Source organism: Papaver somniferum, chromosome 8 (assembly GCF_003573695.1).
Source record: "Papaver somniferum cultivar HN1 chromosome 8, ASM357369v1, whole genome shotgun sequence".
In the NCBI taxonomy this organism is placed as follows: Eukaryota; Viridiplantae; Streptophyta; class Magnoliopsida; order Ranunculales; family Papaveraceae; genus Papaver; species Papaver somniferum.
The window spans coordinates 112,782,350-112,854,438 of NC_039365.1; the positions used below are offsets into that span (position 1 = coordinate 112,782,350).

The following is a 72,089-nucleotide window of genomic DNA, read 5'->3' on the forward strand; positions in this document are numbered from 1 at the left end:
ACACCCTCTCAGCTTACATGGCCTTGGTCCAAACATTGGCATCACAAATTCCGAACATCAAGTTCCGGCACTTATGCAGAAGGGATCTCAGGCACGCGGATGCCCTAGCATATATATCATCCATGCTGAAGGACAAGAGTATCGAAGCTATCAAAATAACAAGGGTATACGAGCCTTCGATTGCATCACAATTTTCCTTTGCTACAAATCAAGATACAGTGGAAGAAAATATCGAAGATCAGGTGGGAGAAGACATCCGTGACGATTTTGACGAAGAAGATATCCTGTCAAGAGCAAATCAAGACGAAGATTTCAACAACGAAGATGATTGGAGAATGATGATCCATGCGTTTCTCAAGGATGGAACCTTACCCGCGGATCACAAACAAACCAGGAAAATACTCTCCAAAGTAGGAAGATATGATCTTCGGGATGGGATCCTGTACAAGAAATCTTTCCTCGGACCGTTACTACGTTGCTTATCCAGGAAAGAGGGGCATCGAATTCTAAACGACATCCATTATGGTGACGCAGGAATCATAGCGGCATGAGATCACTAGCCGACAAAGCAAAAATGCAAGGATATTACTGGCCCACAATGATACAAGATGCTGCAAGAATGTCCCGACGATGTGAAGAATGTCAGCGTTTCGCCAAAAGATACATCGCACACAGCAAAACAGCAACAAACAACGTTGAATTCTGTGGATAGTCCGTGGCCATTTGCAAAATGGGGCATAGATATCGTTGGGCCTTTCATCGAAGGATCAGGGAAAAACGATTTTTGTAGCCACGGACTACTTCAGTAAATGGGTGGAAGCCAAAGCCTTAGCCAGGATCAGAGACGTGGACGTGTTTACTTTCATATTCCAAAACATTATTTGCAGGTTCGGCATACCAGCGGAAATCGTGTCCGATAATGGTAAACAATTACAGGGGAAAAACATAGACATGCTCTTCGACACTTTCAAAATAAGGAAAAACAAGTCCACCCCCATATACCCTCAAAGCAACGGACAAGCGGAAGCTACTAACAAGACCCTCGCCCTTATCCTCAAAAAGCAATTAGACGAACACAAGGGGGATGGTGTGAACAGCTACACAATGTATTATGGGCATACAGGACAACACGAAGATCTGCCACTGGGGAGTCCCCATTTCTCCTCACTTATGGAGCTGAAGCAGTCATCCCAACGAGATCCTCATGCCAACCACAAAGACCGAAGCATGGGAGAAAAATCTCACAACAGACATGATGTTAGAGAGACTGGACGACCTGGAAGGAAGGAGGGAAGCAACATTGCAAAGATGGAAAATTATCAACGGAGACTAGCGAGAGAGTACAAAAAAAGGTTAAGCTTCGAAATTTTGTAGAAGGGCAGTATGTGCTAAGAACAATCCCGCAGTATCAACGAGAGAAGAAATGGGGAAAGTTAGCACCTACATGGGGAGGACCTTTTATAATACACGACATTGCGGGAAACGGTTCCTACTATCTTCGCAATCTGAAAGGCGAGGTCCTCCGGCACCCTTGGAATGCTAAATGGCTCAAACCGTACTACCCATAGGAGCAGCGCAGCTTTGCATCTGCGTGAAGAATACCAGAAGAAGAAGGCAGCGTAACCGCTTTACATGTTTCTATCTCTGGACGAGGAGTAGCAGGCCTCAACCTATCAATCAAACAAACTTTTTGGGAAATCTTCAAGCAAACGAAATGGTCAAAAGGCCCGCTGGATGAACGCATGTACATTACATAATAAATTAACAATATTGGGGAAAGTAGTTAATCTACAATCTCTCAGGGCTCCCCTATCAGTGTCTATGAGTGTAAGACCAGGGGAAGGCACCCAGCAGAAAGAGATACCCAACCAATTTTAAGGCAGCGGGTCGACGGAATGGGTGCATGTAAATATTTTCAAATAAGCATTCCATATCCTAGAACGCTGCCTCGGCCCCCACCGTTTGGGAATCCTCTGGCCCAGGATTCGCCAGCGGGGTGACAGGTCTCAAGACGATCACGAAGGTATTTACCTTCGGTGTCGCACAAACACTCTCAACTTTTTACAAAACAAGTTATTTCTAGTTTAACACTTCACAATACTTAAAATAAAGATGAATTGATAACGCAGGTATGCCAAAAGGATGATCCATTTCATAAAGAGTTGATTACAAGATTCAGCAAATAAGATAAAGCAGGAAACACATCAAAAAATGATCCGAAATTATATAATCAACAAGGATCAACTTTCTATGACTAATAAAAGAAATCTACTTGGACGATACAGCTCCATCAACAGGGTTGTCTCTGCGAGATGAAGGTACGCTACCACCTGAAGAAGGCCCAGAAGAACCAGGCAAGGGCGCGGGAAGGGGACGACGCGGATAATTCTTGACAAGACCATGTTCGAATCGTTCAATCTTATCTAGGACTTTGTTGGTCTCTTCAGCCAACTGACATCGAGCTTATAAGTGATAACAGCGGTCCGCTGGTTGGCCTGAGACAGCAATGCAGATAGGCGTTCCGCCTCTTTGGAGGCAATCTCCGCTGCTTCCTCACGAGACGCGGCCAACCCTTTGAAATAGTTGGCTTGTCCTTCCTGCTACTAAGGCAGATTGAGTTTTTTTAAGCTCATCATTTGCTGCGTGAAGCTGTCCCTCGAGTGCTGAAAACAAGAAATACCAAGGGGTTAAAACGAAGAAATAACAGAATCACACTCGATAAAACGAGGTTATACCTTCGACATTAGCCGAAGCCTCTTCATACTCATTGACAACTGCGTCCCGAGCCTCATCAAGAAAGTCATATTCGTGGATAGTTTCTTATAATCCGTTTGAAGGTTCGTAAGAGCAAATTGACTCGCGTCTAAATCTACCTGCTTCATTGAATCCAAGTGACGAAGATGGTTGACTTCGTCATTCACCCCCCCCATCCTTTTATGGAGTCGATACACATTCACTTCAAGATCTCTTTCAGACTCCACTTGGCGAGCAACATCAGCTCGAGACGCTGCTAGGGCTTTACTAAGAGCACCAACCTCGGCCCTAGCATTATCTCTTTCCTCGGAAAGACGCAGCATACTATCCCTAACCCCGGGGCCTAAGAAAGAACGAGCCTGTTGTAACTCTCCTTCCAAAAAGCGCACTCTAGCCTCTAAGTCCGAAGCATGTCTCGAGCATCACGCAGGTTGTCACGCGTCCATAGCAGCGTACCATTAAACAAACAACGGTCATGATTGTACTTATTTTGCATATCAACCATCAGTGTTCGCTTTTCACGCCACTCAGCTGTTAAGGCGTTGTGCTCATCAGCACGAGCATTCCACTTTACGGCTTCGCTTTCAACTTACCCACCAACTCTGCAATACGGGATTTCTGTCGTTCCCTTTCTTTCCGAAGCCATATGCAACGGGGACTCCACCCACTGAAGATAGGGTGGGGAGACTCAGACAGAACACCAAAATACAGATAGGGAATCACAGGAGTGAAAAATCCGTAAAAAAAATACGAACCTGTGAAGGACGAGACATTTACGAGTTGCTCCAATTCGTTGCGGACTATAGCAAGTTCTGAACGAACTCTCCTCAGCATTACCCAGCTGTTCTTTTCCTTCAGACGACCCCTCAGTTCATTTATTTCCACTTCAGCCGCAGACAGTTCCTCTTCTCTATGACGAAGCTTGGCCTCCAACTTTAAAGACTTTGCTTTAAGAATTGGTATAGAACATGGTTACAATGTTCGCTCCTCATCATCTACGTCACAAACAACAAACATTATTATACCAAAGGGATCAGATATCACGAAGAACACAATGTTCGATATCATAAAAGAGTACAAGGATTTACCTCTAAACACGCTGCTGGGGAAAACCGTATTGGTACCCATCATATGGCCATCATATCAGCAACAGAGGAGGGAGGGTCAACCACTAGGTTAGCTTCCGAAGCTCTAAGATTCTTCTCCCACATCTCAGCAACGCGGGCTTCAGAAGACAATTGCATCATCGACGAGTATAAGCGTCGAATTCTTCTCACCAGTGACCACTGGGGCAGGGTTAGGGACGAACATCAGGTTCTTCTTCTTAGCCAAGCCAAAATGGCATCTTCACCTTCAGGCATTAGCGAGTAAGGGAAATCCTCTGAAGGAGACTCAACCGCAGACTTCCCCTTGGCGGTTATCTCCTCACCGCGCAAGTCTCGACATTACCACCCTCAGCATGACCACCTGCGTTCTCAGCTGCTGATCAGTGGTACCTTCTTTGCCAAGATCCCCAAGCACATCCCAATCATCATTTGGGGAAAGCAATGAGAAGTCTTCGGCAAGACCCATGGCAGCATTCACATCAAAGGATTCCCCCGCGGAATATATCCTACCAAAGAAAATTCTGGGGAAATAACGGGCAGAGTACCCACACCAACAATTCATCGCCAACAGGGGAGATCCACCCCGCCAGTACCACCAACGGTAATATTACCCTCAGCCCCATCACCACCCCGGCAACTTCTTCTTCACCATCACCACCCGCGGCAACTTCTTCTTCACCATCACCACCCGCAGCAACTTCTTCTTCACCATTACCACCTTCGTCATCAGGGTGAGAAGTGTCGGTACGCTCTTCTCCATTGGACATTTCTTCATCCTCACCATACCCTTGGTTTACGGGACTCGTAACCTCCTCATAACCCTCAGCCTCACCGATAACCGCAGTAGAAGATTGTTTGGGTCCAAGTTTCTTCTTCTTCGACACCTACAAACCAGTATACATCCCACAAAGGCTCATTTTTTCCCTCACTTCAAAAATGAAAATTATTTCAAGCAAGGAAAAATGGGCAAAAAGATAGAGAATATAAGAAGAAACTATACCTTGGCAGCAGCAGCACTCTTTGATGGATGTGCAGCACCAGAACCCTCCTCCTCATCTCCATCAACGACATCAAGAGCATAAGGAAAATTCATGCCCGCGAAATTCGGACGCCAAGGACAGAAATCTCCATAACGAGCAGGAGGAGTTTCACGAGGCTTGCTATTTTCAGAAGGACGCCAACCGCGTGGACCCGGAATCCATCCATAAGCCCAAGGACCAACTACCTCAATAACAGTAGCATCCCATTCATAATCATGGTCACGCTTAATCCTTTCACGAGCAGGAAAGAGTTTCCGTTTAGCAGATCCCTCAGTACCAGGAACATACTTCAGCTTGGCATCACTCATCTCACTCAAAAGACGAATTTCACCACGGGGAGCAGCAATATTACGAAGACTAACACTCGACGGCTTACGGTTTCTGCTGTTGACATAATCCCCAAAAGAACTGTTAAAATTCTGAGGAGTGTACCACTCTCTCTCAGCAGGATTTGGAACATAGCAGGTCATCATAGTCTCTCCCTTGCTTCGCAGGTAACATTCCTTCAGTGAACGAAGATAATTCCCAGATAGTTGTGACACAGAACGATTGTGAGTGTTCGTGGAAGAGCCTTTGCGACTAGCCAACACGTCATAATAAAAGGAGTCACCCGACTTATATAGGGGCAACATAAGACCCGCCTCGAAGGCTCCAACCGTAGTCAACAGATGAAACTCGTCAAACTGATAATTAGCAAGGAGCTCATAGGTGATATCATCGTCAGGGGCATAGAAGCGAACCTCAAAAGCTTGAAGTTCATGTTTTTCCTTGAACATCTCAAGATCAATATGCTTCAAAGTGACCTTCTTCTTACCAACTGAAATGTTGCGTATAACGGGGACAGTTTCTTCTTCGTCTGCGGAATCAGAAGTAAGACCCAATTCTGAAGCTTTCCTTTTAGAAGGAAGATTTGTAGACGGATCAGCTCTTGACATAGTACCCTTGGAGTACTTCCCTTTGAAAGAAGCCGCGGGAGGAGGCGGCAAAGATTTCTGCGGAGGCACTGAAGGAGGAGCTATTGAACGAAGGGGCGGAACATCCACTATTTCAGTACGAGGAGGAGGAGCATGCGTACTCCTAGAATCTTCATGAGGACGAGAAGGGGCGCGGTTAACAGCATACCTAGATCCAGAAGGACCCTTCGGCATATCCCCTTTCTTAGTAGGCACAACCTTCGCACCGGAGGAAGATGAAACCCTATGACCCCGAGGATCCGATTGCGAAGACTTGTAAGGACCTTCCCCAAGTGGAGATCTGTCAGAATCTCTACGCGGAGGGGATCTTGGCGTACTAGACGGCGAGGTTTGGTAAGGAGCCCGCGGACGATCAGACATATCTACAAGGAAACACAAAAACAGTTTAGAGAAGAATACGAGGAGATCACTAAAGATAAAAAAACCCATAATTGATGGTTCATCCGGATAAAACATGAAAAACCCTAAGAACTAAAACATACTTCATCTGACTCCAGGGATAATACTCATATACAGACTCACAGACACTGTAACAAAGAACATGGGCAAGCATACATGCTTCGACATGTATGATCTTCATCGCAAAACCAAGAATACAGCAGCAGGAGACAAACGGGTAGATACATAGATAAATCAATGATGGACAACTAATGAAGAACCCCATACCTGTATAGAAGAGGACGACAAGCACCAACCACAATCGAAGAAAGGAGGATTGGAGATATCAAAAGATACAGGGGCAGCAACAATCAAGAGCGAAAGAAACAGAAGAAAGAAACATAAAATTGAATGTTGTTATCTTCCTCACAAGAACGGTGATAATAAATGACTAAAGAACAAGAATAGAAAACAAGAAGAGAATGAACACTGACAAGAAGAGGATAAAAGTTTTTTTTCACATTCTCTTTCCTATTTATGAAGCTAGAGAAGACAATAACTGCTCCTCGTACCAAGGAGCAGTTACGGGGAAAGTTAATGCAAAGTGGGAAACGTGTAGGACTACCTTTCTTCTTCAAAATTGCAAAATACGCCCAAGTTAGAAGAAGAGGGGAAAATTGTATGTACACCTTTCATCATCCACCACGTGTACAGAAAGAGACACGTGGAAGGCATGCAAAGCAAGACATCAAAACATGATAGCAAGCATCTCATCAGAAGACGCCATCGGTCAGCAGATCTGACGGTCAGGGACAGAGGATCACAGAGGTATGATGGCTCAGAGGAGCACCAGATAATACCCCTTGGGTGTTAACACACCCAATCCCGAGGAAGATCCCAGATCAACGGCCGAGAGAAAGTTTGGCTGACACAGATGTGACCAGACAAAGAGACACTTGTCTGACACGAGCAGACATCCATCTACCTGCATTAAATACCAAAGAGACATACACGTGTCAATCAACTCGTGGAAGAGGCGAGGATAACCCTTCGTATTCAAGCTCAGGCTTCGACATATGCCGAAGACCTCTGCGTAGTAGGCACAAAGCACAAGAAGATAAGATTACAACGGCACCTCAGAAATGGGACCCACGTTCCAACCCTATAAATACCCTTCTCCACTAAGAGAGAAGGGGTCGACCATTTTGGAGAACAATTATAGGAGAATATAGGAGAGAGAAATAGGAAGAGTAAGTAATCCCCCTACTTCCGCAGACCTATGTATATTCTAAAGTCATTCGACTATCTTTGTAACCATTCAGTACATAGTGAAACACCACTCCCGTGGATGTAGGCCTTAGTGCCGAACCACGTAAATCTGTCTCATTTACATTTCAGCACCTTACATTCAGCGTTAAACTTCATATGTTTTACATTTATACTTGATTCTTGGTTTATTCCTTTATACGAATATTATTTATGATAATATTCGACTAGACAATGACAAGCCCGAAGGCTTCGAGTCGATGAATCGATATAATCATCCTCGTTACGCATACGACGTACAATTCTAGAATTAGGATGTATGCGAATATTGTTTGTGAACACGTGGATGGCTTCGTGATTTATGTGTTCACATTAATATAGTTAACCTCGTCTCTCAGTCTCTAATGCGGTTTGTTCCCGCTTACAACAATGCTCTTCAGAAGGGCAAAGAAACCTATGTGCTAAAGTATAAAAGGAGAACAGTGGCGATATAGGGAGAAGGACGGAATAGCTTACCACAAAGTTCAACGTCACGATGTCTTAGTGAGTTATTTGCTTCCTTCTATGAATCCAACTCTTTATTCAAGAAAGCAACTTCTTCCCTGGCTCGTTGGCGATCTCTTTCTACAATGCAAGATTCTTCCAGGTAAGCCAACAATCGTGCATAGCCACAGACAGACTCAGACGATAGTATACAGTGAAGTACACGACAAAGAGGACTATCACATACCAAAGTCATTAGGCCCCTATGTTGTTCAAGAGTCAGCAAAGTAGAGACATCCCTTTTCACTACAACATCCTATTGGGCGAAGGAATCTGAAGAAAGCTTAACCATTGCAGAGCATAAATTTGAAGATACAGGAAATGGATTGCCAGCTTCAAGGTATTCAAACAACTGAGACCATAAAAGAACTCTTCCCATTGGTCTTTGACTCACCTTGCACCTCCATATGTTTCTCCACAACGGTGACAGGCTTCTTGGCACCATCAACAATAGACTTCTCAGGAATAATGTTTTGAAGTGGAGGCATGATGTCCTCCTTTATTACAGCCGAGGCAGTAACAATGGTTATCTTCGTGGCTTCTTTATCGGAGACATCTCCTTCATCGTCCGCAATATCGATAATTATCTTGGTTTGTGACTTCTTCATAAGTTGCTTCACCAGACCTGGACCAGTATTCGCCTAAGGTATCGGACGACTCTTCTTCGCAGAAGGAGAAACAACAGCTGACCCGCTCGTACCATCCTTCGTTAACAAATTTGTCCAATTCAGCTAAAGAACAAAGGCGTGTATGGGAATACAAAAGGCAAATTAGGGTTCATTACCTTCTTGGGAAAACTCGTCTCCAGGGAAGGTGCTTGCTTGCGAGAAGCAGTAACTCGCCTTTTAACAATATCATGAATGATATCCTACAGCGGCGTTAATGAGTCAGAAAATGACGAGATTATAAAATAACTAGATGAGAAGCAAAGCGAGAAAGAAAAAAAGTTACCTTAGCTGGTTTTTCGGGCCAATGAAAAACCCAAAGGCATATTGGGGCAAGTGAGCATCTGTTTCAAGGGGATCGGTACGAGGATTGCCGTCAGAATTTCTTCCCCAAACCCAAGGACGGTTAAGAATTAAAGGAAATATTATCCAGGCCTCAGCGCTCGAGTTGCGAAGAAATTGGTTGGTATTATTTCCCTTAGGGTCGAGGTTGGGAAGCAAAAGTTTTTTACTCTCAGGAGAGTTCGTCCAGTTGAAGCAAACAACCCATCCTTGGCCCTCTCACCCGATAAGATTTGCATAATAATCAGTTAAGAAGCTAGCAGCAGTATAGTCAGAAGGTTCATACTCGTGTGACTTTTCAATCATGGTGGAAAAACCTCGCGACCGACCAACGAACTTGTTAAATCACCGAATAACATTACCACTCATCTAAAACGTACCTCTCTGGGGCTTCAAGTTAGTAAGCACCTCATAAAACAAAGGATTCTCAGGGCTATACAGAGGAATAAGAAATCTGGCTCTGAACTTCCCTGAAGAAATGATAACCATGTAAACATTCCATTCATCCCTCTCCACCCAATGTGTGCCCATAACAACGGCCCAATAATAACCTTTAGAAATGGTGAGTTTGAAACCTTGCTGCTCTAACTCTTGTGCAAAGGAATCAACATATTTCTAACCTTTTGAAGATTTTTTGAGAGCCATGGAAATGAGATCAAAAACCAAAAGTTATTAGGTAAAAAGCCGAGGCAAATCAGAAGAAGAAAAAGGGGAAATATCTAAACAGAAGAGGAGTTTTCACCAACTTTACCTTGAAATTAGAGCTTTATGAAGAGAAATGTCTTGATTAGGTAATGTAGAAGAACATAGGAGTAAAGAAAGTTGCAGAGTAACCCGCGGACGTAGGAAAAAAGAGAATGAAATTTCTTAGGGCAAAAACATTCTCTGTTAAGGGTATTTAAATCGTTGGAGACCGGAAGAGCCGATATAAGTTCATAAAGGTAATGGATTATGGGATCTGTCGGTTACTCACTAGAATTCCGGAGACATGGCGACGGTTACAATGACATACCAGCAGTTACGAAACTAAATAGTTCTTTTCCCATCCTACCCTCGTTTGGATGACAAGAGAAGAGTAAAAATGTATGGACAAAAAATCATACTGCCACATGAAAGCATCCTAGAACACAAATACATGAGACCTAAACTCTCGACATACACTAGAGGCAACACATTTCCCCCTTTCGAGATATCTACCCATTTCATAGGATCATAGCACGTGCTAAGCATTAGCAGAAGATCAACGATCAAATTTAAATTGGGTAGTTGGACACTAGATGAGCGAGCAGATAAGTCGAACGGTCAGTTGGACAGCCTGTAAATCTGACGGGACAGGTAGCTAGTTGTTATTAGATGAAGAGTGAGAGCGGCAACTCTAACTAAAACCAATCCAGCGAGATTGACCAGCAAATTCAGAAAAGACGAAGATAAACCCTTCATCAAGTAAGCTACAATTAAGGCTCTCGATGAGCAAAGTGAGTAAAATATTATGAGCTGTCGTATATTGTTGTATTTTGCCTACAAAAGGAACTGAGAACAGTGTGAGAGGGAAGGTTTTTTTAGAGAGTTCGTACTAGGCATATAGGGAGAGAGTTCTTCAATGTAAGTTAGCTTGTATTATACTGAGAACTTATGTTCGTCATCCATCATAGTGAAATCACCCCGGTGGACATATGTTTGAGCGCCGACCCACGTAAATTTCTTGAGTCTTACAACTATCTTACATACACTTTGACCTCTGAACTTAAACCCAGATATTTACTTGATATTCTTGATTCAGGTTGAGGTTAGATCTTTAGGCGTATTGTGGGTTTTCCAACGGTCACAAATATAAATCGTCGCCAAGATATGTAGTGCATATTATTTTTTTGTTATTATTTCAGAAAAAAATTGAATTCGAATACCATAACATTGTGGTTTTGATCATTGACGTGATGGTTGAGACAATAATAATACTACGTTGACCGTGAGAATCTCCCGGGAAAATATCCTCGAAAATACAACCTTAGGCCTAGCAAGAAAAAGCACGCGTCTCTTAAGGTTGTGTCCCCCGGATTGTCACTGGAAGATTCTCACCGTAAACTTAGACTTATTGTTGACACAATATGAATTGTGGGCGTTCTAACTGAGAAAATGTCATAGAAAATTCAGCCTAAGATCGGTTTGGGTCCTGATACTAATGCACTAAAGACACCAATTACTTTGTGGTTGGCACTTGGCATTTGTGGCAACACCATCATTTTACGGAACTGGAGCACTAAAAGAAAATCTACTCCAAAAAATGAAAAGAAAAATCTAGTGTTGTTTGAGGTGTCACTTGGTTGTCTCTCAGCTTATCTAGTTTCTGATAGAGCTATCATCATCTATCTGTACAGACAGTCTAGGTGTCATCTGATGCAAACCCCTGTCAACTATTGCAGACTTTATGAGGTGAATATAGCTTCAGGTATGTTTTGGCCATCTTCTGCCCAAAGCGTTCTTGTTCCATACCTTCCCAATGATCCAACAAGTAATCAAATTAGAAGCCTAGAATAAATTATATAATGGGCCTGTAAAATGAACGCTTATGATTAAAAGTGAAGTAGCGCCTTGTATTTGATCAAGAAAACGTGAAAATGATGAACAAGTAAAAACATGGAAAGGGTGAGAGGAAATTAGGGCAAATACTTCGCACCCAAAACCCCGCGTAGTAATGCTTCGCGCCACACCTTTTAACCATCGCAAATAACGTCCATAGAGTAATTCTCTCAAACAATCAAATTCTACACGTGTCGGTTCCTAATCTCCCCATCTATTTTTAGTATTTTACCTTTTTTTTTTACCCTCCAATTTCTTTTCTCATATACCCCTTTCTTCTCCATATCCCAAGATTTTGTCCATTTTCTTCTTTTCTCTCTCTACTTCCCATCTCTCTCTAGTTCTTGAATCTCCTCCTTTGGGTTTTCGATCGGGTTTTCACGGTCGAAGAGTGTTTTTAATGAGTAAATTGTTAATGAATTAGGTCGAATTCTCCTTTACAGGGTTTCGAATTCTAATCCAACAAGAAAAAACAATTCGATCGCTGTTTTCTTCTTCTTTTTCTTTCTCGATTAGGGTTTCGTCGATTCGTGATAATATTTCGAGGGTTTGATTTGATTCGTATAAAGGTTCGCTCTTGATTCTTTCTTCTTGAATTTGATTGTTTTTTTAGGTTATTAATGGAAATTGGTTAGGTTTTTGTTGATATTGGTATCGATTTGATTGATTTTTTGGCTTCTGGTGGTGGTGGGAGTTAAGGGGGATTGTTAAGTTTTCAAAAACAAGAAACTCAGTGAAAATTTTGGTGCTTTGTTTTTAATATGCTAACCGAAATCGAGGGTTATTCTTGTGATGTTTAAAATCTAGGGTTTTGATTTATTATTATATAGTGTGAGAAATATTCTATAATCTATATAGGATGACCTTGAATTTTTCAAGGCGGGTCTTTCCCAGTAAGCCATTGGAAGAGAATTCGGGGATTAAAATCGGTAATGGTTACGCTATGGATGGAGGATTTTCAGAGAAGAATGTGGGAGTAGATGGGTATGTACGAGCTCACCACTGTCATCATTATGCTTGGGATTTTCTTGGGAATTCTTTTGATTCTGGAAAAGATATAAGGGGTGGTGGGGACAGGGTGAATTCGCTTGATCGTGCTGACATTCTTGATATCTTACCTGCAGATCCTTTTGGCATGAGTGCAACTTTTACAGCAGCAATTACCGGATGGATCGAAGATTTTGAAACTTTCGAAACTGATAGTTTGAGTTTTATCTGGAATAGTGCTATGAAGATTCATTCGGATAATGAGGGGGGGATGATGAATGAGAGATTAAACAATTCATCTTGTAGATTTGGGGAGAGAACTGGGGAGGAGTTTTTGAGTTTGGACAATGGTGATACTCGGTTTGATAGCAATCATAGAGAAGCTGCTGGGGAGATTGCTAGTGCTATGGATATAGATGGAGGATGTCCTGAGGGTTTACTGTTTGCCCTTAGCTATCTGAATTCACAGGATCTTCTGTCTGTTGAAAGGGTCTGCAAATTATTGCGCTCAACTATTCAGGGTGATGCTCTTTTGTGGAGGGATATTCATATTGATCAGCCATTGAGTGAGCGGATTACAGACGATGGTCTTCTTCAACTAGCTAGCAGGGCTCAAGGAAGCTTGAGAACTCTGAGTCTGGTGAAATGTTCTAGGATAACAGATGATGGTCTGAAACGTGTGCTTGAAAGCAATCCAACATTAATCAAGGTTAGCATTTAAAACCTCTTTAGTCTGATATTGAAAATAGTTTGTGGCATTGGATCCTGTGTTAATGTTTCTGCATGCTCACTGTAGATTCTTAACTGTTAATGAAATTAGTTTTTGTGTTGCTTTACCTGGGCATCTGCTTCGGTTATTAATTGATGTATATGTACAAACTAGTCATTGTTGCTTGTTTATGTTGGCCATTTTGTTCCTTCAACTACGAGGTTGGTTTATTGGTGAGTTTGCAGAAGCTGACTTAGTCTTTTTGTCTCTGTAGCTGAATGTCCCAGGATGTACAAAACTAACCGTTGAGGGGATCGTGAAAAGCTTGAAGACTTTCAAGTCTACTAGTACACCAGGGATTAAACAGCTAAGAGTTGGTGGACGTTATGACGTGACACAGATACACTTCGAAGAGTTGATGTCCTTGATAGGTGCGGACGGTTGCAAAGAGAAGTCCAATGTTCTCAAGCCAAGGTTCTATGGTCAGTATTCCCTACCTTGTGATGATGATTGTGCCATGGATATTGAGGCTTGCCCGAAATGTCAGATGTTCCGGATGGTTTACGATTGTCCAGCAGAGAGCTGCCAAGGTAAAAAGATGGAATCTCAGTTATGCAGGGCATGTAAGTTTTGCATTTCACGGTGTTATCAATGTGGTCGGTGCATCAATGGCATCGAATATGAGGAAACATTTTGTTTAGAGCCGCTTTGCTCAGGTTGCTGGAAGCAGGTCATGAACTGCCAAGAGACCAGATACTGTCTTCGTCTTTTTGGCTAGGGGCATATATCAACAGCTTTAGTTTGGATAACAAAGCTCAAATGCAGTCATGTTTTTTTTTCTGTGCTTCCTAGTCAGCAGGTTATCGCTTCACGTTTTTGATAGATTTCAGCTGTAGAGTGTAGAAGATTAGTCTTACCTTGGGTAACCACTGGTTACTAATGGTTTGCTCGGAAGGCAATTGACTCAACAAAAATTATACAAAAAGTAAAAAGAAGAAAACAAAAATAAAAAATTGTACATACAGAAGTAAGCAAAACTTAGGGTGGTGTTGGGGGGAGAGGCATCACAATCTGGATCTCACAAGGAACTGACTTTTTAATCGTATTTCATTTGTTACGACACAAGAATTCTACTGGATCAGATGTTTTGGCAGTGGAGTTTGCAGATTTTTAACATCTAGTGAAATGGAAAAAAAAAAAGGAAAAAGAAGAAAGTTCTTTATAATTGAGATTGAATTTTGAATGTTGCTGGTCTGGAGGGGGCACATTTGTTCAGTAGCATGAAGTTACAAGGTTATATTAATTGAAAACAGAGAGGAGCAAAAATTCTGGGTGGCAATGGAAGATAGAAAAGGATTTGTATAGAGTACAACAAGTTACTCGCTAATAATGATACATCAAAATTGGCGAAAGATTACAAGTTGTTCGTTAAAAAAAATAAAAGAGCAAAACATGCCCTACTTTTTTGTGGCTATAGCTTGGCACTTATTCCAACATCTCACTTGAATCCACACTCTAGTTTTCTGTGCTTCGTTTCTGGTTTAGGCTCTTCAGGTTGGAGCTAATGCCTTTTTATGGCCACTGTTACTGTTGGAGTAGTTAATGTTGCTGCGATTGCGATGGTGCATGGTCAATGATGGCAACTCTGTTGTGGTGCAGATTAGAAGAGTGATTGGCATGAAGAATCCTTTTTGGCTAGTCAATAGCAGGTTTTCTCTGTACCTGTGCTCCAGGATTCACTAGGCCAGGGGTTTTATTAGATGGTCCATGCAATCTTGTATGCTCACACATATTTCACGTATCCAAGTTTGGAGTCATCGATTTCTGTGTCTTCTGTTTGCTGATTTTCTATCCTCGTACACGTTTCTGAAGTACTGAAGCAACATTAACTTTGGGAAAAGTGTCTTCTGGTTGTTCCCCTATACAGTGTTCTGATTGTTTTAGAATCCGCTTAGTAGATATTAACTAGGAGAGACTGAGTACCAGAGGGAGATAAGAGTACCAAAAAGACTGATCATGAAGTTAAGACAGATTTAGAAACAAGAAGACGTGTTCTTTCGATGATCAAGAACCGGGTAAGCTCAAATCAACAGTCTGATGTTTTATAATTTGTGCTTGCTATGCTATCTATTTTTTGATATTTTATGAACTATGAATTATAATGAGATATTTTAGTTTATCAATGCTACTGTGATTGTGATTCTAACTTTGCAATTGTATGTTTCTAATTGGGTGTTAGCCTAAACCACAGACGAAAAAATAAGTTAGTTGGGTTTTCTTTTAATGAAAGGATTCCTATTGCGTTAGTTGGTATAAGTTTGTTCGGTGCAAATCTTGGATTATTTTTCGGAATATAAACATGGACTGAGTTTTCTGTTTAGCTGTGGTCATGGCAAGTTTACTCTGTTTTATGTAGTTCAACTAGTCACATATTTGAGCAAAGGGGTTCAAGTCTATTTAAGGGCCAGCGAATCTAAGATACCGAGATGCAAGCACAAATATGATTCTTACTTCATACGAATGTATATGGTTTTGATGTCTAAGTTCAGGGCTTTATAGATCAATAGGGATTAGATGATGTGATTGGAAGTAGCCAGAAATGTGTAGAATATCCACTCTTCATTTAGCTTTTAGCCCATTAATTTTACTGATCAACAAATTTAGCTTTTAGTCCATTAATTTTACTGCTCAACAAATTGATAATGCATAATGTAATGATATAATATTGAGAAAAAGAACAGTTAGTGACAGTATAAAATCATGGTGCCAACTGTTCTTGCTTGAAATCCATATCGGAAAGCGGCACTTGACACATGAAAGACTAGAGTAACAGCTAACTACCTCGGGGAGCTAGGTTTCCTCCTTTCTGTCAAGTCTTGTATCAAATAATTGGATAACTGTGGATTTGAACTAGGAAACAATGTTGTGTGATTAAGTAATCTTAAATGGCCATGACTGAATCCCACGTTGTACGATGAGTCTGATTTGAATAAATGTAGGTAGATAAAGCGGATGTGTTGTTTGTCAATAGCTTTCGATAGAAATTTATAAAGGATCAAAATTCTTTAGCCTTTGTTGAAAGGAGTGTATTCACATCGTAAAGGTGTGATGCTTATTCTGCTTTTGGCTTTTAAATTTTAGATGTCCTTAGTTATGCTTCCCGGTGGTGAAGCATCTCTTTTGGTATGCAATAAATGACCAGAACTTATCTTCTAGAATTCCAAAAAAATGAACTAGGGTGTAGAAGAGGCTAGGAAACTTTAAGCTGAAACATATCTTGACCTGGACTAATTAGCATGGCTGGGAAAATTTTCAGAAAAGAGACAACCTTGTTATTGGTTATGCAAAGGGAGGATGTTTCAATTACTGGGGTATGCCTCGGAGGAGGTAGAAAGCAAAAGCAGCCGCAGCTGGTGTATACCTCGGAGGAAGTAGAAGCCAAAAGGCAGCAAAGCAGCTATAGCTGTTAAATCTGCAATGCATATGGCTCGGAGGAGGTAGAAAGCAAAAGCAACAGAGCAGCTACAGCTGATCTATACCTTGGAGGAGGTAGAAGGCAAAAGGCAGCAAAGCAGCTACAGCTGTTAATTGTGCAATGTGGATTCTGCATCCAGGTGAAACATAGAAGGGGACTGCCCGAAAGTGCTAAATTTTTTGTATGGTGATGAAGAGTAGCAGTATTTGATGATAGGGTAAATTAGTGCTTGATGAAATGGAAGACATAGTTATAAACAGCTCTGCACAAAAAGTGTTTATGTTTCGGTCCTGTTTACCTAAACAGGGGCACCTTGTTCTTGTCAGGGGTTTAGGTGTTTTGACAACCCCTAGGTTATGGAAATGCAGTTTCCTCAACATAATAAACACACTTTCATTTTTCTTAAGATTACTATTTGGATGAGTACTTCAACCTTGGTTTTTATTTGGTAGGGGGTTTATGGAGGGACAAAATCCAACGAAAAATATTTTTTAGGGTAGTTGTTTTAGATTCCCCGTGGGTTATATCCCATTGGGTCTAACCTACGGGATAGACCATGGTATAACCCACGGCCAACGTAGAGTTACTCATATGTAGACCGATGAACCATAGAAGAAAAAAGAGCAAGACCCTCTTTTCTCCTACTGCAAAAGAGGCAGTTGAGTATTTACAGTTGAATACTTGTGAACTACAACACCAAAGTTGAATTCGTTGGGGGAACCTTGTACAGTAAATTCTTGTTTCGCCCTTGCATTATTTGAAAAAACATAATTTACAGTTGCATCTTTTTCTACCGACTTCAATTTTGAACAATAAGGATCATTGCTGCACCTTTCCTGCCAATTATATGAGTCAGGGAGTCCAACGGAGACTTGCGAATCAACACATTTGATAAGCCACTGGAACACTCAATAATAATGCCTATTTTCCAATGGCTAGTTTTCCATCCTATAAATAACATATTCCTTCAAACGCTTAATTCACGTCAAAATTCAATTTTCTCTTAAATTTTCTCCACTAGTTTTTAGGCTAATTCAATTGAAATGTTTGAAACTGCGTCTCAGGTTTCTTCTGAAGCCGAGGAAAGACTATTCAATAACGCATTGAATGGAAATTAGTCTACTGAAGATAATTAACCAGAAAATAACCGAAAATATTCTCAAAATATGCATTAAAGTACCTAGATTCGGTTTTACTATTTCCAATTAATGTTAACCAACATTTCCGAAAACTCTCATAGAAAAACTTCTATTATTAGTCTGACACATTAACTAAGAATATTTTCCAGAGTGACTGACACATATGCTTTTAGACCCCCATTTGGCATAAATCTATCTCCAACAGTAGGATCCTACAAACTAGGAGGGACCAATTACTAAATATGAAGGTGTTCAAGAAAGTGCTATCTACACCTCCGGTTCCACCTCCGGTTCCACCTCCACGTCCTTTTTTCTCCATTTTTTTTTATTTTAAAAATTAATTTAAATTAGAGAAAAAAAATCAATAAAAAGAAGAAAACATAAATTTGTTATCTCCTATGTTTCTTTTTGTTCTTCTTTTCTTCTCCGTTCCCGTACAGTAATTCCTCTGCAAAGCTGGGGTTTTGCACACATTTTTTTTTGCAAAGCTACGGATTTGCGCACGATATCGGTACGTTTTTTGATTGATAATTTCTACTTCAATCATGGAGATTGGAGATTAAATGTGAAATTTTAATTCACTCACATGAAATAGACTTTTTAGGCTTCTCAATTATTTCAATTGAGGATTAGTGATTGTCTTAGACACACCCATCTGCTTACAATTAAGATTCACAGTAATCAGAAAGCAAGGTTGGAATTTGTATTAGAAAGCTATACCTTCTTCCCATCCAACTTGGATGTTTTGGTTTTATGTTGAGTTATAGTCTATGTCTAATCTAAACGGAAGCTTTACCGATTCCCAATTGCTTAGATTTAATGCAGAACTAAAAAGAACTGAATAAGACAACTACAATTGCAGTATTAAAGATTTTTATTTTCTAGTGTTTGGGACCTTTGGGTTCTTATTTGATTCTTTGGGAGGATTTTTATTTGTTTTTTTTTTGATTGAGAGCTTTTGCTTTTGTTAGATTTTGATATTAAAATTGCTACTGCCCACTTTCAATTGAACTATTTCTAGGCTTCGGGCTCTGTAAATTTGTTAGTATAGCTACAGGTCATTTCTTTTCTCAAGTAGAGACTCCAAATTGAAACCCAATTCTTAGACAACAAATTCAAAATACCTTCATAATCTGGGAATTCATTTGTTGTAAATCTTTGCTTTATCATCATATGCTTGATTGTTGTCTTAAATTCTCTGTCTAGTCCAAATGTAAATTGTGTTGGGTGCAATAATCAAAAACAAGGAAAAATCAAATAAGCAAAAGTTATTGATACTTGGCTCCTTTATAATGGAAGTGATCGATTTGATGAAACGAATGAGCTCCCTATATCTCCGCAACAGCAAGAAGGCAAAACTTTGGAAAAACAGAGTGAGTCACGTGTTCAACACGTTGCCCTTAAGACATTAGCGCCCGGCCACACTCAAGAGTGATGCTATAGCCCTCACAGGACGGATATCTCCAGGATAAAACATCCTAATACACCTACTACTAGCATATGTAGTAGATGCTCAACTTGAGCTTGGCAACTCCGAAAAAACCATAAAGGAAAATCTCGAACGCTTGAGACAACAATATAAAATATTTTTTTCCCTTGGGGGTCCCTCTAAATATAGAGCAACCCCTTTCTCATAGATTTTACAAAAATAGTGAATTTGTTTATGTAATTGACAAATACAACTTAAAAAGAAAAACTCCCCGATGTGGGACTAAAAGGTTTATATAGTTTCTTAAAACTACTAAAAATTGGAAACTCCACGATGTGGGACTAAAAAGTTTCATTCACAAAATAAAACAATAAATTATAATTTTTTATTAAAACTTTAAAAAATTATTTTTTTATTAATCGTTTTCCAACAATCCACCACATGAATGAAAACTCAATAAAACATGAAAACACAGATAGATCTTGGTAAATCAACATCCCAACCTCACGATCCAAACAGACTGATCGTGCAAGTGTTGAAATCATACTAGTCATTTCTACGTCCTCTCCCTCACAAAAAAGTGTATTGACCCCAGGGTCATACTATGGATTGCATAAATCATAATAGTATTGAGAGCTTTCATCTTTAGTTCTCACATGGTGAGACTATAGGTATCTTTCACCAAAGTGAAAAAGCATGAACTAGTGAACCCTTAGTGACCTTTAGGTCCTAAGTTCCAGTAATACCAAAACCATCAAAACGAAAATCACATAAAAAGCGCAGGAAATACCATTTTAGGCAGAGGTGTCCATGAGGTCTTGAACCTTTGCTTAGTGAGATATTACCGGAATTACTTGCTAGAGACATTGAACTATGTCTTGAACTGCTAGCATTTGATGTAACTCGTGATAACAACCACGGGTGATATCTCCAAGATTGCTGCCAAGCTCGTGCCGTTTTGTCCAATTTGGCTCTGGACATATCATGTTTCTCAGAATGCTCTAGAGAATCAAAGCTCATATTCTCATAGGACGCGGCCCACTTCCTCATTCAGATAGGTGAGTTTCCATAAAGAGTGTTACTTCCACACCCCACTTCAATCTTAAATTGAAACTATAGAACTCATTAAGACTTCTTAAAAGTCATCCTTCACATGCAGTCACACTATCACGTCTAGACCATAGGGAAGGGACAGAGAATAAAATTCTCTGATAGTGTTTACCTTTACCCACCACAAATTAGTTGTCTCATTCGAAACCTTGATCTTGGGATCTCCAGTCAGCAAGGTTGAAATCCTTCATGGAAAGTTTAATTTATGAGCTTAAGCCCCTTCCCCCTCGATGCATTTCTAACTATCTCTTGGGATAAACCTTTCGTTAAAGATTGCGCGATATTCTCCTTGGACTTTATCCAATCAATGGAAATAACGCCGATTGAGATTAGTTATTTTCAGCTTTAGCTATTATATCTTGGCTAACACAATGTATAAATATAGCTGGCACAGGCTTATGCCAGAGAGGAATGTCTTCTAAAAACATCTTAGGCACTCAGCCCCATCTCGTGCTTTATCTAACTCAATACTCTCAGATTCCATAATGAATTGAGCAATATATGTTTGTTTGTAAATCTTCCAAAAACAAACCCTGTTGCTAGAGTGAAACATATCCACTCGTAGACTTAGACTCCTCTGAGTCAACTATCCAGTATACATCACAAAGTCCCTCAAGGACAACAAGATACCTTTGATAAATCAAATAAAAGTTAATAGAGTATTTTAGGTACCATAATACTCTACTCAGTGCATCTGAATGCTATTGCTCTGGACTATAATTATATCTACTTAACTTACTCACAATATAGGCAATGTCTGGACTCTTACAGTTCATTAAATTCATCAGACATCCTATAACTCTTGAGTATTCAAGTTAAGATACTCCATTACCCTTTTTTCTTGAGTCTACAAGAATAATCGTACGGAGTACAAGAAGGCTTACAATCACACTGATTGTATATCTTAAGCACAAATTCAAAATAATGAGAATGACTAAGACTACATATGTTATATTATTTTCTAATCCTCATCCCTAAGATTACATCAACAGGGCCTAAGTCTTTCAAGTCAATGTTCTCATTCAGCGCATGTTTTTAGTGGAATTAATCACATTTATGTTTGTATCAAGTATAAGCATATCATCAACATACAAGCATACAATCACACATGCATCCTTAACAAGTTACTTGTAAATATACTTGTCAGATTCATTAACTTAAATCCACTATACATTATCACATGATCAAATTTTCCATGTCACTATTTACGTGCTTATTTTATAAACCATACAAAATTTTGTTCAACTTACAAACTTTGTCATCATAACCTTTCACTACAAAGTCCTCAGGTTGGTCTATGTAAATTTCTTTATCTAATTCACGATTTTAGAAAAGGTGTCTTAACATCCATCTGATGTATCTCTAATTTGTTTATGACAGCAATAATAATTAGCATCTCAACGTAAGTAAATCTCGTCACATGTGAATAAGAATCAAGGAAATATACACCTTCTTTTAGTTTATAGCCTTTAGATACCAACTTAGCCTAATATTTTTCTACAGTTCCATATACCAAATGTTTCCTCTTAAAGACTCATTTACATCTCATGGTCTTACTCTCTGGAGGTAAACTATAAACCTCCCAAGTTAGGTTCCGACGGACTGAGTCCATTTCACTAAATGAAGCTTCTTACCAGAATGGGGTTTCAGTAGATATCAAGGCTTCTTTACAAGTCCAGGGCTTAGACTACGCTAGGCATGTTATGAAGTCGGCTTCATAAGAAGTCTCAATTCTAATTTTTTCACTTCTCTTAGGCTCAACCTTAACTTCATCTTCATTTAAGATAAGTTCTGACTATTTGAAAATAAATCTAGGGGATCAACAACACATCTCTAATGAGGTACAGGTTTAAGAATAAACACAAAGAACTAAGCATCCCTAGATTATGTAATAGTATTCACAACAAAGTCAGAAAAATCACACCAAAAGTATGAAAAATCAGAACACACAACCAAAAATCTATATGTAGAAGTATACTCAGCATACCTTATATGAAGACACAATCACCATTTTTGGTTTCTATCTAGTTCTTCTAGGAAGAGGAATGACAATTTTAGTCAAACACCCCCACACTTTGACATATTCATAAGAAGGTCATCTACCTTTCCATAAATCATATGGAGTTTTATCTGATCCTTAAGGGTACTATATTCAGGATATACTAGTTAAGAGGACTTCCTCCTCCCACAAGACCGCAGGTAATCCTGAACTAATCAACATGGTAATTATGATCTCCTTAAGGATACAATTAATATGTTCAAGGCTTCTAATTGGTTATCAACTTCAAGTTTATACATCTTAAGGCTTCTAAGGCATCATCCTTATCCCTAAGCAATTATACAAGATAGTACCTCGTACAATCATCTACGGAAGTTATAAACCATCTTTTACCATAGTGGTTTTGGGTTGAACTCATGTCAACTAGGTCTAACTTAATTAATTCTAAGGGATTAGAATTACTATGAACATTTGTGCTAAAAGATTTTATAGCATGTTCATTTCACTTTTGTGTTCAAGATACAAACTAAATTTGGGTACGAAGCCTATGCTAGGCAGTTTATACATTAACTTATAATTTTACGGTTCCAAGTCTACCATGCAAAACATTAAAAGACACACAAAAGAAAGCACAAGAATCAACTATGTTCACTTCATAAGATTTTCCTTCAAACTTATATAGACCCTAAGTCCTATAACTGTTGCCTAAAAAATCAATACCCTTAGTTATAACAAGTTTTCCACATTTAAATAAGATCTTCAATCTTTTACCATCTTCAAGAGAACAAGATACAATATTATTTCATATGCTCGGAACATGAAAACTTCATTCAGTGTGAGAATATTACAGATATGAGCTTATGCTCGACCTTTCCCTTTTATGCAACCTCTGCCGCAGATGAGTTACTCATATAGAGTTTCTTGACATCCCTTATCCTCTGATAAGAGGTGAACATGTCTCTGTTTCAACAAACATACTTAGTGGCTCCAGAGTCCACCCACTAGTCTCTCACATTGGTTATTAAAATAACTTCCGACATCATGATTCATTTTGTTTCAACTAAATTAGCATTAACTTTCTACTTATTAAGGTTTTATGTTGTCTACACTTTACTGCCGTATGGCCAGGAATTTTACAAACATAACAATCACCCTTAATTAAATTAATGCCGGATTCATTTTTACGAAACATACCTTTATTATGAAGACTATGCTTAGAGTTTTGTTTGATGTTCTCGCCTTTGTCAGCTTTGGAAGACTTGTGTTCATCCACATGCGCCTGGTAGCCATGTTTCTTTTCAATTTCATGTCACAAACTTCGTTTATACTCTGACCACGGACACGGTAATTTCCCAATCACCTAATACACCATATCTCACAAACCTTAGTTCAGATAAAATATGAGTTTTGAAGATAATATCTAGATTTATAAACTTCGTTTAAACCACCATATCAAAAAACTCATGATTACCCCATAAAAACTACTTTAGTTAACAACAAAATTCTGCCCGTCAGAATTTTTCAGGAACGTTTCTCAGTTTTGTAAAATATCAAAAAAATACTTTTACAACTCCAAAATTTCTGAAATTTTACGTGGGTAACTATCAAGATGTCTACTACTTTGTTTCAAAAGGGTTCATCTAAATTCCTTCTAGGTTAAGAGATAAGCTCGAAACTCTACAGCTGACCAAAAATTCGTTTTTGTTTTTCACTCCACAATTAACATCCATGATTCACAAACCAACCAACCATTTTTTTATTATTAAAAATATTAATGTCTTAAGATTGTTGGGTGAAATAATCAAAAACAAGGAAAAATCAAATAAGCAAAATTTATTGATATTTAGCTCCTTTATAATGGAAGTGATCGATTTGATGAAACGAATGAGCTCCCTATATCTCCGCAACAGCAACAAGGCAAAACTTTGGAAAAACAGAGTGAGTCACGTGTTCAACACGTTGCCCTTAAGACATTAGCGCCCGGCCACACTCAAGAGTGATGCTATAGCCCTCACAGGACGGATATCTGCAGGATAAAACACCCTAATACACCTACTACTAGCATATGTAGTAGATGCTCAACTTGAGCTTGGCAACTCCAAAAAAACCATAAAGGAAAATCTCGAACGCTTGAGACAACAATATAAAATATTTTTTTCCCTTGGGGGTCCCTCTAAATATAGAGCAACCCCTTTGCCATAGATTTTACAAAAATAGTGAATTTGTTTATATAATTGACAAATACAACTTAAGAAGAAAAACTCCCCGATATGGGACTAAAAGGTTTATATAGTTTCTTAAAACTACTAAAAATTGGAAACTCCACGACGTGGGACTAAAAAGTTTCATTCACAAAATAAAACAATAAATTATAATTTTTTATTAAAACTTTAAAAAATTATTATTTTATTAATCGTTTTCCAACAAATTCTTGTGGATTCTCTCTATATTTAAGTAATGTTATTTAATATGAATGAACCAAGTATGATGGATTATAATTTTCTGTACTATGCATATATGTTCTCACAATTGAATTTTGTTGTGCTCTTTAGGTGATCTCAATGTCTGACACTTCATCAACTAGTGGTGAGGAATATTCCTGCCTAACAGAACGGTTGTTAGATTTTGATGATACGAGCGAGGATGATATGTTGAACCCATGTGGAATGACTAGAAAACTTGTAACACTTGTCCCTGTCATATGCGCAGCAACAATGATAGACATTAAAGGACCTCATGGTGGCTCTGTTCCTGGAAGGCATTTCATTCACCGTGATAGAATTCCTCGCCATAGGATTATTATTCATGACTACTTTAAAGGGGAAAAATCAAGGTACACAACTGATCATTTTCGGCGTCGTTTTAGGATGGACATCAATCTTTTTCTTCGTATCTTATATGATATTAGTCAGTATGATGATTACTTCACTCGTAAGGTTAATGCTGTTAAAATGGAAGGAGTAAGCCCTTTGCAAAAGATGGTTGCAGTTGTTAAAATGCTTGCATATGGTTGCGCCGCTGATAACCTTGATGAATATGTTCAAATTGGCGAGAACACTGCAATTGAATGTCTCAAGCGTTTTTGCGATGCAATAATTGGTATCTATGAAGAAAAATATCTAAGGAAACCAACTGAAACTGATATTGCAATGTTGTTGAAGGAAGGTGAAGACCGTGGCTTTCCCGAATATTAATGTTCTCAATAGGTCTCCTCTGTTCGATGACATCATTAACGGAGTTGCCCCTACGTGTCAATTCACGGTTCGAGGCAATCAGTACAATATGGGATACTATCTCTTCGATGGTATTTAACCAAATTATGCTACTTTGGTCCAGAAAATTTCTAATCCTAATGCTGAAAAAGAACACTTCTTTGCAAAAAGACAGGAAGCTGTTAGAAAGGATGTGGAACGTGCTTTTGGAGTCCTGCAAAGCAGATGACATATTGTTAATGGACCGGCACGTATGTGGAAAGCAAAAGATCTTGGAAAGACAATGAAGACGTGCACTATCTTGCACAATATGATAATCGAGGATGAGCAGCTTCGAGGAGAATATCCAGAACTTTGGGATCCTCTTCCAGATGACAGAGTACCTGCTGTTAATTTGGAGCATAACAATACTTTTCTTATTTCGAGGATGTTGTACAGAATGAAACGAGTAAGAAGCACCGCGGCACATAATATGTTAAAAAAAATGATCTCATTAATCACTTGTGGGATAAGTATGGTGATGAGAGTGGCGCCTCGCGTCATTAGTGGACAAAGAGAACTATATGATCTCTTTTAATGCACTGGTTAGATCTATTAATGAAAGAACTTGTTGGGTTCTTTTGGAATAAATTTTGTTAGATTTATTTTCTGGAAACGGTGTATCCAAATCGTATTCGGATCTTGATTCATCTTATGATTTTTTAAAACTTTGCTAGATTTACTTTTGTTTTACATTGCAGTATTGTTTATGGTTTGTTACCAGACATATTAAATGCATATCAGGTGATAATTGAAAGCAGTTAAAAGTCTGTCATTGTGCACTGACAGATTATGCACAGATTTTTTAGAGAACTGGAATGTGCATCAACAGATTATGCACTTTTTAGTTAAAAGTCTGTCATTGTGACTTTTCTGAACTGCACTATTGTTTATGGCTGGTCACCAATATTAGAAATACATTGCAGATGTATTATAACAGATGCTTAATTTGTATTCGAGTAAGTAGCAGTACAATGCTTAATTTGTCTGATTCTACATCAAGACAAACAAATATGCATCAAAACCAAAACAAAATACTGCCCTGAATGAAAAAACAACATTGACAGAGCAAGCGAGTTATTAACACAGTGGCATATGAGTTTCCTGAAATTTCAATATCTAAAACGGTAAAGGAATCAACCAATTTTTGTAAGGATTTACAACAGAGGACTGCCAAACTTGCAATACTTGCTTGACTTACGACATAGCAAATCAAACATAAGCTTTTAAAGACAAAGGAATTTAATTCATTCTACTGCTCAAGCAAATACACAATAAAACTCTAGTTTTCCTACAAAGAAAACGCTCCTACCAAGAAAAAACAGATAAAATACTTATCGAATTCATCGATGATTATTCAAAACTAGCTTCCCAGGAACAACGTACACCATATCAGTTCTCCATACTATCCCCAAATAAGCCTTCTTTTTCCCACTCCTTCATAATCTGAACTTGCATCTTTTCATAGGCAGCTCGCAAGATTGGTTGAAGGCTATCCATATCTGTGTTCATAGTACGTTCTTGTTCTCTCCTCTTTTCGGCCTTTGCTTTTCTTTTATCAGCTTATTCTTTCAACTTACAAGATCTTTCCTTCAACTCCAAATCCCTGCTTAGCATTCTTTCTCTCATCTCCAAACTTTGACGACTTTCGGAGTGTTGTTTTTCAGGAGTACTTTGAAAGATACATAACATATCTACCACAGCCTTTTGATCATGCATTCTCTTCTTATTTTCTTTGCTGGATTTTCTTCCCAGTGGACGGTCATTATCGTTGTCGTATTCAGTTCCATGACCACCAACATGACTTTTTTCTTCATCATTAGCTCCAGCATCAGTCGAGCTCTTATCATTTATCTTTGCTTTCTTTGATGAGGGTTTACTTAGTTGTAGGGAACACCATTTTGGACTCGCTTTCATTATTTCCCAACAGTGCTCGAACTTGAAAGACGATCCTTCTATTCCCTCGTACAAAAGCTTTGCTTCTAGTCTTCTAGTCTCTGCACACATATATACTAAGATTAGTAATAGAAAAATATTCATGTATACACATTTGTATACAAAGAAATGTACTTAAATAAACATACCACATCAGAAGTTTGGTTTCCACTTGGGGGAGCTCTCTCTATACCTTCCTAAAATCCATGAAATTTTGAAACAGCCTGTTGTATGGTTTTCCAATGACACTTTAAGCTATTCCATCCCCGGTTATCATAATTCGTAACATTGTTTTTGTATGCGTCAAGTATGCGTTGCCGCATTGTTCCACTCGACTGTTCATTTCCTACTATGGAGTCAATGGTTACATACAAAAATGCCTTAGTTAGAGCAATGTCTTCTTCGGTGGACCAACTACAACGGTTAGATTATGGGCTTGTAGGATTTTTCTGGGTTGATGGATGATTTTTCTTCTTTGTTTTACTACCAGGTTGGTTGGAAGTACTGGGTTCAGTTGTGAAACGTTGAGAGTTCATGCCAAATACATTGGGCACATCTTGGTTGTATAAACCATACAATGGCTGTGGAGCATTCACGCGGTGTAAACCAAAATGTGGCAAGAGTTGTGAGGAATTCATATGACTGGAGTTCATGAATCCAAAAGGAACTTGGCTTTCTAGGTTTGGAGATGTGACACGGTTTTCGAGATTGTTGGACTGATGTTCCTGAGTCATGTTCTGGCTACCATACTCCATTGAAATACTAGTGAATCGACCTACAAAGAAAAGAATAACCACAGGTTAAACCACAACGGATTTTGTTCCATAAAGAAAAAAAAAGTAAGAAGAAGAGGATAAAAAACAAAAAGAAAGGAAACAAAGAGAGGATGGGTTTCAATTGTGATGGTGAACAGAACAGAGGCTGACATGGTTTTGGTCAGCTCCATCAACGATTAACACCACCATACAAATAACATACAGAAATTCTAACCCGAGTACAAAATAAGATTACGCTTTTGCGACGGGTTAAACATAAACTTAAAAATATGTTTTATTGGTTAGGCATTAAACTAATAGATGTGGTGTAGTCCATCACCATACATAGTTCTATTATGCTTTTGTAATCAACGTATACTCTCTAGCAGTAAAGTTCTATGAGAATAGAATAAAAGAAGAAAAAAACAAAAGAAATCAAAACGTAGACATCCAGATGTTTTAGTGGTTAGATATTACACCAATTGATGTGGTGCAGTACCTAGACCATACACAGTTCTATTGTAAATCAACATGTATTCTCTTGCAGTAAACGTACATCGTTCTGTGAGAATAGACTAAAAGAACAAAAACATCGAAATCAGAATGTAGACATTAAAAAGAAAAGCAACGCAAACTTACTGTTCAATGTTTTTGCCAAAAATAAATAAACTTGACTACTTGTGCTTTTTCCCTGTGAAACCTAGGGTTTATGTAGGAGAAAACCCTAGAATCTGAGCGGGTAAAAATAATTTTGGCGGGCGTTTTGGCTCCATAGTGTCAATTTTTAGTTTTTGATTTTTCAATTCTAATTTTTCGTTTATAATTTTTTTATGTTTTTAAATATTATCCACCTAGATATTTAAAGGATTAAGATCCTATATTGTTGGAGATTGTTATCTGGGAATAAGCTCTTATGTCTATCATATGGTTAAAACCAAGGTTCGAAAAACGGGTCACGGCCCAGGTCACAGGTATTAGGCGTGACCGTTATAACGTGTTTTGACGGATGTGAGCACGTTTTGGGTCAAAAACGCGTTATATAGGAATAAAACGCGTTTTTTTGACGTTTTTTTAAATAACGGGTGTGATAACGGTTAAATAAGAAAAATAAATAATTTGTGACCTGAATTTCCTATGTAACGGTAATTACAGCTGTGAAAACGGTTACAACGGGTCTAAATAACGTTGTTACTACGTTTTTTCATTTTTTTTGGTTTAATTTATTTATTTGATTTTTTATTTATTTGTTTATGGGTTTTTAACATACAAATTTATGGATATCTAGTAAAATTCACAACCCTAAGTCTATGACTTATAACAATGCATTGTAGTTATCGTCTACCAACAATATTTATACACGCATACTATCACTATCCACTTGATATGTTCAAGTTGTCACTCGAATAGTTCAATGCATTCCCCAATATTTCAATAATGCATATTCGGATTCAAAAGCAGTTAAAACTTTGTTGTCAAATAATACTTCTAGGCTCTTAGCTACTTGCTACAAGACTAACCAACAAGGAATGCAACAGGAAGAGAGTCAGAGACTAGCTAGAGAAAAAGAGAGTGAGAGAGGGAAGTCAGGGAGTCGATTTATCTTTTTCTTTTGCATTTGGAGGTGTGTACAGTATATGCTACATGTGGTCTGTACTTTAGAGTTCAGACTCAAAAGTTAAAGAAATAAAACAAAAAACAAAAAAGTAAAAAGAGTAGTTGGTTTCATGATCAAAGACATAGCTAGCCTGTGCTTATATACGCATGCAACGAGATTCCAAATGTTTCAAGAATATTTCGATTTGCTAGCTATTATGTCTTCTTGCCCAAAGGAATGCTTTAAAAGGACAAGAAGAGAATTGAAATGAAATCAATACCTCTGGTTCTCTGGTTCTCTGCTTCTTGCTCAAAGGAATGCTTTACATTTTGAATTTCTCAAATACAAGTTTAAGAGGTGATATTAATTATTTTTTGTAGATTTTTCATTCAATTAGAGATATAATTTATTAATACGTTATTAATTTATTTATTATCGTTTTTTTCTTTCATGATGTTAGAGTAGTGAATATAGATGTTTGAGAAATATCGATGTTTTTTTCTTTCATGATGTTTGAGAAATATTTAAGAAATGTTAAGTGAAGAAATGTTTCATTCTATTAACGTATATTTACTTAATAAATGTTTCATTTTTATCTAAGAAATGTTTAAGAAATATAGATTTTTTGTTCATTTTATTATCATTTATTTAAGAAATGTTTAATAAATGTTAATATTCATAATTAAATATTCCATCAACTTGAATCAGTTGGCACGTAAAAAATCATTGTTTACAGTGGCCATACGATTGTAGAAGATATTGGTCCGACAGATGGTTGGAAAAACAAAAATAACCATACGATTGTAAACTTCTTAGTTTACAGTGGCCATGGGACAGCATTTTTGAAAAGCGTTGACATCGAGCATAATCGGTTGACAGCAGAGTATTTGATGAGTTTATCAGACCGGTTATAGAAGATATTGGTCCGACAAATATTGTTCAAATAGTAACTGATCAAGGATCCCAATTCAAAGCCGCAGGTAACTATTACAACTTAATTTAATTACAGTTGTTTATTTTTATATATTATTAATTCATTTCTCATTTTGTTTTAATAGGTATGAGATTGGCCATAGAGTATGGTACATTTTTTTGGGTACCTTGTGCAGCTCATGTGTTGGATTTAATGTTGGAAGATACTGAAAAGTTCCCATTTGTTAAAGGTGTGATTTCAGAAGCTATAAAAATCAGTAAATTTATTTATAATCATGGTTGGGTTCTTGCTAGATTCAGACAACATTCTGGGGGACGCAATCTATTGCGCCCTGGCTTAACAAGGTTTGCGACAAATTTTATCGCAATCAAAAGTATCATTGATCAACGTAATGCAATCGAGAGTCTTTTTGTAGACCAAGAATTTGTGGACTCGCCAGAAGGAAAAACTCGTACGGCTAAAGATGTGAAAAACATTATTTTGAATGAGATGTTTTGGCACACATGCCAAAATGCATGCATGATGGTTGGTCCTTTATTGAAAATGATCCGTTTCTTGGATTCAGATAAACCTACCATGGGTTATTTGTTTCATGCACTTGCTACATGTGTGGAAACTATAGAAAGGGGTTTGGGTAAAACTCGAAATAATTCTATTGTAGGTGTGATTAACCGACGATGGAAAGATCAGTTGAGTTCTCCTCTTCATGCTGCAGCGCATTTTCTGAATCCATATTATATCTACAACCCAGCAGCCAATCTCATCAACAATGAAATTTCTCAGCCCCAAATTTGTCCCAGTGAAGTAATATCAAAAATGATTAGTAGCCCTCAAGAACAAGCGACATGCATGCTAGAGGTGTGAATTTTTATTAACAATTAATTTCGTAATTATATGAATTTCTATTCACAGTTTTTGATATTTTTAGGCGGGAAGAATGCAAATGATGCAAGGCCAATTTGCATCACCATCAGCAAGATTGGATGCTCTGCAAGGTGATCCTGTAAGCTGGTGGTTGTCATATGGTGCTCAGTTTCCATCACTCCAAAGGATCGCGGTAAAGATACTAAGCCAGACAAACACATCGTATGGATCCGAGAGGAATTGGAGTGTGTTTGAAAGAATTCACACCAAACTACGCAACCGTTTAGTTTCGTCAAGAATAAACGATTTGGTATATGTTCAGTACAATTTAAGATTGGAGCAGCAAAGAGTTCAAGGTAAAGCAAAGCGACATAACATCGATGTCCACGATGTTCATAGCCTGCTGACAGATGAAAATATGCTTGATTGGATAGCAGGGGATGATGAAACACCAGTTTTACCTCAGGAAGAACATTGGTTAAATGAATTGGAAGAGGAAGCAGCTAATAATCCAGAGCCTCTCCCTCCACCATACGAATGGCATGATCCAGAAGTTGAAATCTCATATCAAAGGTTGCCAGTGAGTAACTTTGTTTATGACTTTGGTAACCTAACATTTGGAGACAATACACAAGGTCATGAAAATGAAAATCCCATATACAATTCTCATTACACTGAAGATCGTCCAGAAGAAGATACCCGAGGAATTAATGAAGAGTATAATTTCAATATTAATATCAATAATGAAGTAGATAATCGTAATGATAATGAGGAAGAAGACTATGGTTATGAAGATGACGATACTGTTAACTACGACAGCCAAATGCATTACGCGAACCAATATGAGGCGGAGGAAGAGGAGGAGGAATCAACTGAGAATCGTCGAGAAAACAGAAAATACTTGAATAAGTCGGAAAAAAATGCCGGTACAAGTTGGTTTGTCTAAGTTTAAAATTTCAAGCACTACTGTCACTAGGTTACTTATTGTAAGTTTATAAAATTTGAAGTGTTTAATGATTATTTATGAAATTTTAGTTGTAAGTTTGAAATTAAAAATTGTATAAGAATTTCTCCAACTCAAATCTTTTTTCCTTAAAAACGGATTTAACCGGTATGAAAACGGAAAATACGGTGTAAAAAACGTGTGTTAAAATGTTATTTAGAAGAAAAAAACTGAAATATTAATTTTAGAAAAACGGTAATCACAGGTGTGAAAACGGTTATAACGGGTCTAAATAACGTCATTTTTTCCTATTTATCGGTGTTATTTAGGTAAGCGTGTTGGTGAGCCTCACGGGCACGGTATTTGGGCGTGAGCGTTATAACGGACGTTTTTTCGGAAAAAACGGCCGTTTTTCAAACCTTGGTTAAAACCTCTAAAATAAAGGTCTAAACAACACCTCCACGTAGGATTTTTTCACCCTCTGTTGGAGATGCTCTAAGAGCATCTCCAATAGAGGGTGAGAGTTTTATTTTCTTATGACACGTAGGATTTTATACCCTCATTTATATTAAATTCATCTCCAACAGTGGTTCCTATTAAGTAGGAAGGGTGTCAGAATAAATACGAAGGTCTTGAAGAAAGTCTTATTAAGACTTTGGAAATGACCTCAATGTCATCCTTTTAAATATATTTAAATAAATTTATTTTTAAATAAATTTTTCTTACCAATAGAAAAAAGGTAATCAATATAACCCCATAAATAAGGATCTAAATAAAAATTCCACATAGGATTTTTAGCATCCACTGTTGGAGATGCTCTAAATGGAGTAAGAGAAACTATGCACAATGATTAAAGAGTGTAGGGGGTTAAGGCATCATACTAGGCAACATACAAGGGTGTTAATCTTTTATGAATAATAAAAGAATAATAGATAGAATTAGAGAAAAATATAGAAGACATCTGGACTAGGGATGCATACGGTTACAATATGAATTCGGGTATCGAGTGATATCGAGTATCCAGAAGTAAGAATATTAAGTGTTATCGAATAAAACCGAATTGCAAGGGCCTCGAGTGATATTGCATAACCTAAACGAGCGGCATAAAAAGTAGCCTGGGATAATGCCTTACAATTAGGTATGCCCAGTAAAATTGGGGAAACATGTAAGTGACAATTGGGTACGTCCCTAAAACTATTAGAGCATAGATCGGTTAAACCCGCCAAGCATTGATATGTCAAGTTTGGTTGTCAGATTTTAGTATCAAAACTCATCTAGAGTCGCTTGATTAAATACTAGAGTCAACTTCGTTTAGGTTAGATTAGAAAGTCTAGGAATGTTGAGACATACAAGTATTACTCTGAAGACCTGAAGAATGAGAAGAAGTAACGACTACAACGACGACATCATCCTTCCACTTGAGGTTAGTAATATTGACTTGATCTTGTTTCCATTCATAACATATCTTTCAAGTCGAGCTATATTGAAAACTTTTTTAAATGAAAGAACTTTGAGCAAAACTTTTTCAAAAGAGGAGGAAAGTAATCTTTCGCAACTAAAGAAGTATCAGAACTGGTTATAAGAAAAGACCAGAACCAGGAACTGGTTCGAACTCCGTAGCTCTTGTCGTCTCATAAACACGGTCTCGTAAACACGGTCTCGTAAACACGGCTTGGCTCTAGAACCAACCCAGATGGAACGGGTTAAAAAAGAACAAAAGAAAAATTTGAGGCACATAGATCAATACAAGGATTCAAATTTTAAAAAAAAAAAAAACAACTGAAACTCTAGAGGTAATTATCTGTAAGAACGCGTGACTAAAAATCCCCATGAGAACCAATGAGAAGCTAACAGAGAGAGCCAGTGGTATAAGATTATTCGGGGCCGACCAAGATTGTGACAATACCGGGTATTTCGGGATAAGGACGTAAAACTTTTTAAAAAATAAAAAGATATCTATTAGAAAGGCTACATGGGATGTGGTCAAACTAAACGCAATTTTTATCCTAGGGTTAGAGGTGAAACCCAACAAATGAAAAGACTTGAAAATTAAAAGAAATCAACAGATGTAACAACCGGGAGAAGCAATCAAAAAGTAGAAAAAGTCTATCAATTTCATCAAAAGCATAAATTAGAAAAGAAAATTGAGAAGTCTAAAAACGAACTTGAAAATTAGTTCAAATTAAGAGTTTATAGAGAATGTAGAAACCTAATTTCAATCAAATGAAAAGGAAGAATATAAATATCACAAATTTAGGGAGAGAGATAGAGACAGAAACAAAAGAAGTAGCCAAGGTTTGCATTAATTCCAAATCTCCTAAGATTGCCAAGGTATCTTGTCCTAAAGATATGAGATAACCAGAGCATCAACCACATCGAAATTCATTAATTTGAGACCACTTTATACCGACGGGAGGTATTTCTACATCCTAAAAACAGAGATAGATATTATCCCGTTGCCAACTTGAGCCCTTTCAGAGACCCAACTCGGGAAGAATACTATTGGGAAGTATCACAAGAAGTTGGAATCTAATAATCCTACTACTATGGCTAAACAAAATAAAGAGAAGACCCCAAGCATGGAAATATTTTATGCTCAAGTAAAGAGAAGCAGAATGCCTAGAGGAAAACATGTCCAGAGCTGAGAATGGGATAGACCGGAAAAGAGGAAGGAATTGTTCAGAAGCAAAGGGCAAACTCTTTTTTTTTCTTCCAAACAGACGGATTTCAATGTTCTCGTTTAATGAATGCGAAGGTTATCTTCATACGAGCTCTTTTTAAGAAAGGTAAGAGCTAACATATCCAACAATTCTCCGAAAAAATTCAACTCCTAAAGAACATGGAACAGATTCATTACGGCCATAAGAAGGAAATGGAAAGACATTCTCTTTTAGAACTTTTAACAAACACCTTGGATGCAATTTCTAGAGACAATTTCATTTGAGAATCATATTACAGAAGGAACACAACATCGAAATCAAATAGAAACAGGGGCAGGAAGGATTTAAAAACCCCTAAATAAGACACAATGAAGGAAACTTCTAAATAGGGAGAAAAAAGATAGATCACCAAATAGAGAACCAACGAAATTTCCTAATAAAGCAAACAAAGGAGGAATTTAATTTTTCAAAGAAGAACTTAGAGAGGAATAAACATCTAACGTAGATAAGAATACCAATAGTTAGAAGCCTTGGTAAGAATCTAGAAAAGCCAAGCAAAGAAGATTAGGACTCCAAAATAGCATTCACAGAACAAAAAAGTAAAAAGGGATTAAAGTTTATATTACTTCCTAGCTACTAGAAATCAAACGAGCTAATAATCAGGCCTGTTTGACTCTACTCGAATGACCAAACTAAAAGGAATTCCTAAGACAGAGGATTCATTCAAAAAGAAAGAAAAAAAAAGAAAAACAAAAAGAAACTGGCAAGATACACTATTATGAAAACAATTGATATGGCTCTAAACATCAAACTAATACTGAATCCATCTCCCCTACCCCTCCATCATTTCATCAGACTAAGGAGATCCCACAGATTGGATTACTCAGAAGCCATGAAAATCGCCAGAGAGGAGAGAAAGAAAATAGCCGTTGAGTGCTACTTTTGTGACGGACATGGTTTGAAAAACGGCCGTTATTTCCGAGAAAATGGACGTCAAAACCGTCACTCTTATATAGCGTGTCCGTGAGGGTTACCGATGCCCGTGTCTATATATCACCTATAAATAGGGAATAACGGAGTTATTTAGACCTGTTATAGCCGTTTTGGAAATAACGACGTTATTTAAATCCGTTATAGTTGTTTTTAAGCATGAAATGAATGTTTTTCTGAAATTGAAATTTACATTTTTTTCCTTCTAAACATCTTAACACGAATTTTCAGATCATCTTTCCCGTTTTTACGCTGTTACAACCATTTTTTTAGAAAAAATAAATATAAATACAATTTGTTATTTTAAAAATTAAAGATTAAAAAATTATAAGATTTTATTATTATATAGAGACTATTACAAGAAACTATTTGGAAGCTCAACAAGTTGAGCTCCAACAACGTACTACTACTTAAATTGAACAGGTTATCGTGCTAGCCTACCAGCGAGCCTCATGAGGAACCAGCCAAGAGAACCGAAGCGGATAAGGGGGCTGATTATGTCACAAGGGGTCACGCTAAATCTTCCTTCCAAGTCAAATTCCGTAAAATTAAAATTAAAATCTTAAAAATTAAAAGAATAAAAATAATTTATTAAAGACGATTTAACAACGTTATTAGATCTATTATAATTGTTTTCACGCATGTTATAACCGTTAGATAGGAATTTCAGATCATAATTCTTTTTATTTTCTATTTAACTGTTATAACACCTGTTATTTTAAAATAACTTATCAAAATCGCGTAACAAGGTTGATACTCATTCGTTGGATCTCTCGGAATCCTGTGAAAAAATTGGGGTCTCCCCTTCGAAACCCTATGGAAAAGCCTGATGACGAAACCAAGGGAAATTTTCTCAGGGGCATCCCTACCCGAGGCTAAAATTGACCCCATGTGAAGGTTACATTTTCGCAGCATTGGCTTGGGATCGGATAGAGATAAAATAGTGACCCGCAATGTTGTGTTCTAATGCGCTGAATTCTATATGCAAGAGAAAAAAAAGGACAAATGCTTACAAAAATAAATGAATTGCATCAATTACCTTCAAGACCGAAGAACTGGAGATTCGAAGACGAAGAGATGAAGAAGAATCCATTCACTACATTTATCCTAATAGGTATTCAGATTGTACCACACCTTTTCAAGTGAATTGATTAAGACTAACTCTGATAAATCCTTATTGACTTGATCTTGTTTCCATTCCTAACATGTCTTTCAAGTCGAGCTATATTGAAAACATAACATGTAAGAATTTGGCTTGTTAAGTAAGTTATTTATAGATCTATATTTACTATGCAAAAAGTAGAGTTGTGAGAGTGGAGCATAAGTTTTACACGCCCTAATAACTAGGATGTGTAAAACTAACCCTAGGTTCCGAGATCAGGGTCAATTCGCAACACATTTCAAAATTGTGGCATCCAGAAGAAATATGGCGTATACGGTTCTGGAACGCCTCTTATGTGATTTCGCAATAAAACCAGATTTTCGCATATCTTCGAGAATCTTTCTCTCATATGTTTCCAGTTATTCTTCTACATTTCCTAACATGTTTTTAGCTTTGTCTTATTCGTATATATTAGGCATGTTTAGTACTAAGTGTAGTAAGTGAAATAATCGTTGAATATTCTAAAAATTACCTAAGGTAGTAAATCTTAATAGTCGATACAAATATTTCGATCAAATATGATATTTTAAGAAATATGCTAGGGAGCTTTCAATAAGGTAATTCTGACATGTATATTACTTGGAGAATAAGTTAAAGGTTTACCAATGGTGGTCCACCGGAATAAAATATTTCATATACTTTCGGCAATAACGAGTAGAGTAACAGGATTCCTTCTCACCAAGAACACGATTTGTTGTTTATTGTTAACTTATTTCGTAAACAAAGGGGACTATGGGCTTTAACCAAGTTACACTACTGAGAAAAGTAAATTGAAATTTTAATCACTAACAAAAGATACCAGTTAGAAGTTTCATCCTCCTCACAAAACATGTTCACTAGTCGACTAGAGTTAACATTCAATCATTTTCGTATTAATAGCCCTAAAGTGCTTCATCAAAAAAATATTTTGGTACTTTCCTTATGCCATTAACTAACATGACAATGGACATGGAAGTACTACCCAGAAAACAACCTAATGCAACGTGCTATTGAATTTAATCCTCTAAAAGTATTATGTTGAATTAGGATAACTAATCAATGCAATGGATGTATCACGAGCACTCTATTTAACACAAGTAAATATTTTACATGCAATTACGCGAAGGATTTGGATACAATCACTAATCACGTTATGCTACTCGTAGCAAGGTCTGTCGACTATTTCGTATCTTCAAACCCAAGTTTAACTTTAGATATGAATATGTATTCACTTTGTATGTATCCTAAACAAACAAATATTCAATCATACATGACGAGGAGAATTCGATCATGACACCGAATATAAGCGCGAAATTTAGAATTTTCCGGGGTATTACCAGGACTACCCGAGGTATACTAAGAGCATCTCCAACAGAGGGTGAAATATATTTTTTTAAGTCCTTGGACAGACAGACTCTTTCTGGAAGAGTTTATGGAGCTTAAATGCATCTCAAAGAATCAAGATATTTATTTGGAAGTGTCTGCAAAATGCGATTTCAACTAACCTAAAGTTATCTAGGTTTATGAAAGATATATCACCTAATTGTACTTTTGGTTGTCAGGAACATGAGTCCATTGAGCATCTTTTACTTCATTGTCCTTATGCTAAGTCTGTGTGGGCAACTGAACCATCCCCTATAGACTTAAACTTTGACAGATCCATCTCTTTTCTAGATGTATGTAAAGAGTGGATAGGTAAGGAAAATCCAATCATTCAAATAAAAATTATTTTAACAAAAGCTTGGTTTATATGGAAGGAAAGATGTAATAAAGCCTTTGAAAAAAAACAGCAATCGCACACTCAATTAGCTTCAGAAATACAAAGACACTTGAACCTCTGGTACAAAGATGAATATCTGACTAAACAAGCCTCAACTAGTATAAATGAAACACTTAGATGGATAGCACCTAGATCTTCACAAAAGAAACTTAATGTGGACGCATCTTGGGTTTCTATAAATGCACCAACAGGTTTCTCTTTAATCTTCAGAAATGATACATGTATCTTTGAACAGGGCAGAGCAGGACCCATCTCAGCAACATCTCCAGAAGAAGCAGAAGCTCTAGGACCATTGCAAGCAGCAGCCTGGGCAGTTGAAGAGGGACTGTCGAATTTCAGCGTGGAAGGAGACTGTAAGAATCTTTTTAATAATCTGAATGGGAAACCATCCCAAATTATTTGGCAGAATCAGAAAATTATGGATGAAGTAAAAAGAAAATTTTATCTTTGTCAAAACTTTTTAGGTTTTTTTTTATGTTCCTAGATTAGCCAACAATGTAACTGATATCCTTGCTAAAGAGGCTAAGAACTTTCACTCTTTGGTTAACTGGAAAAATGTACCTCCACCATGTATTTTGCAAGCCTTAGAAGTAGATAAATCTAATGTCCGGGTTGGAGTTATTAGCCAACATTAGATGACTCTACTATTATTGATGTAAGGATTACTAACTCCCTAAGTTAGTCGTTGTGAATGCATTTTAACTTACAAAAAAAAAAAAAAAAAATGTCCGTCACACCTTATTACTGTAATTTCTTGGTATAACTGTAATGCATTTCACTCCAACACCTTGTTACTGTAATTTCTTGGTATAACTGTCCAAATGTATTTGATCCTACGGGTATCAAATACCAGCTTGTAACAGCCCTTTAGTAATGTAATAAAATCATGCTTAAAAAAAAAGTCACGGTATTCCCGAAAGAGAAAAGAAGTAGCCCAAAAATGTTTGAACAACTGCACACTGTCTCGATGATGATGCACACTATTTACAGGTATTTTTAGAGTTACTTATATTACTTTATTCAAACAAAATCTTAAGAACTGTTAAACTCGATTTTCAAGTATTTTTAGAGTTATTTATATTACTTTATTCAAACAAAATCTTAAGAACTGTTAAACTCGATTTTCAATTTGATTATGATATTTGTCTACAAGTACTAACGAGCAATGAATGAATCCAGGTGTTTTTTGTTTTTCTTTTGTACTGCAGATCATCAATTTCAAAATCAGAACCTACTAAAGTGAAAGAGCTAAAATATGATAAACAACTTCATCTCTTAAGGTAAGTAACTGGTGGTACTAGCGAGAAAATTAACATTTCTTTTGTTTTTTGTTTCATGCAAAAATAAATAAACAAACAAAAATCTAAGTTATATTGCTGTTTGTTTTTTTGTTTTATCTTGAAGACAGATTTGGCAGGACTAATTGTGTGAATGCATGTTCCGATAACAATTAAATCCCAGAGATTTAGTAAGTTGTTTGATTGAATTCTCCTTAATTGCTATATCTATTTTTGTCTATTTTAATTTAGGGTTTATAATAGATGTTTCTATTTTAATTTAGGCTCTCTGTGAAGTAGAGTTTAACCGCCTCACAGAAGTTCTGTTCTGTACCACTCCTTAGGTAATTTAGTGGAACACCCCTGCCCCTCCATTTATTCATCTATTGTTGTAAGTTACAATAATCATAGGGCTCAGACCTAAAACATCAATAACAGAACCTGATTTAATGGTGATGGTTTAAGTAGGTTTTCAATTAAATTTGTAAATTTTCTTCAAATCATGCAGTGGATGCACATGAATTTTAAGATGTAATTATGTCTATTTAAAGATTTTGCTCGTATGGCACAAACTATTTAAAACAAGGGAAATCTGGCCATCTTTGCGATTGATGTTAACTTGTTCCCATTTATACTGAGGTCTAAATATTGGCTAAACTATACGAGGATGCACACCAATTTTTTATCAGCCAGCAATCTGTGTTCTTGCCATTGATGTAACTGTATTTATTGACAGACACTTTTAAAGATTAAACTCAGTGAAGTCCTCACTTTACACTGAGAACCCAAACCCCTGTTGTACATAATTTGCAATTTGATAATCATATTTGGCTAATTCCGGTTCTTATGGAGTACCTATGGGTAATGATCTGATCTAATAGATTAAGTTTCTTTGGTCTTTTCACTGCAGATCATTGATTTGAGAGTCAGGAGACGCTGAAGGGAAAAACACCATTAGTGTGGCTGATGATGGGATCAGTAAATTACGTGGCTCAAAAGATGAGTTTATTCATCTTTTAGATAAAATACTAGTTCGAGCGAGAAACTTGAGTTTCTTTTTTGTTTTTGCTTTGAGAAAAAGGTCTGAGTGTATTGCTGGTACTAGTACTTTGTCTTATAGTTGAATTTGGTTATATTGATCGGGAGAATGCCTATTCCCAGGAAATGACGTCTACCAAATTTTCTCGTCTACTAAAATGAAATCTGAGTACCAAATTAGTGTGTAAGTCAGGAGATGCTGAAGGGATAGAACAACATTAGTGTGGGTGAAGATGGGATCAGTAAATTGCGTGACTGAACGATGAGTTTGTTCGTCTTTTAGATAAAACACTAGTACAAGCGAGAAACTAGAGCTTCTTTTTTTCGCTTCGAGCAAAAAAGGTCTTAGTGTATTGCTGGTACTAGTATTTTATCTTGAAGTTAAATTTAATTATCCTGGTGGGAGAGTGCCCGCTCACTGGAAATGACAGCTACGAAATCTTCTTGTCTACTAAAATGAAATACGCATACCATATTAATATTTAAGGATAGGTTACTGAGGATTGCAAAAGATATAATAAGATGTTTTATTGATTTCCGCTAAAATGCTTTGTGGAATTTTGTTCATTTGGACTTGGCCAGTTTATATAGTGGAATCTGACATTTTAAGGCAATTCACTAACACAATTTTCTGTGGTCTGAATAGATATAGCATTATCTGCCGTGCCAGTTTTTATTCCACAAAGCATTTGAACCTAGTCTGTTCATATAGTGGAATATGAAATTATAAGGCATTTCAATAACAATTTTGTGTGACCTGAATAAATATAGCATTGTATGCTGTGCTAGTTCTTATTTTGGAGATGCAGTAGGTCGAAGCGGCTGAACAGAAGGATGTGCTGGAGCCTCAATTAATGAAGTTCAAGCTCTAAATAGTCTTTGGAGCGAGGTTTCAGCACAGGATTGCCAGCTTCACGAAAGTTCTGGTTGCTAAAATCTGCACCACCACCCAGGTAATCTCATAGTAAAACACCCAATTTATGCCTGTACTGTTACCAAAGTATTACAGTTTCCCAACTCAAGAATTAATGAAACTAACCTAACAACTGTTGGTTCTAAGTAAAACAACATGATTGCAGTTGGATATGTCAATTTAATGGTACCAGCATTTTATGAAATTCATCTTTTCGGCTTCAGGTGACTGTACATTCATGATTATCTTGTCGGCTTCAGGTCTAGATAAGACTTCAAAGTTGTTGAGAAATTCCAAAGGTCTTTCTTATTGATTCAGTCCACTTTACTAGTCACTAGTCAGTTTTAGGAGAAAGATAGTAGTATAGATTGGCTAGTAAATTTATTTTTGCAGTACAAAATAACTCCTTTTCTTTTAGAACCGGCAATGACGTTCTTGAAATATCTGAATTGTATGGTCTATAAAAATGTTGCGGCAATTTAGTAATATGTAAGCTGGAAATATTGTACTGCCTGAATTGAAGAGGACTTGCATCATTGCACATGCTCCTTACACATAGACCCATCTCTTAGGATTATCTCTATATTCACTGAAACGGTTGAAGGGAAGATTTTAATCTACATGAAATGGACCTATATTATCTAGAAGTTTCATCCTTTTGATTCTTTCCATGGTCTCACAAGAGAAGTATGACTATATGCATATAAGTAAGGCAGTAGGCCTGCCGCTTGCCTAAATATAAGAGGTGTTTAGACAGTTGGTGAGATAATTTTTCATGCAACGACTAATATTTTAGATCATAGGTGAATATTCTTCCGTCAGTCTCACCATATCCGAACTCTTGAAACTGAATTCTACCCTGAAGTTCTTCAAATCTAGCAAATTATCACTCGGGGCTTGAGGTTTCTTAATGTAGTCCATAAATGTAAGTTCTGTACATTTTATCGCTACATGATCTCCTGTTTTTTTATTCCCAATCTTGCCGTGGGATAAATACCTGTTTTGAGTTGGAAACTTCTTGGTTTCAAGAGATCGACATTACAAAACGACAAGCCGATGGCGGAGGTTCCAGTAGTTGATAATTTATTCGGTTCTATAAAGCGAGACTGCCATATTTAGAGCTTTAATTAATGATATGTAAACTGAAAATGTTGTACCAGCTGTACATTACCCACTCTGTACAAGCACATTGCACGTGTAACTTGCCTTTACTCAAGGAATATAATGCATTAGGGTTTTAGTGTTAGTGACTGCAGAAGGATTCAAGGGATGATTTTGATGTATGCAACTTTGAAACCTTCTGCAGAATATCAGCCTTTGGATCATCCATGGGTCCAAAGTCAGGTAAAAATAGCTAAGCTTGAATAGATGTTGACAAAATCTGTAAGAGAGATAGGTCTGCATAAAACTAAGTGTTGTTGCAGCAGTTACAGATGGAAACGTGCATGCAGTGCCCCTACTTTTGAAATCCTTGACCAAAATCTCAGAACTCTTATTTATTCACTGAAGTGGTGCTGCAGATCCAAATGAATGATCAATTGAGGCCAGCATCATAGACAACAAGCTGTGTTCATTCCATTGACAGACTCTGCTCCACAGGTATTTTCTCTTCTAAATACTATATACTCATAGTTTCATATCCGCATTATATGTATAGTATTTACTGTTTAATCATCAAAGTTGCTGGTAAAGCATTATTACTTTTTGTTGGGCTGTTGTTCCTCCCTGATAATGAGCAATTTATCACCTAATCTTGTTGTTTAAATTGATTATGTCTCGAGTTCATAAGTTTTCAGATTTTCTTAAGAAAATCCTGAATATGGTAAGTGTGCTTTGTAATATTCAAGATCAAATATACACACTTGAAATTGTTGATTTCAAAAACAATATCAAGAAGCCTTTTAGGATCTAACTAGTTCAAACTTCATATAACGAGCTAATCTAATATTTTATTAATCTTTTCATACTATTGAAGATCGTTGAATCAAGGCTTTGAAAATTCAGAAGCAACTCATGGATTATCAGGGGAAAGATAGGATCAGCAGTTTGCCAGACTCCCTTCTTCATCACATACTCTCTTCCCTCAAAATTAAGCCCATTGTGCGTACCAGTCTTTTATCTAAAAGATGGAGGTACGTTTGGTCCTCAATTCCTAACCTTGATTTTCGATATTGGCCGTCTTCTAGGTCAGATATTCATTTGGAGACTGAGAGATTCATGAATTTTATAGATAGAATGTTGCCGCTTCTTGGTACGTCTAACATCCATAGATTCTCTCTCTCCGTTGTGATGAACTTTGCGATGATTCTAGGATTAGTGCCATGGTTTCCAGTGTAATAAGGTGTAAAGTTGTAAAGATGAATCTCATCTTTAAACACAAAAGGCCCTTCTTATTGCCCTCTACTCTTTTTACCTGTGAATCACTTGAGAAGTTGTGGATACGCTCATCTTCGGTCCTATACCTACCAAAATCCATCTCTTTTCCAAGACTCAAGCTGCTTCAACTTGCTCTCGTCGAATTTACGGATGAGTGCTTGACTGAGCAACTCTTTTCCAATTGCCCAGTCCTTGAAGAACTGATTATACGTTGGTGCAACTGGGTCAATATGAAGGCTGTATGTATGTCAGCTCCTGCACTGAAATGCTTAATAATTGATTGTATCGGTGACCCTCTGAACATTAATATTTTACATAACTGTGAGGTGAAGATTCATGCACCAAGTCTCGTGTCTCTAACATACAGAGATTGCATTGCCAAGGAATTTGTTTTCTCTAGTTTATCATCACTAGTTGATGCAAAGATAGACATTGATGTTGGAGATAATTTTCCTGAAACAAGACAGGAAGAAACAGAGTATTGTGCAGCTGTGACTAAGTTCCTTCGACAGATTGTCAATGTAAAACACTTGAAAATCTCTGGCAATAGCCTTGAGGTAACGTTTTCTTACTTGTAGCTTTACCTATTTATTTGAATCATTTGATAACCCATTTAAAAGTATTATTATTGATTGGGTTAATCCCTTTTCTAACTTCTTAGGATTTTTTTTGTTCTTCTTTTTTGTGTCGTTTAGGTTCTTTCTTTTGCAGAAGATCTCTTAACCGATCTGCTAACATTTTACAACTTGATCCAGTTGGAGGTGCTTTCGGTAGTTAAATATTATGCTCATAAAACTTTATTCCCTCTGATTCAAATGGCACCTAATTTGGAGTCAGTTGTATTTTGTAAGGTAAGCACGAATACCTTCGTATGGTGTGTTTTCTCTTCATGTGAACTAGATTAGCAAACAGTAAACTTATAGGCATTCCAATTAGTGGAAGAAAAGAAAATGTCGGTTTGCTTTCACCATTAGGTTCTCTTTGTGATTTATGCTACTACGTGTATGTTCCTGAATTCTGTTTTGATTCTAATGTTAGGTCTTTTCACCATATCTGCATGATGATGGTGATGGTTGGCTGCTGGATATGGACACGGTGAGTGAGTCTTTATTTCGAAACATCAAATTTGTCCAATTCAAGGAATTTTTCGGGACCCCGGGGGAGATGAAGCTGGCTAGGGTAATTTTGAACAATGCCAGTGCTTTGCAGATGATGACGATTACTTGTACATTATCAAGGGATCTCAGTAGCAAAGTAGTTGTTATGGAGGAGTTATTAAGGTTCCCTAGGGGGTCACCAAGTTGTGTAATTGAATTTTCTTAAAACCTTCATCTCGCGTGATTGAAAGACTTTAGGGTTATGTTTTACATGCAGTTTCTCTTGCACATTTTCTGTAGAAGGCTTCTTGTTCTGAAAATTCTCAACTTACCTACAGAAAAGGAAATTGATTGAAGTTTTGAGTTGTGGAATCAATTTATGTTAACTTTTGAACTTGTGTTTATGGAATTAAAAAGTTAGAATGATCACCCCGTGATGGAAAGGGTGACGGACGGATTGCAGCATTCATGCCTTTTTCTTTTCCATGCATCTTCTTTCCCAAAAGGAAGAATGTGTCTCATTGGTTCAGGGACCAGGAAATTAGATCTAGCTAAGAAGAATGCATTTTGGTGTGGCGCAATCAGTTTCTTGGTTGATAAATGCCAAATTCCTACGAACTTTACGTTGTGGTGCAAATGAATTTGATTAATCCCACAGAGGGAGTTCAATCTAGCAACAATTCCTGCTGTCTGATTTGCGCTACCACGTAGCTATTTCGAGGCCTACCTGTTTTGTTCGAGGCATATCCAATTTTGCTCCCATCTAGATAAGGGTGTCTAAAAAGAGTGAAACCACTAAATTACTTTCGTTATTAAATTTATAACTTTAAATCCCACTCTTCACTTTTCTATCAGCCCATTCGTATCAGGTTGTGTTTCGTAATGTTTTTCTTATTCAAAAAGCACTTTCAGAATGTATACATGGTAATCAAATTAGATATTGGTGTTTGGTAAAAGAATTTCAAAGTGCTTTTTATCTAAAACACTTCCAAAATTTCTCAACTTTTACAATAGGATTTAATTGGGGGTCCCAAAAAACAATTAGGGGCCTCCCACTAGAGAACAAAAAGGTTACCAAAACCTAATTTGAGTCACCCCTTATCCAAATATTTTGGTAATGGCTAATCTACCCTCATCTAATTAATGATAATTTCACTTAATTAGTGTTAATCTTACTTAATTAGACTTTAACTTTTTTTTTTGGTCAAATTTTTCGTTTGCAAATTCTTTTTTTCCCAGATTTGTATGAAAAGTCGTCATGGTATATTTTTTTTTTAAATTCAATGACGACTCTAAATGTGTTACTATCTTTAGTGACGGCTCTAAGGAGTCGTTAATGAACGACACTTTAGAGTCGTCACTGAAAGTAGTAACGACACTCAGATTCGACATTGAAACATTAACACTTAGAGTCGTATTGATAACATTAACGACTCTTTAGACTCGTCATGAAAACAGTAACGACTCTAAAGAGTCATTGAAACAATAACGACACTTTGAAGTCGTCATTGATTTATTTATTTTTTAAAAATGATGAGTCCCAAATAGTGCATTTTTCTACACCTTTTTATTGGCATTTAACTCATCTTTTGAGCTTTAAAATCATATGACTTTGAAGAAGACATGGGCCTAGAAGAGATAAAACCAAGACCAAAGCCCACCCCTATCCTGAGCCGTCAGATTCGATACAGATGATGAGCATCCAATGACATCCAGACGCGTTGCATCAACATCTGATGCATTCGCCCAGCACTATAACACCGTTTATCCTTTTCTCTTTCGACCAGAAACATCCAAATTTCATTTATCTTCTATTTCTTCTGCAAATCCAGTACTACTCTCATTTCCCCCCTCCCCTCCTCAGTCAACTCTATACCCGACCATGTCTGATTACATCCACCTTCTCAGCCACCATCAATCAACCTCATAGTCTCCATCTATCGCTATCTCAGCTTCTTCTCCAAAAATATAACCCTAGAATCTAAGATTGACAGAGATAAGACTAGGGTTTCTTCATAGGTAAAGCAAACATCAAATCAAGGAGCTGTAAAGTTGAATTGCAGAAGGGGTTTGTCAGAAAACGTGTTATTGGTAAGTGGGGGTTCTCTAAATTATCAAATTCTAAGTGATTGAGTGAAAATTGTGTATAAATAAGGAAGACAGTGTAATGTAAAATTCATGCCCGGATTAGCCGGTGCACCAAGCAGTAGTTCATGTTTGATTTTATTATCTCCATGATGTTCTAATTTCATAGTTAGGGTTTAGATGAAACCATTAATCTATTGCTAAGTTTGGTACATGTATTGATATTGTTCTTGATGTGCTATAATGTTTTGGATAAATATAATCTGAGCCTTCATCATTTTGTTCTCACAGTGTATGCCATGTACCCATTGTAGCTAGAATAACATTATGTTGATTGTGCTACAACTCGTGCTTAATTGATTGTTGTTCGATCCTTAGACTAGTTGTTTCCTGAGAAGACAGTTAGTACTTTGGAGGGATACCTTAGTTGCGATTAGAATATCCATATTAGGTTTGTTTAATTATCTAATTGAATGATCTGTGGTTAGTTTTTTGTGTGAGAGGCCAGCTAATACTAGGATTAGGAATCATCTTAGTGACACTGAACCATCTTCCTGAAACTGCCCTGGATAGGCGGAAGACCACCAGTGTCCATTTTAAGGTACAAGAATAGTATTGAGATTGAATTGACTTAGTGTAGGTTAAGCGGTGGATTAGACTTCCCTAGCTCTTGTTTATCTGCTTGTAGATTCCTCTTTGCTTTCGTTTTTGTTATTTTAGTCACTACCATCATCTAGCCGTATCGGCAAACAAAACCCCCCTTTTGGTTACTCTTTTTTCTAATCAGTATATAAAGACCATAGCTTCAACTTACACCCACCTTGTCCCTGAGGATCGACCTGTATTTTCCTTTTCTACAATAGGACGCTGTGCACTTGCAGTCATTGTAGGTACTCTTTATTATCCTACCAAGTTTTTGGCGCCGCTGCCGGGGACTCGGTAGCGGTCTAGTTGAAGTTTCTATCTTAAATTCACTGATTTTAGTTCAATTTCTGTACATATTTGTTTCTGAAAAGGCGAAGGTACCCAAATATACCTCAAGCTAAAACTTTTCCTACCTATAAGTCCTTTCTCTGAAAGTGATTGTCTATGGACTGAGTCGAGACAATACAACTAATCGGTTCACACTTCGTGTGATCGTCTATGGATAAGAGATCGAGACAATACAACAACGAAGTATGTTTACTTGATAAAAAAGTTCGGACTTAACCAAACACAATAGGATTGCTTATCAAGTAAATAGGAATTAACGTTTGTGTAATTTACTTTAATTATAATAAAACAATTATAATATGGAAATATAAAGTAAATGACACAACAAGATTTTGTTAACGAGGAAATCGTAAATGCAGAAAAACCCCGGGACCTTGTCCAGAATTGAATACTCTCAGGATTAAGCCGTTACAAAAAATTACACCAACTTCGTATAGTTGAGACCAAGCAACTAAACCTGTAGTTCACCTAGTTCCGTCTGTATTCCCATACCTCCAACTTATGAATAAGTCACGTACTTGGAACAATTTCTTTGGTTCGTACTCCAAACAGTAAAGGAACAACAAATTTGTTTGGTATCAACTCTATTCAACCAAGTGATGTGAGTCGGACAAAGGCTCTTCTGTTTATCTTAACATAAACTCCTTCGTCAGGTTCTTAAATCTATCTTATGTTCAATCACCAAATGTAATTTTTAAGATTTTGCAATCAATACTTTTAATCACAAAGAATTGTATTGATGCCGATCTACACAACTAATCAATCCAATCTACCACAAGGATAAACCGATTATAGTTGGATCCTTTTATACCGAAGCAAGTATTGTGCACACCAAAGATTATGAACTCCAAATCAAGAAATATTCAATATCTTCTTTGTCTTAAAATCTTCTTAGATCTTCAATAAACATCTGCACACAACAACTTGAATCTCTTGTGATCAATCACGCACAGAGCGGAGTCTGTTAACAATGTATTATCACAAGATCGTCTTTAGCACTAACAACAGTCTAAATATCCTTGTCGAAACTTCGATCTAGTTTGAGTGAATCTTATATCAGAAGAGAAGATTCTCAAGCATAAACAAACTAGGTGCAATCAAAGTTCAACCACCGTTAGTCAATCAAATCAATCGAAAACACAAAATAAACCGTAATTATCTAGTTTCCCACCATCGGTACTCGTAGAGCTTCTCAATCCCAAAGAAGACTTTAAAATTAGCGGTCCTAAGAGATTTTGACTAATTAGGTTACTCTCCTCTCTGAATAGGCGGCTTCACCAGTAACAACACAACCGAGGAAGTTTGCTGTCACGAAGGATTAGTCTGCAAGAAATGCAAACTTCAAGTATTTATAGACAAGGAAGTTTGGACACCAAGGAATTTCCAAAACCTAAAATATTCTCAAAGATATTCAGTATATTCCAAATTCGGTTTCCATAATTCCTGGAAATGCTTTATCCAAAATAATGACCGAAAATCTCTTTGGAAAATCTCAACTAGTAAATGCACATTACTAATTCTCATTTTCCTAAAATAAAACTAACAACCTTAATTAAAAGATTCTTAACTTATTTATATTTCGATCCTGGGATTTTCTTCCTGTAGATATTAAGGAATAACTTTGAACAATAAAAGATAAACATTACTGTACGTGTTCAAAGTATGTCGACATCCTTACTTTGTAAATTATCTTTCATACTTACAACCTTGAAACCGATTTTCCACACTTCCAAACAAGTTTAGAATTGGTTCATCTGACTTTCAAGAACTATGCGATTGATTAAGAAACACTCAATCACAAATCATGGGTTTAACGGTTCTACCAAAACAAGTTTCGGTTCTACCTCCATGTGAGTACTGTGCATAAACACAGTAGCTTTCCAAAATTCGGTTGACTAGGTACTAGGGGTTCCCCCACATATATATGGTATCTAACTCATATGTGTTGCACATGTCCATAGGATCGGTTCCCCTTTGCCTAAAAACGTGTTGCACATGTCCATAGGATCGGTTCCCCTTTCTGCTACAAACTTGTTGCACCTCATACAAGGATCGATTCCCCTTTGTGATGTGTTGCACCTCTTCATAGGATCGGTTCCCCTTTACCCAGCAGATTTGGTTCAACAAATTACAAACTCGATCATACCATCTCAGTTGATTACTTAAGATCGGTTTCACTAATAAAAGTCATACCAATACATAAGTCAGGCCTTTGTGAATGGTTTTACCAATAACACAAACAAGTCGTGAGCGGTTATACTAAATTACACATATTGGATGTTCACAATATATGCAATGAATAACAATCCCAATAGTGCCTGGCGATTTCCTTTTCGATTCATAAACAAGTTTATGAACTTACTTCCTTAAAACATATGTAAAACATTATTTCCTAGGATGAAATCCTCACCTCATACCCATACATAATCACGATAGCATTTAAACGATTATGTCGATGTCTTATCTACAAAGTTTAATGGTTTAGCAATAAACTTCATATTGCCTTAATACTATGTCTATCTAGAGTGTTCATGCTTCACAGTTCCGTTTTCAATATTCACGACTTGAAAGATACGTTAGGGAATGAAACAGTTCAAGTCAAATATCACTAACCTCAAGTGGAAGGATGATGTTGTCGTTGTATCTTCTTACTTCTTCACTTCTTCAGGTCTTCGCAATACTTGTAATGTCTCGCATCTTAATACTTTCAAGCTAACCTATACGAAGTTGACTCTAGTACATAATCAAGCGACTCTTAAAATGGGTTTTGATTCACTAAAATATGAAAACCAAACTTGACATACCAACGCTTGGTGGGTTCAACCGAACTAGGCTATAACAATCTCCCCCTTTGTCAATTTTAGTGAAAAAACTCTGACAATCATATGGATAAACAAATTACAAGAATTCATTACACATACGCTTGATTCCCGAATTCAACAACACAATAACCTGCATTCATTCAATCCTTAAATGCCGTTTTTGACATTATAATAACAAAGCGAATACTCCCCCAAAGGTGAGATAGGTAGATTTCATCAATCTGCACGTCTTTGTTATACCAATTAATATGATATGATACTCCCCCTTAGTTTATGCTTTCACTCTTTCGTTAGATAAACATTTAAGCACAATTGTTCTTTTCCTTAGTGATACCAATCAATATAAAATCAATACCAGTATCACTTGTTTATTCCATATGTTTCTCCCCCTTTTTGTCACAAAATGACAAAGAAACGAAAAAATAAAGGACAACACGAAAAGAATCTTACAAATCTCAAAATAGACTTGCAAACCTATAGAGTTAAGCACAAGGGTTCCACAAACCATTTTTGATAACCAATATCAAAACCGAAACTACAAAGTAATTTGTTTTGATATGTTATCAAGGAAACAATTTCCCGAAGAAATTTTCCCAATTTAGTTTAGCAAACCAAAAATCAACTAAGAAACTTAGTCCCTTTGCTAAACTGATTGTACACATTCAACCGCTTCATTCGATAAGACCAAAATAAAGATAACTTTATTTTTCTCATCAGGTTCTAATTATCCATATAACTTAGAACTTTCAATTTTAAACAAGACAAGTACTAGGTTAGTTAACTAGCATTTCTTGTTAATGCATTCGATTAGACTTGAATAACCGAAACCTCCACTTTGATAAGTTTAACTAAGATAAACTTAGCTTCCCTTATCCGGAATCGAATTGGACTAAACAATCCATCCCGTAAACCTTTTCTTTCGTTAAGCCATAAATAATTCATACAAACCAAATAAATCAACTTGCAAAATTATTCACCTTAACCGGAAGCAATTGAATCAACATAAGCATTAAAACACCGCAATTGCACCGAAATTTTGTAAGCCTAAACAATTGATACCACACAATAAAGCAATATAACAATAGTTTTTCTTAACCGGAACCAATTGAATCACACACACATCCATACACACATCATGGAATAAAACATCAATTGTACCGAAATTTTGTTAAGCAAAAGCAAAATATATATGAAATAAAAATCAGGCTTTTCTTAAACAGGGAAACAATTTACTAACAACATTGTTACCTCAAATTTCGCATCCACTTTTCCAATATGTTTGCATCTTCTTCCAGGAAGAATTGATATCGAAATATCATTATGTTGTCATCCTTATGCAAAACAAAAGAAAGACAACAACCAACCTTTGCTAGAGAAAGGTTGAAAACGGGTTTTTAACTATTCCAAGCAAAAGTTGAAAACCGTCGAGACACATACGCTTTTATGCTAAACCAAAACCGATTCAACATATTGTGACTTTTTCACATATTGTTTCTACCAGAACCCCTCATGATCCTTTGATAAAGCCTACCAACATGGGATAGAACTTAATCCTGCTAAATCAAAAAGTCATCCAAACCATAAGGGTTCACAATATTATGAGATCGAATATCAAGGTAATAAAACCGAAATCAAACATCCCATAAACATCCATAGCAATAATAAAGCATTCAAGCACAGGCTACGTAAATCAAAAACCATCACAAGAAATGTTAGAGCATTGATCGGTCGAACTCGCATGCGTTTCTATATCAAGCATGTTTGTCAATATTAGTGATCAAATCTATATATCTTGATTTCTAGTTTATTTATGACTAAGTCTCGGTCCAGGATAGTCAAGTGTAGTTGAAGCTCCAGACTCCATGGCGATCATCTTACGAAGACGAAGAACTACTCGAGGAACCGATGGAACTTCATCTGACTAAAAGGTATGTAGAGACTTGAACTTATATATCACTCAAAAGTCTATTCTATCTCATACTCTTGAGACAAAGTCGTTTAAGTATGATAGTTTTCATACATACACATTTGCTATTTCGAGCCGAGTTTACTCGCCTATCTTTTTCTCGAAATATGTGTTGGTAAGCTTTCGCTTTAACCATTTTCATCTTTACCCGTGATAAAAGTCATGATGACGTTTCAATCTTGAAAATAGCTTTGATGACGATAGTCGTGAATAACGATTGTTATAACATTATAGAAGAATGTTTCAATGATTGAAATGTAGAGTTGAGATTACCATCTATAAGCATATATAGTGTGTTCGCACATTAGTGTATAAATCCATGTATGTGTGCAAGCGGTAATGGTGAAAGAGACAGGTTGAGTACGCGTACCCACGGAAGTTTTCATACTGACAATTTCTGCTGGAGTTTGTAAGTTTGTAAACTAGGAAACCAGTCACCTTAGGTACGCGTACCCATACCCACGGAAGTTTTCGAACCGAAAATTTCTGCTGAGTTTATAAACTCAAATCCGGTAGCTAAGGTACGCATATCCGTACGCGTACTTAAGCTGGTGATATCTCAAATCGGTAGTTCATGAACTGAAAACAATAAATTATAAGGAATGCAATCTTTGCAAACCGTGGCTATATTTTTCATGAATTGATTCAAGTGGATCAAACTGATTTTGTTTCAATTGTGTCTATGAATAAAAACCTGAGCAATTGAACAACTCTTCAACTAGTTCTTATGAGTCATTTGAACTAGTTATGAGAAAGATGAATACGGTTAGTATGAAAATGCTCATATGGCTAAAAATTGGTTAACTATTTGTGAACCAACTAAGTGTACACTTTTAGGTACGGTTACTCAAACCTAAATGAATGCATTTCAGTTGTGTGTGTGATAATCTAAGTTTCGATCTAACGGTTGAAAGATATTAGCTTGGTTGTTCAGGTTTTTCATATAACGGTGAATATTGAATGCTTTGTTACCAAGGTAACTTAGATTGCAAACCCCGATTTGAAAACTATATAAAGGAGACATCTACCATCTTAAAAAACTAATCCACACACCTCCTGTGTGATACTAGTTGGTTTGCTAGAGTCGATTCTCCTTTAACCTTAAGTTTCTTCTCGAGACCCTGTAGGTTAACGACTGAAAGACTTCATTGGGATTGTGAAGCCAGACGAAACTACTTTTCTTGTAGTTGAGTGATCTGATCTTGATATTTTCTATCGTACTAGTTCAATTGAATAATTGGATAGAGATTATATCTCCGATAGGGCAAGATAAAAAGAAATCACAAACATCTTCGTCTCATCGTTTGTGATTCCACAATATCTAGTTTTGCTACCATACGATTTAGATTATTGTGTGGTGATTGATAATACTAGGATGTTCTTCGGGAATATAAGACCGGTTTATCAATTAGTTCTTGTTTACCTTGATTTATCAAAACACGGAACAAAAACTCTTGGGTATTTCTGTGGGAGACAGATTTATTCAATTCTATAGACTTTTCTGTGTGAGACAGATTTGTCTATCAAGTCTTCGACTTTGGGTCGTAGCAACTCTTAGTTGTGGGTGAGATCAGCTAAGGGAATCAAGTGCGTAGTATCCTACTGGGATCAGAGACGTAAGGAGCGAACTGTACCTTGAATCAGTGTGAGATTGATTAGGGTTCAAATACAGTCCAGACCGAAGTTAGTTTGTAGTAGGATAGTGTCTGTAGCGGCTTAATACAGTGTGGTGTTCAATCTGTACTAGGTCCCGGGGTTTTTCTGCATTTGCGGTTTTCTCATTAACAAAACTTCTGGTGTCTGTGTTATTTCTATTCCGCATTATATTTTGTTATATAATTGAAATATCACAGGTTGTGCGCTGTATCGATCAATTGTGAAATCCAACCTTTGGTTGTTGATTGGAAATTGATTGATTCTTGGATATTGGTTTTTGGTACCATCCAAGTTTATTATCTTTGTATTTGATAAAGACTCACAGATTTCTATTTGCTTGAGTAATGATCAAATCAAGAGATTAAGATATTAACTCCTCGATATGCTTTTCTCTAGATTAAGTCTGACTTTCTATTTGATTATCTAGAAAGTATATTGGAGTTAGTCTATACATATTGTTAATCTAAATATTGGGTGAGGTTGTTGTACCCCCGCATTTTAATTGGTATCATAGCAGGAAAACACGTTAAATACCTTATAAGTCTGTGTTTGTAGCGATCTGATTATGGACGAGTTTATCTCTAATAACGTACCAGTTCAGAAATTACCAGATGATTCTAAAAGCTTGGATTCACCTGAGAGAACTATCACATCTAAGTCAATATCTAAACATTCTCTTGATGTAAAAACTGTTGATTGGGAAACTCTCCTAGAAGAACAGTTGGATGAACTTTCTGATGAAAGTGATTCAGATATTGATTGAGATGTTGATGAGGAAGTCTCAGAGTATGTTAAGTTTTTGGATTCGTGGAATATGAAGAGGATTACAACTTCTCATGTCTCACCTCTTCTGACTCCTCTCTGTCGAGAAAACAAGAAATTGAGAATATGTTACACAGGTGTTTATTTTTCGAATCGTTCCAACGAATCGATCCTCAAGGATTTTGAGGAAAACCTACATATGAAGTCACTTGAATGTGATAATCTTTATCAAAAGTACTTTTTGTTGGAAGAAAAACTTGCAGAATCTGAAGCAAGGTTTAACTCTTGTAGATGGGGAAAAGTGATTTGATGGTTTTTACGGGATTGAGAAGACGACCGTGCGGAGGAGACTCCTTGAACCGAGCGAAATGTTTAACCTCACACAGATACACTGCAATAAGGGAGTTCTTTAAGTTCGAGAGATCCATCTGTAGGACTCCGTCTTAAACCAAGACAATGGTCGTTCCAGAGTCAATACGGTCACAAGAGATGATGGGATGATCTGTAGGAGGGAAGCTGAGAAATGTATGAGATCAATGGTGATCGAGAGTGTAGGTGTGTTGTGTATTCTGCGTAAGAAAGTTCTTGAATGATTGAATTTTACTCAGTTGAGAGTGATTGCTCAGACGATGAGTTCGCGTAGACAAAAGATTGTCTGTGTGAACTTGTCCTGAAATTCTTGTCCTTTTCAATCATGATTCAGAGACTTATATATTGATAAATTGAAAAACACCATGATCCCATGAAGTGTGACAGTTGCGGGAGTCAAAGAGTGGGTAAGTGGAAAATCGTGTTGAAACCAATTGCTCATCGTGCGGAGACTTGGTTAACTTTCCACCCACTACTTTGCTAACTCCTCCAACTGATTGCACGACTTGCTCACATTATCATCGTGTGTATGAACACACGTGCCGTAGACCGCCAGACCAAAACCCTAGTTAATATCCCCCCATGTGACACGATTGATGTCTCGTGAATGTGGAGTATGCAAGGCAGACATTATTTAGTTAGTCAGTTGCTGACTTTATGGGACGATGAGTCCTTTTATTGCTGAGTTGAACATAATTGTCAAATGTTATGAGACTCATGAATTGAACATGTCTATTGAGACGAAGATATAATTACGTTGATTGTTATGGTGAGTAAATATTGCTCGTACGAGCAAATATTACTCGTTTGCTAAACTGTTGAACATTAATAGTCAGCATTCATGGACTGAGTAAGTATTTCTCATCTGAGCAAAAATATTGATAGTTGAACCAATATACATGGATTGAGCATATGTTACTCATCTGAGAAAATATTGATAGTTGAACCAATATTCATGGTCTAAGCAAATATTGCTCGTATGAGCAAATGTTGCTTATATGAGAAAATGCTGCTCGCATGAGTTATTGAATATTGACAGTTGAGCCAATATTCATGATTTTAACAAATATTGCTCGTATGAGCAAATGTTGCTCGTTTAATGAATTGTTGACATCGTCGAATATTGATAGTTGAACCAATATTAGCAAATATTGCTCGTTTGAGCAAACGTCAATTTAAGATGCTGACATCTGAGCCGAGCGCAATTATTAAAGTGTTGATCACGGGATCAACGTAAAATTATTAGTGCGTGAATTTGCTCAAAATTATGTTTTGCAGAGCTCTGGATTCGAAACCCTAATTCTGATCAATTGCCGAATTGATGATAAATTGATGATTTATTGAAAATCATTCATGAAAATGAAGTAGGGACCGGATACAGGGGATGATGAACCGACCATATAGCGCCCAAATGCTCAAGTGAGCAAAAATACCAAAGTCTCTTGAAGATCAGTTGGTGAAAGGATGATTAAATGCTGGTTTAATCATTTTTCAAATAGTGCTCGTGTGAGCGTTAGGTAGTAGAACCTGATTATGGAAAGATGAGGGACCGACCAAGGGATCATGAGACCGAACCTTGGTGGTCATGGGACCAGCTGATGGTCGTTTGAAAAAACTCCCAGCTTTCTGAGAAGAGTTTGGACCCAGCATGAGCAATTGAGCAAATTAGGTCAAAATTATTAAAACACGTGGGACCGGCTATTTGCAAGCCTCAGGTACAGCCTTGGTCGGTCAAGGAGACATTGCTGCGTCACCATAATGTCCGTGTCTCAGTTCTGAGAGTTTCGATATTTTCCGGTGCGCGTTTGAGCAACATTTTGAGAAAATAAGAAGAAATCAGGGATTTTGCTGAAACCGTGAAACTTCATGAGATGAAAGAATAAAATTATAAAATAATGAAGGAACCATGAGGTGTGGGACCATCTAGGCTAAGGCATGGCCGGACGGCCAACGAGCCAGTCCCAAGGCACTTTTTCCTAATCTATAATATTTTCATGATTTTAGGGAAATATCATAAAATCAAGAAGTTTGTTGAAACCAAGAAATTTGTTGAAATCAAGGAGTTTCCATGAGATGAGGGAAACATAAAAAATAATAATGATAAAATAAGGGGCGTGTGGGACCGGCTAGGGCGTGAACGGCCGGCTATGGCCCGGTCCCACAGGTTTCCCTAATTTTATATTATTTTTCATAAACTTGAGTGAAATTTCATGAATCCAAGGAGTTTGTTGAAACTAGGGAATTTTCTTGAAGTGAAGGAGTTTCCATAAGATGAGGAAACAAATATTATTAAAATAATAAGACATGGGCGTGTGGGACCGGCCACAGCTAGGGCATGGCCGGCCGACCAATGAGCCCGGGTCCCGTGCATTTTCTCCCTTATTTATAATATTTCATGAATTGAGGGAAATATCATGAAATCAAGGAATTTTCATGGGATGGGGGAAATAATAAAATAATAAGGAGTCATGAGGTGTGGGACCGGCCACGGCTCGGGCATGGCCGGCCGGCTAGTGGACCCGGTCCGGCGACACCTTTCCTAAATTTTATTATTTCTTTGATACGAGGAAACACCATGAGACTGGGGTGTTTCCTTGAGACGAAGGAGATTTGTTCAAATGAAGGGATTTTCATGAGATCAGGGAAAATAATAAAAAAATGATAAAATATAAAATTGGACGTGGGACTGGCCACGACACGACCGGCCGGACGGTGGGCCCAATCCCCAGCGCCTTGATTAATATTTTATTATTTATTATTTTCTTCCTATTTTGTATAGGTTTATCGCTCCTTCATGTTTTGGAATGCTCGTTTGCGCATTCAGGTGCTCGTTCGTGCATTATTGCTGAGTACACTAACACCATTTTGGTCGGGGCTTACTCGATAGCTGCTCAGATGCCCGCACTTTGAATATTTATCACTAAACCGTGGAATTCTGCTGGGAAGAACCACAAATTGAAGTGACGAAATATTACTAAGAATCGTAGAATATTGTTGAATATTCAGTTAACGATTATAGATAATTAACTGATGGCTCTATACTAGCAGGCATGCTGTCTAGGAGCGTTAATTATCTGAGAATTGAGAAACATGAGCTTGTTGAAACGTCATATTTCCTTTATATAGTCAGGGAAAACCTTGTTGTATCTTGAAGACGTTGTCGTTCTATACTAGCAGGCATGTTGTCTAGGAGCCGTCCAATCTTTCGATTCTATATAAAAATAATTACTGATATTGCTAGTATTTATGAGATGTGTCGTTGCATCAGCTGAGAGACTACACATCTACATATACTCTGAGAGACAGCCTTCTCAGTCATAGATTTTATGGCATGATCTTTCATGCTTCAACGAGAGACATGAGCCTCAATACTCATCTGATTGCCGGATCAGGAGCATGTATAATTATGGTTTTACGATTTTAACCCTTGTCAAAAATCCATCATCTACATTAAGTCCCCTGCTTAGTGAGGGACAATCATGTTCTTCAGACAACACTGAATGGTGATTTTCCAGTTATAGACAAAATAAGTAATTGAACTTAGTCGTAAGATCAGATAAGACGTTACCGTATTTTTGATTGAATGAGCAAACCATGGTTTGAATGAAAAACCCCAGTGGCATAATAAAGCGTCATCCAACGAGCACAAATTGGTGTAGAACCGCTGACTTGATGGTGGAACCTTGGTCGGTTTAAGATTCACGGGTCGGGCCCGAAAAGGAAATCCTTATGGAATTAGGTTTAGGAAATAAAATTGATATAAAAGGGAATTGATCCCTTTTTTTTATCTCTCTTTCTCATAACCGGCCACCACCTTCCTCATATCTTCATCTCCTTCACGCCAGGGGAGAAAATTTTTGTACGCCGGAGCCGCCGTTACCACCCGCCGTCGGCCGAATTCCGGCCAACTCCGGCGCCGACCAGGTTCATCAAAATTTTTTTATGCTGATTTTATGAGTTGCTCATAACTTGATCATGTTAAAATTTTGTATATGAGCATGTATGAGTGTGAGTTTTGTAGAAAACCCTTATTTTTATTAAACGTATGTTCGTTCAATCATTAGTTCAAGAGACTAGCAATAATCCCTAACTTGAGAGAGATTTTTCTTTTGAAATAAACTTGTGTCCAGTGATAAAATTTTGTTTATGAGCTTTCATGAAAACCAAAACTTTATCTTAAAAATGTGAACTTTTCACAAAATTGAAATAAACCTTCGTTTTCAAAGAGAGAATGCTCGTATGAAGGAAAAGATTATTATTTCCTTCTTTTTTTTGTAAAACCGTGACCTGGTCATGATTTTTTTTATTTTTTACACGGGTTTTGCTCACGTGAAATATATTTTCATGAAAAATATATATGAATAGTTCTCGCATATATATAACATGCATATATATATATATATATATATATATATATATATATATATATTTATATATATTTATGTTGACAAATAAAATATGATTTTGAGCAATCGTTAAAGTAAACAATTATTTGTGATGAAATATTGTTTTCATGTAAATTTCTATAACCTGGTCGTGACTGTTCACATGATGAAAATTATGTTCACGATTTTATGAAAAATCAGGTGCTAAAGTTTTTGTTCGTTTTTGCAGATTCAACCAAATTTTAGAGTGTTAACTCTTGCACTACCGTCACTATTGTTAGTGGAATTGTAAAAAGGTAAGAGTTGAGAATTACCATTTTGTAGATGTTTGCACTAGCACTTATATGATTACTTCATTCCATTGATGTTTGCATCTTGTATGAATAGCAGACTGAAGTAAAATATTGTGTGCATGTGCATCTACTTCACAAGGATGTCTGATCCTCAAGAAAATGATGCTTCCAGGGACGATGTATGCATAGATGATGACGCGTCCATGGATGATACATGCATGGATGAAACTTCCATTAGTGAGGAAGAAGAAGAAACACCTGGGATCAAGAATGTTCCAAATGTGGATGATGCGTTTTTTGAGGTTCAGCAAAAGACCGAAAAACGTCTTAAGTCCCCAATATATCATCTCCTGATAAATCCCAGGAGTGTTACCCAAAATAAATTGGTGACTCCCAAGACATTAATTCGATTTTGTCTTGAACGAGGAATTTTTCTTGCATCAATCATAGAGTTTAAGCTTTCTCGACGACCTTTGGAGAAATTTTCTGGATGGGCGAGGCACATGCTGGGTTTCCCTCGCGTTAGAGCTATGTTGTACCAGGCACAAGTAACAAGGGATATTCAAGCATCCGGAGACTTGTTTATTTTTCATGATGTGCGAGGCATAGTGTCTCTTCTTGCTCATTGGTACATTCCAACTCATACCTTCATATGCAGATGGGGAGCTTAACCCTGAACCCAGGAGTGTTACCCAAAATAAATTGGTGACTCCCAAGACATTAATTCGATTTTGTCTTGAACGAGGAATTTTTCTTGCATCAATCATAGAGTTTAAGCTTTCTCGACGACCTTTGGAGAAATTTTCTGGATGGGCGAGGCACATGCTGGGTTTCCCTCGCGTTAGAGCTATGTTGTACCAGGCACAAGTAACAAGGGATATTCAAGCATCCGGAGACTTGTTTATTTTTCATGATGTGCGAGGCATAGTGTCTCTTCTTGCTCATTGGTACATTCCAACTCATACCTTCATATGCAGATGGGGAGAGTTTACTGTTACCTTAGAAGATGTGGCTGCTTTTTTGCATCTCCTAATCACAGGTAATCTTCCTGAAGGTCTTTCATCTAAAGAGACAATAATTTCTAATATCTTGACAGCATAAATGGAGCGGATCAACAAGGCGTCTGGTAAATATTGTTATTCTTACTGGTTAACGCGTTGGTGGCCAAGAGATGGGGCTCTTGATTGTCCCGTTGACAGTGGGTTGTCTATTGCTGCTTTTTTATGCTTATGGCTGTCCAGAGATGTGTTTGAAGACAGTGGAACTTTGTTGAAGCCGTTTTTGATTCCCTTTGCTATCAAAATGGATCAAGGTGAGCAACTTCTGATAGGTAGTCTATTCTTGGGTTCTTTGTACTCTAATTTAGATTCCTTGATTATAGACTCCAGTGTATCAAATGGATCCATGAAGATTGAATGTTATGCCAATACGATGTTTCTCCAAGCTTTGTTATGGGAACATTTTAAGAATTACGCTCCTATTCCACGTACTATCTCGCCAGGGCCAAATGCCGATGCTCGTCATGTCTTCTCTGAGAAAGATAATGCTAGGATTATGCGCTGGTCTACAAAGCAACCTCGGTTCAAGACACGTCTCATTGATGTTTTACACAATGAATCCGAGTTCGATTTCCGTCCATGGGTGTCAGTTCCTTCTTGTATTTCTCAGCCGGCGGCTTTCAATACTGGAGAGAGCATAACTTTGGCATCTAGTGCAGGTCTGAGTGATGGTGAAAGATCTTTCATGTTGAGTTGCTCTCCTGGTCACTTGATATCAGCAATATATGGGGAGCTTTCAGTGGAGGAATACAACATTGACTGAGCAGCTCGACAAATGGGTATGGATCAGTGTGTTCCAACTCTTCGAAGGAGAAAACCATCAGTCGAACAACTTAGGACCCATTTATACCGTACATATGTAGAAGAAAGTGATTATTGGTTCCCTTTCTCCGATAGAATTACATATGTGACTCCAGGTTATGTAGACTTTTGGGATCAGCAGTTCGAGTATCTACATGATTTTGCAACAATTGGCCAACCTCCGGTGAAAGATGCTCCTTCTGCTGAGATGGTCGATGGTCGACCAAGATTGAAGTATCTTTCTGGTGATAAATGAAATACATCTCCAGGATGTTCACAGGTATGAACCTTTTTTTATAATTTTCATAAAATTATGATAATTGTATTTTGATCATTGCATCAAAATTTTTTTCCACAGGAACGGTCGTAATGCAAGACCTCGAATCCGTGTAGATTTCTCAGAAACTGAAGTAATTGTTCATGGCGGAGAAGGCAGGAGCAAGAATTATAAGTTGTTACCTAATACCATAAAGTCCCCAGTCGCTTCTTTGGTGAGTTATCAATTTTCTTTTTGTTATGACTTCTTCTCCACGTTGTTAGGATCACGAAGCCAATATTTGTTATTCCGTTGCAGAACTTTGCTCCATCAAGTATTGACGGTCTTCAATTTTCTGCTGCTGGGCAGACAATTTCTGATTTGAGCGTTGAAGAAGAAAATGATGTGAGTATTCCTCTACATAGCCGCATATGATGCTTCATATATAAAATGCTAATTGTTTAAAAATATGTCCAGGAGGATGTCATCATGGAAGTGGAGAGTGCTAGTGCCCGTTCATCATCGGAGAATACAGATGAAGAAAATTCTCAAGGTTCGAAACCGAATGGAAGTAATGAGCCTCTTGATGCTGACACGGGCAATTCCAATTCCTTGAATGCTTCAGAGACTCCCCAAGTAAGTATATCTCTTATAACCTCTTCATAGAAGTATGGAATTTCTGATTTGTGAATGAATGAGGATCCATGTGAGTATACAAGTAATTTTTTCGAAATACGTCACCAGAAAATTTCAGACTTCAGATTTTAGTAGAAACACCGTAGAGTCTTCGTTTGAAGTCGGATTTTCATGGCCTGCATATGTATCTTTAAGCCCAGAGAATTTCCAAGATTTAGAAAAGAAAATTTTTAAGTTTTTAGCAGGTTTAGAGGTCGAAATAAGCGAAACAGTAAACTTCCAGGAGACTTTCAGAACTTTTTTAGACTGCATGTTGTCCAATGTTTTGACCACATATCCTTGCTCGCTCATCGGATCGTTATGAAATCTTGATATTTTGTAGAGGACACCCATACAAAGATAATGGTATATAACTAATCCTTATATTCCTTGTATATTGCTCCCAGTTCGTCGTCTTGTACATGGCAGAGTAAAATCTCTTCAGACGAGCTTGCCGTAAAACGTGTTTTTATGAATTTCACGCTATTTACTCGCGTATTGAGTGCATAATGATGAACCTTGATGATTTTGGACTGCTTGTATGTTGTAGTTTATGATCCTATTTGGTTTCCATGTCTAGATTGCTCTAACCTCATGTAATCTTTGTATTAGGTACCAAATACCAAAGTTGAGGATACTGAAATCAATAATGATAACGCGAGCAGCCCTGGAGTTATTGATGAAGAAACAACAATCCATGCAATTCAAGGCTATGAGAGGGTTGTCACTGAAGTTATATAAACCTCGATTATTGCTAATCCAGTAGTAGAAGAAACCGAGCCACAAGTAGAGGAGGCTGAAGAAACTGTTGCCATGACCGTAGAAGTTGCTCCAGTAATTGATAATCGCATAGTGGTGCATGAATATCCAAGTACAGGAGTTTCTTTTGATTCTCCTTTTGATGCATCACTCCTATATCCTGAACTAGTTGGTGGATTCAGCGTTCCTATGGGATATGCAGGCTTGTACGAGAAGATATGGTGGAAGTTTGGTCACATCATCATTACTAGAGATCCTGGACGTGATTATGCTTTAACAATGCAAGTAATTGTCATCTTACGTGTTATAAGTGATATATGCGTCAGGGCTAGAAATACTGTGACTCCAGATGTACTCTTTGATTAGGAGTTCAATTTGGAGAATTCTGAAATACTTGGCTTCAACGTGAAGTGGCTTCCTAAGAAAATAAATGTATTAAGGATTCATGTGAGAATAACATACCCTTTTCCAATAATGCTGTGATGGAGAAGGAGGAAAAGATTGCTAAGTTGACTGAGGCGCTGAACCTGGAGAAGGCGACTTTGCAAATCTTGAAGGATGCAGAGGAGAAAAAGTCTTTCTTTGCTGACTTCCTTTGATTTCTTTTCATAATCTCTTGAACTTATGAACTCCTGAACTTCTGAGAGATGAGGTTTTATTTTGGTTTTGATATTGATTGGTTTTGGATTGGCAGATGATTGAGGATTTTCTTTTGGATTTAATAGAGATTTTCTTTAAGTAAAATGAATTGAATTTTGATAAATTGCTGAATTCAAATACTGAATGCAAGTATTGCAAATGTTTTGGAGAAATGGAAATACATTGAAAGAAAATCCTAAATGCCAAATCCCAGGTGTCATGAATTCTCAAACGCCTAGTACTTCAGACGTCCAATAACTTCAGGTGTCAAATGCCTTAAGCCAATTTTCATGGATTACTGGTAGGGTCCTACCATCTGTGTTGATCAACCTGTAGTACCCCCCGGTCATGGACTTAGGAACCACAAATGGCCCTTCCCAACTGGAATTTCTTGCGGAGTGGAGGTTGCGCTGGGTTGCTTTGAGAACTAGATCTCCTTCAAAAAAAAAATTTAGGTTTAGTTGTCCGCGCCTTGAATATCTTTTGATGATTCGAAACTCCTCGTGTGGCGAGATTCCAAGGCTGTGGCACATATGGACACTCATGCAAAGGGAAGTATCCAGAGTACTATCTGTCGTGCTTAGCCATATCTTCAGTAATGAACCTCTTGATAGAATGATAGATTTGATGGGGATCTGTGCTCAACCATTTGGTGTAATATTGTTGAGGTGAAGATATACACTCGTAGATTTTTGTGATTGCTAAGTTGTTAGTGGGAAGAAGCCCCCGAACCGTAGCAACATAATTAAACATTGGTAGTATAAGCGCATGAAGGGGAGTTAGACTTGCCTGAGTTTGGAACCTTTCGATGAAAGAGTGTGCACTTTCTCCAGGTTTCTGTGCTAACTCCATCAAAGACTTAACTTCCTTCAGGTATTCGAATGATGGAATATCTTCTACTTCTTCCCAGTCAGAGATTTCTTTAATTGAAAGCATTAGAGCCACTTTTCCAGCATGAACCCAAGGTCGTGCAAGATCATGTGATATCCTGGATCTTCCCGGATTATGTAAAACTTGGCTTCAGTACAAACCGATTTTTCTCTGACCTTAAAAGTGATGTAGCCGTACGCATCTCTGAGTGTCCCTTCGTGATCCCTGATTGACATGGGAGCATGAGTAGCTTCTTGTCGAGTGATGACAACAGCTCTGAGAGTTTTCAAAGGAATGATGTTGATGGAAGTACCAACATCAGAGAATGCCCTTTTGAATTCATTTGCCTTGATATACACTATGGTAAGCAGTCCCCAGTTATACATTTCTTTGTCAGTGGATGAAGGTCAGGAGATACTTCTGGAATCAGTAAACGTTTTTCGGTACTATATGGTTCAAAGCCATGAACATGTCTCCCCTTTGCGCTTTCGACAGATAAAGCAATTCACATACATGCTCGATCAATGACTGAACTGCTTCTTTAACTGGTTGTTCAGAGATGAAGAAAGTCCTGACTGGGAGAGGGTCTCTGTGCACTCCTTCAGTCCCCAAGCTGAGATCTCCTGATTCAACTTTTTCCCTGAATATGCGTTTCAAAACTCTCCAATCACTTGTGGTATGATTGACGCACCTATGGAAGCGACAGTAACGAGTACTTCCCATGTCTTCTTCAGTTGGTTCTTTCTTGACATATGGAAACTTGATTGCACCATCTTGGATCCAAGCATCCAGGAGTTTGATCACTTCTTCAATAGAAAGGGGAAAGTCAGGTGCGTCTAGATCAGGAGCCCCTGTGTGCTGGTCAGGGACTTGTGCATCTTGCTTATCCTTTCTTTGTGCCTTTGAAGGAGCGGAGGTATGCTTGCGCGGTGGTTCAGCTTTCTGTTTGCTCCCTTCTGCGATAGTGTTTATGGAAGGCTGTAGATTTTACTGTTTGTTGATCAGACGTATGCTACCTTGAACGTCTCGTGGTTTCTCGGTCTTTGTAACTTTTGTTCTTTCCAGTAATGCAGGTGCAGTAGTTTCCGATCTCTTCGCCGCTTCATGAAGCTCTGAGAAAGTGTGGAAACAAAGATTTTCCAATAAATCTCTATAGACCGTGATTATGTCGTTGATACACGGTCTACCAGTTGTTTCTCCTTGACGTTTGGATCATGACAGTCCAGGGCCCGAACTCTGAATCTCTTCACGTAGTCATTGGGATGTTCATTGTTCTTCTGAAACATTCTTCCAAGATTAGAGAGATTAACTTTCTCTGACATAAAGAAGTATTTTATGTAGAAAGCGTTAATCATTTCTCCCCAATTGTTGATAGTTCCTGGTGCGATGTTGTTGTACCAGGTGTATGCTCTGCCTTTCAAGGATTTTGAAAATTCTTTGAGGCGAACAACATGGTTATGTTCATGTTCACCCAAGTCTTCCAGGAACCGAGAAACATGTTCCCGAGCATTGCTTGTTCCGTCATACAAAGTGAAGGTTGGATAGGTATAACCTTTTGGAAGAGGAATTCTTTGTGTAGCAGCAGGGTACAGAGGTTGGTGACGATGGACATGTGATTTCTTGTCTTTTCCATGGTTTTCCAAGAGGCGTTCCAGATCTTCCCGAGTAACGAAATTTGATGATTTCTTCACTGACGGACCGTCTGCAGCTTTGCGGACATCGCTGTCATGAATTGGAACTACTTCCGGATATGCATCTGAGGATGATTCCTTTTCTTTTCCTTGAGTATTATCTGATATATCGTCAGTGAGAGTCTTGAGATAATTGAATAACTCCTTCTGTGTTGCATCCATGTCAGTTTGGTTCTTTGCAAGAGTTTCTTGCACCTTGATGATATCAGCCATGGTAGGTGTGTTTCTCTGATTTCCTCAGGGAAACGACCAAACAGGGGATGTTCTCCAGTATCGGTCTGATGAGGAGTGACGCCACCGCCATTGTTGGAAGCAGGAATGGTTTCTGGCATATCATCATTAGTGTCGTTGCTAGTACTAGCATTATTTGTATTAGGCTCTGCAATCGTGCGTGACCTAAGATCAACCATCTTGTGAGAACTGAGATTGCAACCGAGAGAATGATTTCCCACTGTGGTCGCCAATCTGTAGATGGGAAAACGATTTGCTGGTTTTTACGGGATTGAGAAGACGAACGTGCGGAGGAGATTCCTTGAACCGAGCGAAATGTTTAACCTCACGCAGATGCACTGCAAGAAAGGAGTGCTTTAAGTTCGTGAGATCAATTTGTAGGACTCCGGCCTAAACCAAGACAATGGCCATTCCAGAGTCAATTCGGTCATAAGAGAAGATGGGATGATCTATAGGAGGGAAGCTGAGAAATGTGTGAGATCAATGGTAATCGAGAGTGTAGGTTTGTTGTATATTCCGCGTAAGAAAGTTCTGAATGATTGAATTTTACTCAGTTGAGAGTGATTGCTCAGACAAAAGATTGTCTGTGTGAACTTGTCGAGAAATTCTTATCCTTTTCAATCAGGATTCAGAGACTTATATATTGCTGAATTGAAAAACACCATGATCCCATGAAGTGTGACAGTTGCGGGAGTCAAAGAGTGGGGAAGTGGAAAATCGTGTTGAAACCAGTTGCTCATCGTGCGGAGACTTGGTTAACTTTCCACCCACTACTTTGCTAACTCCTCCAACTGATTGCACGACTTGCTCACATTCTCATCGTGTGTATGAACACACGTGCCGTGGACCGCCATACCAAAACCCTAGTTAATATCCGCCCATGTGACACGATTGATGTCTCGTGAATGTGGAGTCTGCAAGGCAGACGTGTATTTAGTTAGTCAGTTGTTGACTTTATGGGACGATGAGTCCTTTTATTGCTGAGTTGAACATAATTTGAAAATGTTCTGAGACTCATGAATTGAACATGTCTGTTGATACGAAGATATAATCACGTTGATTGTTAAAGTGAGCAAATATTGCTCGTACGAGCAAATGTTGCTCGTTTGATAAATAGTTGAACATTAATAGTCAGCATTCATGGACTGAGCAAGTATTGCTCAACTGAGCAAAAATATTGATAGTTGAACAAATATTCATGGACTGATCAAATGTTGCTTATCTGAGCAAATATTGATAGTTGAACCAATATTCATGGTCTAAGCAAATATTGCTCGTATGACCAAATGTTGCTTATATGAGCAAATACTGCTCGCATGAGTTACTGAATATTGACAATTGAGCCAATATTCATGGTTTTAACAAATATTGCTCGTTTAATGAATTGTTGACATCATCGAATATTGATAGTTGAACCAATATTAGCAAATATTGCTCGTTTGAGCAAACGTCAATTTAAGATGCTGACTTCTAAGCCGAGCATAATTATTAAAGTGTTGATCACGGGATCAACGTAAAATTATTAGTGTTTGAATCTGCTCAAAATTATGTTTTGCAGAGCTCTGGATTCGAAACCCTAATTCTGATCAATTGCCGAATTGATAATTTATTGAAAATCATTCATGAAAATGAAGTAGGGACCGGATACAGGGGATGATGAACCGACCATATAGCGCCCAAATGCTCAAGTGAGCAAAAATACCAAAGTCTCTTGAAGATCAGTTGGTGAAAGGATGATTAAATGCTGGTTTAATCATTTTTCAAATAGTGCTCGTGTGACCGTTAAGTAGTAGAACCTGATTATGGAAAGATGAGGGACCGACCAAGGGATCATGAGACCGACCCTTGGTGGTCATGGGACCAGCTGATGGTCGTTTGAACAAACTCCCAGCTGTTTGAGAAGAGTTTGGACCCAGCATGAGCAATTGAGCAAATTAGGTCAAAATTATTAAAGCACGTGAGACCGGATATTTGCAAGCCTCAGGTACAGCCTTTGTCGGTAAAGGAGACATTCCCGCGTCACCATAATGTCCGTGTCTCAGTCCTGAGAGTTTCGCTATTTTCCGGTGCGCGTTTGAGCAACATTTTGAGAAAATATGAAGAAATAAGGGATTTTGCTGAAACCGTGAAACTTCATGAGATGAAGGAATAAAATTATAAAATAATGAAGGAATCATGAGGTGTGGGACCGGCTAGGCCAAGGCATGGCCACACGTCCAAGGAGCCGGTCCCAAGGCACTTTTTCCTAATTTATAATATTTTCATGATTTTAGGAAAATATCATAAAATCAAGAAGTTTGTTGAAACCAAGGAATTTTTTGAAATCAAGGAGTTTCCATGAGATGAGGGAAACATAAAAAGTAATAATGATAAAATAAGGGGCGTGTGGGACCGGCTAGGGCGTGACCAGCCGGCTATGGCCCGGTCTCACGGGTTTCCCTATTTTATATTATTTTTCATGAACTTGAGTGAAATTTCATGAATCCAAGGAGTTTGCTGAAACTAGGGAATTTTCTTGAAGTAAAGGAGTTTCCATAAGATGAGGAAACAACTATTATTAAAATAATAAGACATGGGCGTGTGGGACCGGCCACGGCTAGGGCATGGCCGGCCGGCCAATGAGCCCGGGTCCCATGCGTTTTCTCCCTTATTTATAGTATTTCATGAATTGGGGGAAATATCATGAAATCAGGGAATTTTCATGGGATGAGGGAAATAATAAAATAATAAGGAGTTATGAGGTGTGGGACCGGCCACGGCTCGGGCATGGCCGGCCGGCTAGTGGACCTGGTCCGGCGACACCTTTCCTAAATTTTATTATTTCTTTGATACGAGGAAACACCATGAGACTGGGTGTTTCCTTGAGACGAAGGAGATTTGTTCAAATGAAGGAATTTTCATGAGATCAGGGAAAACAATAAAAATATGATAAAATATAAAATTGGACGTGGGACTGGCCACGACACGACCGGCCGGCCGGTGGGACCAGTCCCTAGCGCCTTGATTAATATTTTATTATTTATTATTTTCTTCCTATTTTGTATAGGTTTATCGCTCCTTCATGTTTTGGAATGCTCGTTTGCGCATTCAGGTGCTCGTTCGTGCATTATTGCTGAGTACACTAACACCATTTTGGTCGGGGCTTACTCGATAGATGCTCAGATGCCCGTACGTTGAATATTTATTACTAACCCCTGGAATTCTGTTGGGAAGAACCACAAATTGAAGTGACGAAATATTACTAAGAATCGTAGAATTTTGTTGAATATTCAATTAACGATTATAGATAATTAACTGATGGCTCTATACTAGCAGGCATGCTGTCTATGAGCGTTAATTATCTGAAAATTGAGAAACATGATCTTGTTGAAACGTCATATTTCCTTTATATAGTCAGGGAAAACCTTATTGTATCCCTCAGCTGAGAGACTACACATCTACATATACTCTGAGAGACAGCCTTCTCAGTCAGAGATTTTATGGCATGAGCTTTCATGCTTCAACGAGAGACATGAGCCTAAATACTCACCTGATTTCCGGATCAGGAGCATGTATAATTATGGTTTTACGATTTTAATCCTTGTCGAAAATACACCATCTACAACTCTCAACAAATTAGTCTTGATGACAGAGAAAGTGCTTGTCTCGCTCGAGAAAAAAACGCCTTGAGGCTGATTTAGCTGCTGCTCTTGATAAAGTCAAGATGTTGGAAGATGACTTGAAAAAGTTCAATACTA

General features: G+C 37.6%; 3 protein-coding genes and 1 long non-coding RNA gene across 6 annotated transcripts; 3 read left to right on the forward strand and 1 right to left on the reverse strand.

Annotated features, from left to right (window-relative positions):
- Positions 1-8,288: 8,288 nt before the first annotated feature.
- Positions 8,289-9,602, reverse strand: LOC113303470. The gene is made up of 3 exons (XR_003337530.1): positions 9,013-9,602; positions 8,846-8,929; positions 8,289-8,765 (listed from the first exon to the last, which is right to left on the reverse strand). It is a non-coding gene; the product is annotated as an uncharacterized LOC113303470 (long non-coding RNA).
- A 2,330-nt stretch (positions 9,603-11,932) lies between these two features.
- Positions 11,933-14,577, forward strand: LOC113302645 (F-box protein SKIP14-like). 2 transcript variants are annotated; one of them, XM_026551587.1, is made up of 3 exons: positions 11,933-12,629; positions 12,770-13,341; positions 13,616-14,577. In XM_026551587.1, the coding sequence occupies exons 1-3, from the start codon at positions 12,626-12,628 to the stop codon at positions 14,117-14,119; spliced, it is 1,080 nt and encodes a 359-aa protein (XP_026407372.1). In that variant the 5' UTR covers positions 11,933-12,625; the 3' UTR covers positions 14,120-14,577. The 2 variants fall into 2 exon arrangements, with proteins under 2 accessions (XP_026407372.1, XP_026407371.1); XM_026551586.1 differs by having other exon boundaries at positions 11,933-13,341.
- A 10,477-nt stretch (positions 14,578-25,054) lies between these two features.
- LOC113305932 lies at positions 25,055-25,687 on the forward strand. Its single transcript, XM_026554924.1, has one exon. It carries the CDS (start codon positions 25,055-25,057, stop codon positions 25,685-25,687), a length of 633 nt encoding a protein of 210 aa, XP_026410709.1.
- Positions 25,688-40,391: 14,704 nt separating this feature from the next.
- Positions 40,392-46,403, forward strand: LOC113302648 (putative F-box/FBD/LRR-repeat protein At5g22670). Of its 2 annotated transcripts, XM_026551591.1 has the most exons (8): positions 40,392-40,620; positions 40,745-40,808; positions 41,528-42,608; positions 44,089-44,167; positions 44,544-44,700; positions 45,408-45,501; positions 45,640-45,795; positions 45,983-46,402. In XM_026551591.1, exons 5-8 carry the CDS (start codon positions 44,582-44,584, stop codon positions 46,265-46,267), a joined length of 654 nt encoding a protein of 217 aa, XP_026407376.1. In that variant the 5' UTR covers positions 40,392-40,620; positions 40,745-40,808; positions 41,528-42,608; positions 44,089-44,167; positions 44,544-44,581; the 3' UTR covers positions 46,268-46,402. The 2 variants fall into 2 exon arrangements, with proteins under 2 accessions (XP_026407376.1, XP_026407375.1); XM_026551590.1 differs by lacking the exons at positions 40,392-40,620; positions 40,745-40,808; positions 41,528-42,608; positions 44,089-44,167 and having other exon boundaries at positions 44,559-44,700; positions 44,799-45,501; positions 45,983-46,403.
- Positions 46,404-72,089: the final 25,686 nt, after the last annotated feature.

Excerpts from the sequence above, each read along its gene's own strand:
- LOC113302648 (XM_026551590.1), top strand. The coding sequence starts at position 44,890 with ATGGTTTCCAGTGTAATAAGGTGTAAAGTTGTAAAGATGAATCTCATC. Across the intron at positions 45,502-45,639 it reads TCTCTGGCAATAGCCTTGAG|GTTCTTTCTTTTGCAGAAGA; the intron begins GTAACGTTTTCT and ends TGTGTCGTTTAG. Across the intron at positions 45,796-45,982 it reads AGTCAGTTGTATTTTGTAAG|GTCTTTTCACCATATCTGCA; the intron begins GTAAGCACGAAT and ends TTCTAATGTTAG.
- LOC113305932 (XM_026554924.1), top strand. The coding sequence starts at position 25,055 with ATGTCTGACACTTCATCAACTAGTGGTGAGGAATATTCCTGCCTAACA.
- LOC113302645 (XM_026551586.1), top strand. The coding sequence starts at position 12,505 with ATGACCTTGAATTTTTCAAGGCGGGTCTTTCCCAGTAAGCCATTGGAA. Across the intron at positions 13,342-13,615 it reads GCAATCCAACATTAATCAAG|CTGAATGTCCCAGGATGTAC; the intron begins GTTAGCATTTAA and ends TTGTCTCTGTAG.